The following is a 72,089-nucleotide window of genomic DNA, read 5'->3' as shown; positions in this document are numbered from 1 at the left end:
CTCTCTCCTGTCCTCCAGCTGGGTTATTAACAGCTGTGTCTTGCTATGCTCCCACACTTGTCCTATTCTGATGTAGATAGATCCTAAGTTATAACTGAACTCTATACTACCGCAAAGCCAAGTAGTATTATTCACACTGCACAGATCAATGAAACGATGCACAGAGGCTAACTTGCCCACCATGACACAGTGCAACACTGGCATCTGGACTCAGACCAGTGCCTGCTCATTGCATTCCATCATCCTCTGATGCCTCAGATGGTAGCAGAACTCATTTTAACATTTTAGTACTGGAGGTTCTGACAAGGCACAGAAAGCCTCAAAAGCACCTCATCTCAGGTTGCCCTCCTCGTTCTGAGATGATCCTTCCTTTGATGCACTGATGCACCAGCATAAGCTCTGGTGAACTGTCCATCAGAAGATGGCCTATCCAGGCAGATAACCCCCCTTTATAAACTGTAGCAGACAACACACTGTATTGTTTTTAGGAATTTGTGTTTCTCCAACCAAATACCTTTTATAATGTAATATATATGTAATCAATATGTTAGGTATATTTTTTAAAGTATTTAAGTATGCAAATGTAAGTAGAAAGTATCTTTAGAATCCCACAATTTGTTATTTATTTAAGACATATAGTCATTATTATGGTCATGGATATTTACCCTAATTAAAATTCTAATTATAATTAAACCTTAAATTCTGTAAAATAAAATTAGTTTGCACTCCTTTATTATTAGAATTTTTATTTATTTGTTTTTTTAAGTTATTTATTTATTTTTAAAAGGGGACAGGAGGGAGAAAAAAGGAAAGAGAAACACCAACAGGTTGCCTTTTGCATGCCTCCAAGTGGGGACCTGGCCCACAACTCAGGTATGTGCCCTGATGTAGAATCAAACCAGAACATTTCAGTTCAAAGGCCAGTGCTCAATCCAGTGAGCCACACCAGCTGGGGCAAATTATTAGAATTTTTATAATGCATCATCAGTTGGGTATAATAGAGATAGCAGTAGCCTAAGGATATGATGAAGGCAAAATGCTTATTCTTTGCATTCTTAATTTCCTCCAAGTAGAAAGTGTTATACCTTTTATAAGATAAAACCCCATCACGAGTTTTTCAAAACTTTGAAAAAGTCAGTTTTTAAAAAAAATGTTACAGATAATTTGCACAGTACTTATCATATAGTACCAATTTAATCAGTGTTAATGATCAGAATATCTATCACACCACAGTAATTTTCAAAATAACTAAATTGACTTGCATTTATTGTTGTTCAAGTACAGTTGTCTATATTTACCTCCCACCACTCCCCATCCACCCTAGCCATTCTCACCTTCCTCCCCTGCTTCCACCCCAACTTGGTTTTGTCCATGTGTCCTTTATAGTTGTTCCTGGAAACCCTTCCCATTTGCCCCCTCATTAACCCTTCCCACCTCCCCTCTGGTTACTGTGAGTTTGTTCTTTTTTAAAAAAATTATTTTATTGTTGTTCAATTACAGTTGTCTGCATTTTACCCCCACCATTGCCCCACCCCAGCCAATCTACCTCTCTCCCTTGCTTCCACCCTCCCCCTTGGTTTTGTCCATGCATCCTTTATAGTAGTTCTTGAAAACCCTACCCCCTACTGTCCCCTCCCTTCTCCCCTCTGGCTATTGTTAGAAGATTGTTCTTAACTTCAATGTCTCTGGTTATATTTTGCTTGTTTGCTTGTTTTGTTGATTAGGTTCCACTTAAAGGTAAGATAATATGGTATTTGTCCCTCATTGCCTGGCTTATTTCACTTGGCATGATGCTCTCCAGCTAATGGATAATAATCTTTAAAAAATAGTGTTTCTGTAACACTGTAAGGTCTTTTCATGTGTCCAGCAAATCTTCTTTTATTTTTTTTCTCTGAATCATTTCTCTTTACAATGTGAGCAATAAGAGAACATTGACTCTAATGCATCAAATTAACAAGTTTATTTAAATTTATGGATGAGACAATAGAGTCTTAGAAATGCCAGTCATTCATCTACTGCCAACTCATAAAATGTGTCCCTAATTTTTTTCCTCAAGAAAGGATCTGCATTTCACCTAAGACCTGCAGAGCAAAAACCTAAAACTCTCTGTCAGCTAATTGTGACACACACTGTCATTAGGATCTAATAATTACTATGTAAACTATAAACTGAAGCCAATGGCTTGTGATTGACTACAAACGTCCAAAGTCAGTGACTAGAGCTCATCTCTATGAGTGCAGGGTGAGACCTTCTCACTGCCGAACACTTGCCCTGCTATTGGGGGGAACAATAAATCTCTGTTAGCTGTGGAGTCACTTGACCTTATCTTTTGTGTCACAGAGCAACTAAAGGACAAACAAAAACCTCATGTTTATTGAGACTTGACAATCCATCTTTGATGGCAAATTAATATACTGTGTACTTAGGTAGACCTTTTTATTTCCCCTAATTGCAATATCCTAACCAAATGGTACAGCCTGCATTTCTGACTGAAAGCCTATGAGTCCATCCCACAGAGCCACAATTTCTTCACATCGCCTCACTAGAGAACTGCACATTTGGAAAATCCACAATTACATCTTGTAACTGATAATTAAATAATTAATCAAAATAACATGAGCCATGCATGGACCAATGGTACCTGTGCTTCCTGAACTTAGAGTTATTCTTTATTTATGTGCACCTGTAGTCAACAAGGATCAATCACAGCAGAATATTACATGCAAATAATTTTATTTCTAGATCTGATGGATAAATAGGATTTGAGGATAGTATCCTAGTAATTGTAGAACATTTTTGTTTTTTCTTCATAAAGGTAGGGGAAGTAGAAAAAAGGGGAACAATGCAAAACACCATCATTACTTTGCCTGATAAATGAAAAAAAATTAAAAAACTAGTTCTATAGTATGTTCTAAACATCTTTGTCAAATACATTGGCTTCTAGATAAATACCAGCTAGATGAAAGCTTTCCCCTGGTTACTTATGTATATACAATTTTTGGTTAAATTGAGCACTGCCTTGTGACTAGGCTTAGACATAGAAACTTATGTTATCATCATTACCTTCAGAAGAGAGAAATACTGGGCATCATGAAAATTTAAAGAACAGGTTGATTTAGGCTAACAGTATTCAATCTAAAAATGATATTACCACCAGGTAAAATTTTACCTGTATTCTAGCTCAACTAAACTACTTAAAAGTCACACTATATTGGTATACTATAAATGTAGATTAATTTTTTTACCTGCACAATAATTTAAATCATATTTTCAGCTAAAATACAAAGTTACTGGATGTTAGTCTACTGTGACCTAACATAATATATTGTTTTACTTAAATTTCCAAACCATTTTTATTTCTAATGATATTTAGAAAAACTAAATACTTAACTTCCTTTTCAAATAAAAACCATATAAGTAAGTTATACTATATCATATATTTAATATAAGTGATGTATCTCCAAACCTAAAAAAAAATCTAATAACCTGTGGAGACTGAAGATGGCAGTGAGGTAAGTGGGAGGTAAACCCATTTGCTCATGCACCCAACTGGGACACCTAACCTATCTTCTGAAGAACAGAATGAACAACTAATGGAATCTCAGCTTATATGAAGTTTGGGAGCCAAAATTGTAGAGGATGTTGAAAAACAGATGGTAAGGAGGCTGCATTGGGACCTGTGCAGGGACCAAGGCTGCTGTTGTCCCCAGTCCCTAGCATGGTACCTGGTGCTGGGGTCAGTGGCTGCCACAGGAGCTTTAGAGGATGGCCAGATCAATGATTGTAACTTTGCAGCTCCTTACACCTGATAAGGGACTCAAGACTTGGAAAATTTTAGCTTAAGGTAAAAAGTTGTAAGTCTAGCCAGTAATGTGTATGTTAAAGCTTTTGTTTCAGAAACTACAGATAAGGCCCATCCTGGCTCCTGGGAAAACAGCTGACCTCCTGGGGCACTGTTAAAGGATTTCTGCCTGGGGACATCCGGACCTTTTGTACTCCAGGAAGATAGAGATGACGGCTATTCCTAGGAACAGCTAACTGCCCAGAACAGGAATGTCGCAGCTTCACTCACCTAATCCTCCATGAATTTCAAAGCCCTCACTGCACCTGGTTTATTCCCTGTTATAAAAAATATGGCCAGAAAAGGGAAGAGTAGATGGTCTGTTAGGGTATGAACCCACCATCTTCTCGGATCGCCAGCCATCTGAATAAAGTGCCCATAAAAGATTCAATTGCTGTCATTGCTTATTGGATTTGATAGTGATAGGCAGCCTGAATGCCAATGTCTTCTAGTTACACCCCTACCAGAGCAGGGAAGGCAGCCCTGCACCAGGAGAGAGCTGGATGCTTAAAGTCTCTGGGGGGAAAAAGATACAGTGGGAGACGCACAAAAGAGGTGTTCCCAGTCTGGAACTGTGGGTGCCGGCTAGGACCTTACCAGAGAAATTGGGGGGCTGGTGACACCTGGAAAAGGCAGAAGAGTTGGGCCATGAAAGACGCTGGCCAAGATAATGTCCTGACTGATCAGAGAGCTGGGTTGTGTGGAAAGTCAGGCACTTGTTAAGAATGGCAGGCACAAACAAGAGGAATTTATGGAAAAAAAAAAAAAGCTCTCAGCTGCTGTTTAAGGAACTCTTGCAGTGGCTGTGCCAGCCAAGAGGGAGAAAGAGAGGAGTGATTTGCTACAAATCAGTAAGCCTCACAGACTGATCAAAGTGGGGCTCAGAGGAGTAGCAGTCCCCAGAGGGGTAGCAGTCCCCAGAAGGATAGCAGTCTCCAGAGAGACTTAATTTAATAGGGGAACTAAATGGCCCTGAAGGGACTTTGAGAGTGTGCAGAACCTAGGCCAGCAAAGAGGGAGGTGGAAGGTTGTGAGTTGTTCCAAACCAGGGCACCTTAGAGGTGGTACAACCTGGTGAATTAAAGGCACTGGCCTGGCACAGATGGACAATGGGGGCCTGGCAGTGCTCTAAAGCCCTGGGCTGGAGACTGGGCACCTGTGCATATTGTAGCCCAGACCTAGCCCCCATCCTTTCAAAACCACAGGAAAGGAAAAAAGTGAAGCCCCGACCCTCTCTGCCTGCAGCATCCAGGAAGATCTGCAGACTTGTTTAGCAGGTTTAAAATCAGCAGGAGACTTTGTTTTTCTTTTCCTAAGTGTGAGACAACAAGACCTGGAGCTGTGAAAGGACCCAAAACAAACCCAGAGAGGGATCACAAGGCAAAAAAGCCAACAAGTGAGAAACTGAGACAAATTTCATTTTGCTATCCTATAGAACTTGCATTTTATTGTTTATTTATATATTTTTGATATTTTTATTTCATTATTATTCTTTATTTTCTTCTTTCTGTTTAATTTTCTTCATTTTGTTGGTTTGATAGGGGACTCAAGGCTTGGAAAATTTTAGCTTAAGGTAAAAAGTTATAAGTCTAGCAAGCAATGTGTATGTTAAAGCTTTTGTTTCAGAAACTACAGATAAGGCTGGTCCTGACTCCTGGGTAAACAGCTGACCTCAGGGGGCACTGCTAAAGATTACCACCTGGTGACAACTGGAGGCATCTGGACCTTTGTGTTCCAGTGAGAGACAGATGAACACTGCCCCTGGGAACAGCTAACTGCCCAGGACAGTAGTGTTGCAGCTTCCATCACCTAGTCTTCCCTAAATATCAAAGCCTTCACCGCACCTTATTTATTCCCTTGTATAAAAAGTCTGGCCTGGAACAAGAAAGCAAGATGGTCTGTTAGGGTATGAACCCATCATCTTCTCAGATCAATCTTTGCCATTGTTTATTGGGTTTGGTAGTGACAAGCAGTCCAAATGCTGGTCTCTTTTCCCATTACAGGTTTGTTTAATTTCATTGTTTGACTGGTTTTCCTTGTTCCCTCTTTCATATTGTATTTCAATTCTTCTTTCACTTCACTCATATTCCAAAAACACACTGCTCTTGGTCTTTTATTTTCTATTTTTTTATTCAGATGATATATGTCTTATCATATTATTACTGTTCCAGGATTATTATAAATAGTTGTTGTTCCATACTACTGTAAATACTACACAGCACCCCTCCCTGGTCTTGGTCCACTTCATGTCTTCCTGAGCTTTATTACTGTTGTGGTTAACTCTATTCTCTAATACAATGCCTAGCTTCTATTCTTTACTCTCAGGATACCTCACCATCTAAACTTGAGCAAGCATTCTGTTTTCTGGATTCAGCTCACATTCCTTCTCCTCTCTAATAAGAGTCTTATCTCTTTTTTCACTTTTATAAAAAGTGGCTAGTTGGGTGAAATATCACGGTTATCGCTGTAATTCTCCAAAGGTTCTGTCCTCTATCTGTCCTCTACTTGTTGGTATTTTAGATCCCATAGAATACTCTCCTGCTATCTTAATCTATTTTGTATTCACACTGCCACTGATCACATATAAGACAAGGTGGTCCATGTGAAAACCAGTAAACCCACTGGAGGAGAGAACCCACCAACAAAGGAAGCACCAACAGATAAAAACCAAGTACAGCAAGAGAGCCCACAAATATAGGAAAAAAGGCAAATCTAGAACATCCAGACAAGGAGATAAAAGAGACCACACCACTGAATCCCATTGAACTCCTATCATAGAAGTTCACCCTACAAATGTAGCTAACAAAGCAGAGGATCAGGAAGCACAGAAACAAACAAAAAAGATACACCTAAAATGGGGAGATAAAAAAAGAACCTCCAATCCAAAGGAATGGAAGGCTCTCCAATAAAAGAACTAAATAAAATGGAGGCAAGGAAACTATCAGTTATAGATTTCAAAACAATGGTGATAAGATACTCAAGGAACTGACAGACAACTACAAGGAACTGGAGTGGGAACTACAGTAGTATGAAAAAGGAAATAGAAACCATAAACAACAAACAGGAAGAAATGAAGAATACAATTTCTGAAATTAAAAATACACTAGAAAGAATTACAAACAGGCTGAATGAAGCAGAAGACTGAATCAGTGAGCTGGAAGACAAGGTGGAAAAAAACACCCAGGTAGAGCAGCTACATGAAAAAAAAAAAGACTAAAAAAACATGAAATTAGTTTAAGGGAACTCCAAGACAACATTCGAATCATAGGAATACCAGAAGGAGAAGAAAAGGAACAAGGGAGTGAAATCCTGTTTGACAAAATAATTACAGAAAACTTTCTGAACTTGGAGAGGGGAAAAACCACACAAGTTCAGGAATCACAGAGGGTCTCAATCAAGTTACAATGCCAAGTTTTAAGGACGAAGACTGAATATTAAAAGCAGCAAGGGGAAAATAAGAAGCAACACGCAACAGAGTTCTGATAAGGCTAGCAGTTGATTTCTCAACAAACACACTTCAGGCCAGGAAAGAATGGCAAAAAATATTCCAAGTAATGAAAGGCAAAGGTCTGCAACCAAGACTACCCAATAAGCAAGGATTTCAATTAAAATAGAAGACAAAATAAGGAGTTTCCCAGACAAAAGAAGGCTGAAAAAATACACCTCCACCAAATCAGCACTCCATATGCTGAAGGGATTGGTATAAGAAGAGGAAGGGAAAGACTGAGAGAGAGAGGAACACAAGCACAAAGGAGGGACATGATTAAGTATCTATCAATAATACCATTAATTTTAATGGATTAAATGCTCCAATCAACCTAAATAGGGCAGCTGAATGGATAAGGAAACATGACCTGCACATACACTGCCTGCAAGAGACCCACCACCGAAATAAAGACCTACGCAGACTGGAAGAGAAGGGTTGGAAAAAAATATTCCAAGGAAATAGATACAAAACAAAGCTGGAACAGCAATACTTATCTCAGACAAAATAGACTTCAAAACGAAAGCCATAGAAAGAGACACTGAAGGGCACTTTGTAGGAGACCATTCTGCGTGGTGTGGGCCCAGCTCCTACTGGAAGATGCACAGGGCCCATGCCATGGCTAGGTTCTCCCATGGGGAATCAAGCCTACATTGTACCTAGACTGCTATGAGACTTGCTTTTGCTAAAACTCCCTCACCATGAATTGAGACAGCAAGTGCTTACTGTAACTTCCTAAAATCCATGCTAAAACCCCCCGGTGTGGAGTGTAACAGGTTCTACCACTTTTTCCTTTTCATTTGCAAATATCCTTCTTCTGCAATGTGATTAGCGGCATTGTCTCCTTTGTTTTTCTGTAAAAGGTAACCACCTAAAGCCTGTGCATAGTAAATGAGGACCATTATGTAATGTGCTGAGAAACCCAATAAAGACCGGCCATGGCAAGGGTCGTGGCTTTTGCTTCCCTTGAGAGAAAAGCCATGCTCACCCTTCTTCTCCACAGGACTTGGTAGTCTGTGTGAATGTCTCTCCCCCATCCACAAAGTGGCGGAGCCCACGAGCCAAGGCCTGAATCAAGACTTCATAATACTTGAGAAAAAATCCATTAAGAAGACATAAACATTGTAAACATATATACACCCAACACAGGAGCACCCAAATATAAAACAAAAATCTTAGAGGACTTCAAGAAAGATATTGACAGCAACAAAATTATAGTAGGGGATTTTAAGAGCCCATTGTCAGAAATATATAGATCTTTCAAACAAAATATCAACAAGGATATTGCAGCATTGAACAATGCCCTAGATAGAATGGACTTAACTAATAAATATAGAAACTTTCATCCCAAACAAGCAAAGTACACATTTTTTAAATATACACAGAACATTTTCTTTCCTTTTTAAAAAATATTTTTATTGATTGTGCTATTACAGTTTTCCCAATTTCTCCCCCTCTATCTCCTTTCCACACTACTTCCCCAACCCTCCAGCACCCCCCCACCATTGGTTCATAACCATGGGTTGTACATATAAGTTCTTCGAGTTCTCTGTTTCCTATACCATTTTTATCTTTCCCTGTCTATTTTATGCCTACTAATTATGATTCTTTCTCCCTGTACCTTTTTCCCTCTATTCCTCCCTTCCTCCTCCCCACTGAATTCCCTCTGTGTAATGTCCATTTCTCTGATTCTGCTCCATTCTGGTTGTTCGCTTAGTTTATGTTTTTGTTTTTCTGTTCTTTTAGGTTCATTTGTTAATAGTTGGGAGCTTGTTGTCATTTTATTGTTCATATTTTTTATCTTCTTTTTCTTAGAGAACTTCCATTAACAGTTCATATAATAAGGGCTTGGTGATGATGAACTCCTTTAACTTGACCTTATCTGGGAAGCACTTTATCTGCCCTTCCACTCTAAATGATAGCTTTGCTGAATAGAGTAATCTTGGATGTAGGTCTTTGCCTTTCATGACTTCAAATACTTCTTTCCATCCCTTTCTTGCCTGCAAGGTTTCTTTTGAGAAATCAGCTGATAGATTTATGGGGACTCCTTTGTAGATAACTGTCTCCTTTTCTCTTGCTGCTTTTAGGATTTTCTCTTAGTCTTTCTTCTTGTGTTACTTAATGATAATGTGCCTTGGTGTTCTCCTCTTTGGGTACAACTTCTTTGGGACTCTGTGTTTCCTGGACTTCCTGGAAGTCTATTTCCTTTGCTAGATTGGGGAAGTTTTCCTTCATTATTTGTTCAAACAAGTTTTCAATTCCTTGCTGTTGTTCTTCTCATTCTGGCACCCCTATAATTCAGATATTGTAATGTTTCAGGTTTTCCCAAAGAATCTTCACCCTCTTTTTATTGTTTTGGATTTTGTTTCTTCATTCTGATCCAGTTGAATTTTTCTTTCTTTTCTTTTCTTTTCTTTTCTTTTCTTTTCTTTTCTTTTCTTTTCTTTTCTTTTCTTTTCTTTTCGTTCCAAATCATTGCTTTGAATCCTGGTTTCCTTGTCACTATTAGTTCCCTGAATACCTTGCTTTATTTCATTTTGGGTATCTTTCATTTGCTCTTTCATTTTGTTTTGCAACCAAGCTCAATCATTTCTGTGAGCATTTTGATTACCAGGACTTTAAATTCTCCATAAGATAAGTTGGCAATCTCCTCATCACTTAATTCTGAGGTTTTGCTGTTCTTTCATTTGGGCCACATTTCTTTGTCTTGGTGCACCTGACAAGTTGTAAGGGGCAGGGCCTTAGATATTCTCCTGGGCAGGGCAACCCTCTTTGCTGCACTGCAAGTCTGGTTGTCCGGTTGATTTTTTCTTTAATTCCTGGGTTGTCAGAGTTCCATGCAGTTTGATTTTCTGGCACTTTTGGTTGTTTATTGATTTTAGATAGGTTGTTATCCTCCTTTTGGTTGTGCAAAGAAGGGAAGGGTTTCTACCTGTGCCTCCATCTTGGCCAGAACTCTGTACACAGAACATTTTAAAAGAGACCACATAATGAGACACAAAACCAACTTCAACAAATTCAAGAAAGTTTAAATCATATCAAGCATATTCTCAGACTGCAAGGGCTTGAAACTAGAAACCAGTTCTGGAAAATAATAAGAAACACTCAAATTCATGGAGATTGGAGAGCATTCTATTAAACAATGATTGGGTTAAGAATGAGATCAAGACAGAAATCAATAAGTTTCTGGAAACAAGTAAAAATGAATTCACAACAGACCAAAATGTATGGGACACATCAAAGACAGTCCTGAGAGGGAAGTTCACAGTGATACAGGCCTACCTAAAAAAGATAGAAACATTTCAAACAAACAACCTAACCATACACCTACAAGAAGTGGAGGAACAATAACAAACAAAGCCTACAGTGAGTGGAAGGAAAGAAATAACCAAGATAAGAGCAGAATTAAATGACATAGAGACTAAAAGCACAATTCTAAGGATTAGTAAGTCCAGGAGCTGGTTCTTTGAAAAGATAAACAAAATGGACAAGCCTTTAAGCAGACCTATGAAGGAAAGAGAGGGAGAACCCAAATAAACAGAATCAGAAATGAAAAAGGAGAGACTACAACTGACACCACAGAAATACAAAAGATTGTATGAAATTACTAGAAACAAGCACATTCTAAGAAATTTGAAAACCAGGATGAAATGGACAAATTTCTAAAAACAATTATCTCCCAAAACTGAATGAAGAAGAAGCAGAAAGCCTGACCAGACCAATCACAACTGATACGTAATATATCTCATAAAAAAGGAACGACAAAAATCACATGATCATATCAATAGATGCAGAAAAAGCATTTGATAAGGTAAAGCACCCATTTATGATAAAAAAAAAACCTCAGCAAATGGGGAATAGAGCGAGCATACCTCAACATAATAAGGCCATTTCCATAAATCTCCAGTGAACATCACACAGGCAAAAACTAAAAGCTTTTCTATTTATATCAGGAACAAGGCAAGAACTTCTGCTTTCACCACTTCTATTCAACAGAGTATTGGAAGTCTTAGACACAGCAATCATATAAGAAGAAGAAATAAATTGCACGCAAATTGGAAAAGAGGAAGTGAAACTGTCATTGTTTGCAGATGATGTGATAATGTACATAGAAAACACTAAAGTCTCCACCAAAAAAACTACTCAACCTAATAAGTAAATTTGGCAAAACATAAGAGTTAAAAATCAATAGACAGTAATCAAAGGCATTTTTATACACCAACAATGGAAGATCAGAATCAGAAATCAGGAAAACAGTCCCATTTGCTAAAGCAATGAGAAAAATAAAGTACTTAGGAATAAACCTTACCAAGGAGGTGAAAGACCTGTACTCAGAATACTACACAACACTGAAGAAAGAAATTAAGGAAGACACAAGTAAATGGAAGCATATACAATGTTCATGGACAAGAAAAATTAATATCATCAAAATGTCTATACTGCCCAAAGTAATTTATAGACTCTGAAATCCCTATTAAAATACCAATGACATATTTCACAGATATAGAACAAACATTTCACAAATTTATAGGGAACTGTGAATAACCCCAAATAGACATGGCAATTTTGAGGAAGAAGAACAAAGTAGGAGGGATCACAATACCTGATATCAAAACACTTTACAAGGCCAGTGTATTCAAAACACTATGGTACTGGCACGAGAATAGACACATAGACCAATGGAAAAGAATAGAGAGCCCAGAAATAAACACAAGTCTCTATGGTCAATTAATATTCAACAGGGCAGAAGCATAAAACTGAGTAAAAATGGCCTTTTCAACAAATGATTTTGGGGCATCTGGACATCCATATGCAAAAAAAAAAAAGAAATGAAACTCTATCACAGACTTACACCATCCACAAAAATTAATTCAAGGTGGATAAAAGACTTAAATATAAGTGGTGACAACATAAAAATCCTAGAGGAGAACATAGGCAGGAAAATCTCAGATATTCTATGCAGCAATATTTTCACTGATATGTTCCCAAGAGCAAGGGACATAAGGGAAAGGATTAACAAATGGGATCTCATCAAAATAAAAAAAGCTTCTCTACAGCTAAAGAAAACAGCATTAAAATGAAAAGAGAAACAACCGTAAGGCTAAACACATTGGCAAATGATACATCAGATAAAGTTTTGATTTCCAAAGTATATAATAAAATCACACAACTCCACTGCCGTAAGACAAAAAACCCAATTAAAAAATGACCAAAGGACTTCAGTGGTCACTTCTCCAAGGAGCACATACAGAGGGCCAAGAGATATATGAAGAGACGTTCAGCATCACTAGTCATCAGACAGATACAAATTCAAACCTCTATAAGAATCTGCTTCACACCAGTGTGAATGGCTATCATTAAAAAATCATGAAACAATTTTTGGAGAGGATGTGGAGAAAAGGGAACCCTAGTACACTGTTGGTGGGAATGCAGACTTGTGCAGCTGCTGTGGAAAACAGTATGGAATTTCTTCAGGAAACTAAAAATAGAACTGCCTTTTGACTCAGCAATTCCATTATGAGGATTGTATCCTCAGAGCCCTGAAACACCAATTCAAAAGAACCAATGCACCCCAATGTTCATAGCAGCACAATCTACATTAGCCAAGTGCTGGAAGAAACCTAAATGCCCATCAATAAATGAGTGGATCAAAAACAGTTACACAATGGAATAATGCACAGCAAGGAGAAAGAAGGAGCTCCTACCCTTTTTGACAGCATGGATGTAACTGGAGAGCATTAGGCAAAGTGAAATAAACTAGGCAGTAAAAGACAAATACCATATGATCTCACCTTTAACAGGAACCTAATCAACAAAACAAACAAGCAAAATATAACCAAGACACTGAAATTGAGGACAAGCTGACAGTGACCAGAGGGCAGAGGGGAGGGAATTTCAGGGTGAAAAGGTGAAGGGTTTGCAGGAACAATTACAAAGGACACATGGACAATAATGGGGTGGGGTGGAAGTGGGAGGGAAGTAGGGAGGGCTAGGGTGTTGGGCTGGAGTGGGGGGAAAAGGCAGAAAACTGTACTTGAAAAATAAAAAAACAGTGGTACATTTACACAATGGAATACCATACAACAGAAAGAAAGAAGGGGCTCCTACCATTCACAATATTGTGAATGGAACTGGCTATCATTTTAGTAAGTGAAATAAGCCAGACTGTGAAAGACAAATATCATATGATCTCCCCTATAAGTGGAACCTAATCAACAAAATGAAGAAGCAAACAAAATATAACTAGAGACATTGAAATAAAGAACAAACTGATGGTAACCAGTGAGGAGAGGAGCGAGGGATAATAGGGGATCATAGGGAAAGGGCCATCGAGGAACATGTATAAAGGACACATGGACAAAGCTAAGGGGGGCAGGTTCCAAGGTGAGAAGCCAGGATGAATAGGGCAGAGGGCATTGCAGGGTGAAAAGGGAGAAAACTATACTTAAGCAACACCCCAAAATATCTAATAACCTAATACTTCATAAAGCAGCTCAAGTATTAGTGTTTTAGAAAATAGTAACTTGAATTTGAAGTTTTGTTATAATTAATGACAGGGTTAGAATATTAAAAAAATCAATCTTCTGTTTAAGTTAGAGATATGGAAGTAATAACAGAATATTTAGTGTGTACAATCTGGAATCAGGCAGCCTTTGTACAAACAGCAGCATTTCCCATTAGCTGCATGGCTTTGAGAAAGTTACTTAACTGCCCTCATGTTCATTTTTTGTACCTGTAAAATCACATAATGATACCACTCTTTTTATAAAGCTTGAATGGAGACAAAGGCAATTATTATACTTGGGAACATGGTAAACACTTAAAATATTAGTGACAGCATAGTAATGTAGTAGGAACAGTTGATCATAAAGGAAAAGTCACTCTTGACAATACATGGAAACAGTTCAGAAGTTCAGAGAATAGTACCATTCTAACGTCATGATCAAGTTTATCAGTATTAAATTTGTCACTGCTACCACTAAAATCATATGGTGTGGAGCCCAGATGCACCTAGGTTTTAAAGGAAGAGAATAGGGGAAAAATTTTGAAGCAAAAAATGTGGTAAAAAGTGTGGCTTATAGTCCAAAAAATACAGTAATTATGGAAGTCTGGTCACAATATGCTAACAAATCCAAATGAGATACACAAAATAGAAAACCAAACTTTGACACGTAATGATAGTTACACATGAGTAAAGTGACAGTACATGTGTAAATAAAAATAGCCACCATATATTTAGTACCCCATACACAATGGATTCTACCAACATTTTAATGAACCTTATTTATTTAATCCTAATAACAATGATTAAAACTAACAAATTCCCCTTAAAGCTTTTTATTTCTTTTATTTTGAGGTTACCACTTTAAAACTATTTCCAATGACATGCAAGTTTAGATTTTTTTTGTTTGTTTTTCCACCAAAACCTGTCGGGGTATCAATTTCCCCATTCCCACAAAAACACTAAATGTTATTAAAAGTTGAACATTAATAGTTTAATCTTAAAGGACCATTTACTGAACAATCATTTTTTATCTAATGGTGCACAACAATCCTACATATTCTTATAGACGTCAAGATTATGCTAGTTACCATATGTACAGAAGTGTACATGTGTGAATATGTAACAGTGCTGCTCTTTTTGCTGCATTGCTTTTCCAATAATACACGGAAATATATCTACTTTTATTTTATTTATTTATTTATTTTATTTTAATCATTGTTCAAGTACAGTTTTCTCCCCCCTACTCCCATTCCAGCCCACCCACCCAAACCTCCCCCTTTCCCCCCCATTACCCCCCACCCCTAGTTTTTGTCCATGTGTCCTCCAAATTTGTTCCTGTAAACCCTACCCATTCCCCTCTGAAATTCCCTCTTCTCTCCCCTCTGGTCACTGTCAGACTATCCCCCATTTCAGTGTCTTTGGTTATATTTTGCTAGGTTTTTTTTTGTTTTGTTGTTTAGATTCCTGTTAAAGGTGATATCATGTGGTATTTGTCTTTCACTGCCTGGCTTGTTTCGCTTAGCATAATGCTTTCCACCTCCATCCATGCTGTTGCAAAGGGTAGGAGCTCCTTCTTTCTTTCTGCTGCATAGAATTCCATTGTATAAATGTACCATAGTTTTTTGATCCATTCATTTACTGATGGGCATGCAGGTTGGTTCCAGCACCTAGCTATTGTAAATTGTGCTGCTATGAACATCGGGGGGCAAAGGTTCTTTTGTATTGGTGTTTCAGTGTTCTTAGGATATAGTCCCAGCAGTGGAATTGCCGGGTCAAAAGGCAGATCCATTTTTAGTTTTCTGAGGAAGTTCCAAACTGCTTTCCATAGTGGTTGTACCAGTCTGCAGTCCCACCAACAGTGCACTAGGGACCCCCTTTCTCCACAGCCTCTCCAACACTTGTTGTTTGTTGCTTTGTTTATGACGGCCATTCTGACTGGTGTGAAGTGGTATCTCATTGTGGTTTTAATCTGCATCTCTCTGATGGCTAGCGATATTGAGCATCGATTCATGTGTCTTTGGATTTTCTGTATGTCCTCTTTGGAGAAGTGTCTGTTCAAGTCCTTTGCCCATTTTTTAATTGGGTTACTTGTCTTCTTAGAGTGGAGTCCTGTAAGTTCTTTATATATTTTGGAGATTAAACCCTTGTGTGAGGTATCATTGGCAAATATGTTTTCCCATGCAGTTGGTTCTCCTTTAATTTTGATACTGTTTTCTTTAGCTGTGCAAAAGCTTTTAATTTTGAATAGGTCCCATTTGTTTATTCTTTCCTTTATGTCCCTTGCTCTAGGAGACAAGTCAGTAAAAATGTTTCTGCGTGAAATATCTGAGATTTTCCTACCTAAGTTCTCTTCTAGGACTTTAATGGTGTCACACTTTATATTTAAGTCTTTTATCCACCTTGAATCTATTTTTGTATAAGGTGTAAGTTGGTGCTCGAGTTTCATTTTTTTGCACGTAGCTGTCCAGTTCTCCCAACACCATTTGTTGAAGAGGCTATTTTTATTCCATTTTATGTTGCTGCTTCCTTTGTCAAATATTAATTGACCATAGAGGCTTGGGTTTATTTCTGGGCTCTCTGTTCTGTTCCATTGGCCCATGTGCCTGTTTTTATGCCAGTACCAGGCTGTTTTGATTACAGTGGCCTTGTAGTATAGTTTAGTGTCAGGTATTGTGATCCCTCCTACTTTACTCTTCTTTCTCAAGATTGCAGCAGCTATTCGGGGTCGTTTATGGTTCCATATAAGAAATATATCTACTTTTAGATAAGAACTCTCAAATCACTTGTCATTGCCAAATTGTTGAAAAAATGTTATTTTGATTGGATTGCTATAAAAGCATAAATTAACTTATAAAAATCTACATCTTTACAATAGTCAAATTTGCTTTAAAAAGATGGATGCTAGATTTTCATTTGGTTAAAGCTTTTAAAAAATTCTTGAGTAAAATTATATATTTTTTTTAAATACAAGATGAACAGATCCAAATCCTGGCTGTACTAAAGAACCACATAAGGATTTTTTTTAATGACACCTGTGAGCTATCCTGTAAAATTTTTGATTTTACAAGAGATATAAAGAGAGAGAGACAGAGACAGAGAGAGGGAGAGAGCGGGGGAATGGGCATAGATCAACATGATCTAACTTCCCTGAACACTCATATGTATTCTAGTGATTTTTTTTAGTCTATATATTGCTCTTCATGTAGTTTGCAAGCAATGATCATTCTGAAAAATAATATTATGTTTATGTTTTACTGCATTGACAATGGGCTTATAGAATAAACTTAAATGGAAGTATTTTAATTGCAATATCACCAAAGTTTCACCAACTATAAAGAATTTTGTTGGCTAATAAATAAATTTTGTGTTTGTGTGTGTATGTTAGCACATGATTCATTATTTTTAGTGTTCTAAAACTTCCATGGGGAAAGTTAATTGGATGTGTAACAGCATTGGAAAGGCAAACAATATTTATTTTTAAAATATTATCTAACTCTGGAGAACAAGAGAAATGCAACAGTTTGAATAACTGGACCACTTTAAAGAACTTCAGAAAATAGTATATAAAATTTGAATGTGGCTTTCAACTTACCTTCTGGTGAAGTGCAGTGTTTTATAAAAACTAACACTTCCTATACACACACATATACAACACCACATTCAGTGACTACAATAAATATCCATCTATAAATGATATTATATATGATGACTCATATGTTACTTTCAAGGTTATTCACATAAATCTCAGAAGCACTGAAAAGAATAATCTGATCAAATTTGACAGCCAAAGTTGAAGATTATTATTTAATATCATCTTGTCATTCCAATTAATTTTAATATATATGAGGTAGTTGCATATTCCCTATTTAGTGTTGTCAGCAAAATTATTTTTTTGACAGAACTAATTATTTTAAGAATCAAAACCTGCTCAGTGGGGACAGAAATGGTACTTTTACATGCAAACCTAACTCCCTGGACACAGTGCCAGAACACCAACTTTTAGTTTCCATTAGTGAAGCTAGTAATTATTTTAATATGATTACACAATGTTGTAAAATGCCATTTTTTATGAAAAGCAATTAATTTTCACTTAGTGACATATTGGACACCAAGTATTTACAAGTGACTTTTTAAAATATAGCTTTTCTTACAAATATCTGTATTAACCCTCAAGTCAATATTAGATTAGAGACAAGGAGAAAAAATAGGAGATAAAGACCTCAATTTTAATTGCCTTCATTAATACCACATTAATTTTGAATATTCCCATTCATGCCAGGACATCAATATAAAAAGCACTATCTTAGTTCCAAAGCTATAGGATTAAATATTAAATAGCAGTGCTTAAAAATAGTTTTTTGAATATATATACATATATAGTTGAAATATATAATTGAATATACATATATAGTTGAATATACACATGTAGTTGAATATATGTACATAGTTGAATATATATACATATGTATTCAGAGAAATGAAATGAGCAGGCATAATTTTTTTTTTCATCAGATTTGATTACATACTGATTATACATAAGTTATTCAGCCTTGATTACCAGTAAAACTTACCAGAGGTTATGAGTAAAAGACAAGGAAAAGATTATAAAATAACACTGTAGTTCTACAAGACACTAAAGTGCAACCACTTGCAACATTTTGGAAATTAAGTTTTTTAAGTTATAATATCTCAGGTTAATAGAAAGTTGTCTTATGTGTTACATAGATGGTGATGCATGTATATTACTTCAGAATATCCTGTGTATAGGAGAAAAGAGATTATTTAAAACCATTTTATTTACTCTATCTTCAAATCAACAGAAGTGGTTGTTTCTCAAGAAATGCCAATGGATTTTATGATCAGTCATTAAAGTCCAAGGTTAGATCTTCTCCCTGGAAATGTGAGGAAACACCACACTTCTTTCTGAGTTGGCTTTGCCTGCTGGGGAGCTCCCTAAATCACACACCAGGTACAAGATTCATAGCAGGTTTCTACCACTTGTGTCCAATGCTTAAAATACACAACTGATTCACTGCTTAAATGGTGGTAATATGATAAATTACATTTAAATAAGAAATGATTCTCTGATCTTGTTAGTGATTTTCAGTGTCTTCCATTTTTTCGTTTCTTTTTTCTTTACTGAGGTATAATTGACAAATAAAAACTGCATATATTTAAGTAATTCAACTTGGTGTTTTGATATATGTGTACAATATGATTTTCACTTATATGCGGAATCTTTAATAGTCAAGCTCATAGAAGCAGAGAGTAGTATGGTGGTTGTCAGAGGCTGCAAGGAGAGGCTAAATCAGGAGATATTTGTCAAAGCTACAAAGTTTCAGCAATGAAAGGAGTAAGTTCTGAGGATCTAAAGAGCAGCATAGTGACTATAGTTAACAATATTGTACTGTATACTTGAAATTTGCCAGGAGGATTAGATAAGCTTCTCAAGGGCGAGAGGATGGTAACTATGTGAGGTTATGCATATGTTAAAGTACTTGATAGTAGTGACCATTCTATTTATGATTTCCTAATAAACTTCATAATTTACTATCTTATTTGTACTATTATTTTCCTTAAACTAGAATTCTACTGATTAAAAGGAGGGGCATTTAGTTTGAAGAAGATATCAAAAAAATATTTTAGGCTCCACCACCACAATGAAAGCTACTGAAGAAAGCTAATCACATATTTTTATAGTGTCTTTCTACCTTTTACTCACAAGACAATTCACACAATAAATACTAAATCAGTTTTTGCCTAAAAAAGCATGTATTTGATAGTCTGCATACAAAAGAAAAATATCAAGAGACTTCCAGCCAAGATGGAGGCATAGATAGATACACTGTGCCCCCTCACACAACCAAAAGAAGGACAATAAATTTAAAAACAAATGAACAAACAAACAAAAAACCCCAGAACTGACAGAAAAATCCAGCTGTATGCAAGTCCAATAACCAAGAAGTTAAAGAAACATTCATCCAGACCAGTAGGAGGGGCAGGAAAGGGCAGCTGGGTTGGAGAGGACTCTCAGCAAGACAGCTGTTAGAGGACAAGGGTGGGTGAGGCAGTGACTGGTGGACTGGGCAAGGCAGAGGCTGGTTGAATGGCCAATCCCACATCTGTGTGAGGATAAACTAGAAGGAAAAACTGGAGAGTGACGCAGATTACACAATGCAGCATCCCAGCACTAGGAAATGAGGCCTCAAAACCTCTGAAAAAAACTGTGTGTGTTGCGGCTGTTGGAGATACTCCCAAGCCTCACAGGATATTTTATTGGAATGAGTGATCCTAGAACATACAGAAACCCACACACCTGGGAATCAGCACCAGAAGAGCCCAATTTAATTGTGGGTCGCGGAGGAAGCTACTGAAAGCCATCCCAGAGCCGAGCAACTGGCATTGTTTCCTCTTGGAACCCTCCCCCACATACAGCTCCACAAAGTAGCAATGTGGTAGCTCCACCCTGTCCAATACCTAAGGTTCCACCCCTTACTACATAACAAGTGTGCCAAGACAAAAAAAAATGGCGCAAATGAAAGAACACATCAAAGCTCCAGAAAACATACAACTAAGTGATGAAGATATAGCCAACCTATCATGTGCAGAGTTCAAAACACGGGTAATCAGAATGCTCACAGAAATGGTTGAGTATGGTTGCAAAATGAAAGAAAAAGTGAAGACTATGAAAAGTGAAATAAAGGAAAATATACAGGGAACCAACAATGGCAGGAAGGAAACCAGGACTCAAATCAATGCTTTGGACCAGAAGGAAGAAATAAACATTCAGTTGGAACAGAACGAAGAAACAAGCATTCAAAAATGTGAGGAAAGGCTTAGGAACCTCCAGGACATCTTTAAACGTTCCAGTATCTGAATCATAAAGATGTCAGAAGAAGAAGAGGAAGAACAAGAAATGGAAAACTTATTTGAAAAAATAATGAAGGAGACTTCCCCAATCTAGCAAAGGAAATAGACTTCAAAGAAGTCCAGGAAGCTCAGAGAGTCCTTAAGAAGTTGGACCCAAGAGAATAAACACCAAACACATCATAATTACATCACCCAAGATTAAAGAGAAGGAGATAATCTTAAAAGCAACAAGAGAAAAAGAGATGCTTACCTACAAAGGAGTTCCCATAAGCTTATCAGCTGATCTATCAAAAGAAACCTTGGAGGCAAGAAGGGGCTGGAAAGAAGTATTCAAAGTCTTAAAAGTCAAGGACCTACATCCAAGATTAGTCTATCTGGCAAAGCTATCATTTAGAATGGAAGGGCAGATAAAGTGCTTCCCAGATAAGGTCAAGTTAAAGGAGTTTGTCATCACCAAGCCCTTTTTATTACAGGAAGTGTTAAAGAGACTTACCTAAGGAAAAGAGTAAGATAAAAAATATGAAGAATAAAATGACATCAAACTCACAACTATCAACAACTGGACCTAAAAACAAAAACAAACTAAGCAAACAACTAAAATAGGAACAGAATCACAGAAATGAAGATTACATGGAAGGTTATCAGCACTGTGGGTAAATAGGGGAAAAGTTACAGGGAATAAGTAGCATAAATGATAGGTACAAAATAGTCAGGGAGAGGTTAAGAATAGTATAAGAAATGCAGAAGCCAAAGTACTTATGGGTACGACCCATGGACATGAACTAAAGGGGTAGGGCTGTGGGTTGGGGAGTACATGGAAGAGGGGAATAAAGTGGGGAAAAATGGTACAACTGTAATAGCCTGATCAATAAAATATATTTAAAAAATGAAAATAATCTTCTGAAGCAGAACACATAAAATGCTTGTATTGTAGATGGGAATGATCACATCTAGTAGATTTCAAGGAACAAGATGAAAGTAGGATAATCAGGTAGGGTTGCCAAAAAAAAAAAAAAAAAAAAGCAGAAAGATCTTTATACCTTGAATAAATAGTTGTTCTCTAATCAAGATAGGTAAGAGAAAAAAAAAACTATGGATATAATTATCATGGTAGAGATACATTTTAACCTTGTTCTTTAGGAATTATATAAGGTTTTTCTCTCCTCTCTCTTCTCTCAAGAACTGTTATAATTCAACTTAGTGTTTTGGCTATGGTTTTCTTTCATATCTTTGATCACATGTAACAGCCTATTGAATTTATGTCATCATCACTGTTCCTCTTAAAATAATGTACCGGTTTTCTCAGTTTTTTAAAGTTCACGCCTTTCCACTCTGCTTTTATGGAAGCCCTGCATTAGTACCTATATTAGCTAACCAAAAGAAATCTTACAAAGATTTTCACTTTCATGAAAAAAATGCAACATGAAAAAAGTATTCAAAGTTTGTTTTGCAGTGAGCAAAAAAGCCTAAGAGACTGGCAAGTGTTAAGGTTAGTGTAGAACTGGATATAATTAACCATTTTGTTTGGGATAAATGACAAGAAGACATGTATGTACATTGAATTTGGGGTCTCAGAATGCTAAAAATTGTTTTATATAAATTAATGATACATAATTGTTTTTTCAGTTTATACCACTTTGACTTTTAAAAGGTGTTATAGGAACACTCTACTTTCAGACCATGGGGGAAACCTGTATTAGAAAAAGGAAATTTTGCTGAATGTGATAAAATTTTATAGTGTTCTGTGGGAGCTTTGATGATGAGATTTGAATGGACAACAATTGCAGCATCTTGTACTTTCCTCACTAGATGTTAAAACATTAATGGGCACAGTAAACACCAGGAGCATTTGGTGAGCATCTTGCTATCAGACACTGAGTGCTTCAGTTGAGGTGTGGTGATGACAAGCCCTAAAAGGAAATCCATTAGTAGCTGCAATAAGGCTTTTAGTTAAAGTAAGTGATTAATGGAATTACAAATAATGGATATTATGCCACCAATCACAGAGAATTACACTGAATATGAAAAGGACTTAATATTGCTTGATAGAGTAGCTAGAATTTTGAAGAGCTAATCATGTAATGGAAAAAATATCCTTGGGTGATGATACTCAGTCCAGATGATGCAAACTAAATAGCTTATTTCTTCGAAGCACAAAACTCTGTCATGAATTTCTAATTTATAAATTTGCCCATATTATATGATACTAGCTTCTATAGAACACATGAAAATCACATGCCTGTTGATTAATAATTACAACCAAGTTATGTTGGCTTCCAGTAAAAAGGCATGGGAAGATTTCTTTACAAGTCAAAAATAAAAGTAAACCTAAAAATCATTCATGATAAAATGTTCCAGATGAAATGACGGTGATGGTCACACAATGTAAATATACTAATATCTACTGAATTATACAAATTTGAAGAGGGAAAATTTTATGATTTGTGTATCATATATATGTAAAGCTGTTATATTAAAATGTCATTCATTTGCTTTTCTGAAATTGTGTGTATGATATAGATGAGGAAAACACTGTTAATAATCTGTACAATGCTATCCCTATGTATGCAACATGAATTGTTTGCTCTATTATGAAAAGGCAGAAAGTTAACCCTCTGACTCCACTCTTTCCACTCTATATATGTGTGTAGAAATTAGGAGGGAGTAGTTAAATTGGTGAATTATTTTGAGCCATCTGATAACCATGTTGTGAAAAGTACAAACCTGTACTCAGCTCTCTGTTTTGTGGACCTAAGTGAGTAAGTGAATTCAGGCCTTATATGAGTCAGTCTGTTCCCTCTGTCTTGTCCTGCCTCCACATACATGTTTTTGAGTAGTGATCACAGGAGAAAGTGTCTGTATCAAGCTGTAGTATCTATCAATTCTCTATCTACTACCACAATGCAATAGGATCACAAGACCTGGATGTTCTAATGGAGGTTAAGAGGTCCCATCTTAGATCATGAATCAAAGTATAATTATGACCCATTTTCCCCAGAGCTTTGACCTAGAATATTGAGCACTCAAGCAGCTACTACGAAAGCATACTGGGTTTTTAATAATTTTTTTAAAAATGTGGTTAGCTTCTTTGGGAAGTCCAATGGAACTTAGAGGAACATTTCCCTTCATTCTTCTCTTTCTTCCTTCCAGTCTTGCTTCCTTTCTTCCTTTCTTCTCTCCCTCTTTTCTTCCTTCTCTTCCTTCTCTCCCTCTTTTCTTCCTTCCTTCCTCCCTTCCTCCCTCCCTCCCTCCCTCCTTCCCTCCCTCCCTCCCTCCCTCCCTCCCTCCCTTCCTTCCTTCCTTCCTTCCTTCCTTCCTTCCTTCCTTCCTTTTGATTTCAAGACCATAATACCAAGGGAAAAATGTTGGGAACCTCCCTACCTGGTTTCAGAAGCTGTAACCCCCTATGGCTAAGGCTGAGTAAAAAGACCTTGGGACTCTAAGCCACTAAGGAGACAAAGCTTATCTCCCTGGCAGGGGTGTCACCTCTGTCCCCTTTATTTTACTCTGCCTGGAGCCAGTGGATGACCAGTTAGCCAATGATGGGTAAGATTCCTCAAAGAAGAAACAACCTAATACAGGCATGGTCATGAGGGCACTGTCAGGGAAGGACTTGGGGGACCATAGAAGAAGGGGGTGATGGACCCTCACTCCTCAGCTTTGACATAGCCTGAGCCCCCATTCTGTCTGCAAGAAGTGTCCTGATCTCTTGGCTGCCTTACTTCCCCTGCCTGACTTAAGCCTGAAACAATGTCGGGGGGTGTGTGCAGCCCTGTGCTGGAAAGGGCGGGCTCCCCAGGAGATCAGGCTTAAGAAAGAATGCATAAAATTCTGTGAAACCTGCTTTGCTAACACCCTCAATTTAAATGATAAGGGTCCAAACATGAAATGAGTTTGTTTCCTCAAAGTTTGATGGCCCTTTAGCTATCTGAACCTGTTTCAAAATAGGCCCTCATAGTTCTTTGAATGTTATCTATTGTTTGATCATTACTGCCTGAGAATGATTGATGAGCTTTACATATGTATGCCCTGTATTCCAATGCAAATGAACCCAATAAAAGCCCATTGAGGAAAAGGTTCCTGGCCCTTCTCCTTTGAGAGTTCAGCCATCTTTCCTCCGCAAGCCAATCATGTCCTCACAGACTTATTTTCATCTGTGGCAGATGGGGGGCTCTGTGGGCAAAACTCCCTTGCAGAAAAATATCATCACTGTACTAATATATACTTATTATTTATAATAAATGCCTAAAAGCAAGAAAAGTTTTAAAATAAAACTGCAATTATATTACTTTGCATATAATTGTGATGTGAAGTGTTCTTGGAAATCTAGGTTAGGTATGGATATGTGTGTATTTTATTGTATAAGTATATATATGTATGTTTATTTAAGTATATGTATTATATATATTTAGATATGTATTTATAGATATTTATATATAAGAATATACTAATGTTTTCCATGGATATAGATAATCTAATGTTTGCCTCATCAGGAGGGCTTGCTCTGAGAATGATAATTATGCCTTGACATGAATTAAGCATATACTCAGTAGCTTCATTTGCTTGGTTAGATAATTGTGCCAATAAAGTCACAGTTATGAGTTGCTTGTTATTAAATCAACAATCAACACTGGAAAGGGCAAGATCCTGTCAATCCTGTCAAACTTCCTTTTTAAGGTATCAACAGCATTCCAAGAATAGTCATCCAATCCAAAACTGAACACTAGTGATAGTATGACTTGGTTTGAATGCTTTGGACTATGACTATTTATATTTCATATATAACCAGTTCTTCACTACATTGCTTATATTCATAGAAAAGAGACTGGGGTCTCAATGGTCCAATAGTAACTAACATGATGTCTAAAACTGAAATAAAATAAAAAATAATGAATTCAATAAAGTTTTCTTGTTTTGCTTCTATTGATAATCTTATTAACTGAAATATGGTGATGGAAGCTCAACGAAGTTCAAGATTTTTTAGAAAGCACATAGCTAGTAAGTGATGGAATAGTCTGTTTGTATACCTTCAAAGTTAAATGTCTTTCCACAACAAAATACTTGATAGTAACTAGTAACTGGTAACCCAATGGTTTCCTACACTTGCTTCTGTTTGTTTCCATACTGGTGAAGAAGAGATGAAGGTTACAGGCAGATGGAAGAGAAAATATAAAAGTCTGCTTAATTTTAAGTTTGAAAAAGTAAGATGATAAAAACATGAGTACTTAAAGTTTCCAGAGTAAAGATAATTGGAAATAAAAGATCAATGAGATAGTTAATACAATTTCCAAATGCCATATGCTTTGCATGTATGAATTAGTGACCTGTTTCTAAAAGTCTCCATATGCCACATAAATATGAAAAATTATGAAAATGTATTTTTATTTTAAAGTATATTTCTTTAAAATACCATCTTTTGATAAATATTTTCAAAACATAAATAATAGTGAGTGCTAAAACAGAAAACAATTTTTTAAATAGTTTTTCATAAACCAAGACAAGATAAAATGATACTTTCAAATTGATGTCTCAAAGTATTTAATACACCTCTACACTGTCCCAGTTACCCTGGAAAGAGGCCAAAGCGGGTTGGACATTAGAAACATTTAAGAAAGGCATATCAGGTAGGCATCAGTTGCTAATTTGCAGATTTTTATTTTATTATTTTATTTTATATTTTATTTTTATTTTATTTATTTTATTTATTATTTTATTTTATTTTATTTTATTTTATTTTATTTTATTTTACTTTATTTTATTTTATTTTATTTTATTTTATTTTATTTTATTTTATTTTAGTTGAGACATGTTCCCCAAGGAAGAAGTGGAGTAAAAATAGTCTGTATCATGTACATCAAAGATGAGTGTCTGTTGCCTCCACTCTAAGTACATGATATGGTGTGGAAAGTGTGTAATAATAGAGTCCCTCTGAGAGTTTGGAATTTATCAAGGGGCAAATATAACCATAAATACAAATGTAACTAAAACACAAACAACTCTATTATATGTAATGCCTTGTTAGAGATGTCCATGCATAGATATAATGTGTACCCATTTGTATTATGGGTATTCATAGGGAAGAAAATCCCCATTCTTATGGTATCCAGTATGCTTTATGGAGATGGAGGCATTTGAACGGTGAGTTAAGAAATAGGATTTCAACAACTAAAAAAAATGAACAGCTGCATAGAATATTCTATTTAATGCTGACAGTACATACGTATAAAGTTTGGAGAACTGCTGAAGACACAAATTCAGGTCAGACTGTGAAGATTTTTCAGTGCCAGCAAGAGGGTTGGAATCTAATTTGGTAAACAAGGTGGATTTATTTAATTTTTGTTTGCTTTAGGGGCATGGATCTCATTACATCTACACATTTGCAAAAATATTTTGTAACTAAATTTTTTTTCAAAGTTCTGCTATAGATGCACAATTGAATTATACAAATAAGTTGTGTTTTAAGACTGGTTGCTTCTAAGGGCAGGAGTTATTGTTTTGGGCTTCGAATGGAAAGTTACTTTTTGAACAACTATTAAAATAAAATTTAAAAACAAACGAGAAAAAAGAAATCAACAGTTTAGGTAATAAGCAGCTAGAAACATAATGAAATGCAATAACACAGCCTAAAAATTACCCTAGAAGTAAGAAAGACAAATACCATATGATCTCACCTATAAGTGGAACCTAATCAACAACAACAACAACAAAAACAAACAAGCAAGCAAAATAGAACTGAGACTTTGAAATAAAGAACAAAACTGACAGTAGCTGGATGGGAGGGGAAGGGGGATAATAGGGAAAGAAGGGAAGGGTTGTCAAAAAACATGTACAAAGTCAAAGAGGGGATAAGATTGAGGGTGGGGGTGGGGGTAGTGGTTGGGGGAAAATGGAGACAACTGTACTTGAACAACATTAAAAAGGTTAAAAAAAGAAAAAGAAAGTTACTTTTCATTGTGTACCATTTGTTTTTATTTTTTAAAACTATGGGTCTGTATTATTTTTGCAATTAAAAAAGAGTAAAGTGGAAAATAAGGGGGAAAATGCCTTACTACACTATACAATGTATATTTGAATCTTGTATTTTTTTGAATTAGTTATTTGTTTATGTCAAGTGGCAGTGTCAGGGCAGTAAAAAAAGCTCATTATGTTTCTAAGTTAAATATTCATTCTATAATAGGATTATTGTGTGACTTTTAGAAAATTGCTTTATTTCTCTGAAAATTTTTGCCTCTAAAACTAGTATAGTGCTAACTGCCATTTACCTATGCTTTTCCATAATTTTAAAAAACACAGTCAAATGAGGATTTAGGGAGTAAGAGTAAGGTAAGGGACTGAATCTAATGCTCTGACATAAACACAGAACTAGAAAGAAATCTACAACTGCTTTGGGATTAATTTCTTCCCAACATAGGATTGATCCTATAACTTATGTGGGTGATTACCATAAAAAATAGGTGTATAAGACTGCGTATCTATTAGAATGATCAAAATCTGGAACATTAACAACACTAAGTGCTGACAAGGATGTGAAGCAAGAGGAACTCTCATAGCTGATGGTAATGCAAGTGAAACAGACACTTTGGGAATTTGGCAGTTTCTTATAAAACTAAACATACTCTTACTCTGTTTTCCAGCCACCATGCTCCACGGAATTTGTCCAAAGGACTTGAAAAGTGATGTCTACATAAAAACCTACATATGGATATTTATAGCAGCTTTATTCATAACTGCCAAACTTGGAAGCATCCAAGATGTACTTCAGTAGGTGAATAAATAAATCAAATGTGGTCCATCCAGAAAATGGAATATTATTCAGTGCTGAAAAAAAAAATGAGCTATCAAGCCAAAAAAAAAAAGACATGGAGAAATGTTACAAGCATATGACTAAGTGAAAGAAGCTCTTCTGGAAAATGTAATTGCACCTCTATGACATTCTGGAAAAGACAAAACCACAGAGACAAGAAAAAAAGAGTTGCTAGAGGAATGGGGCTGGTGATGAAGATGTAGAGCTCAGAGGATTTTTAGATTCATGAAATCATGCTGTATGATACTGTAATGATAGATACATGTCATTATGCATTTGTCAGAACTTACAGAACTTAGAACACCATAAGTGAAAGCTAATGTAAACAGTAAACTCTGGGAGGTTATCATTTGTTAATGTGGGTTCCTCAATTAAATGTACCATTCTAAGGGTGGTGTTATATGATGGAGGAGGCTGTATGTATAGTACAAGGGGTACATGAGAAATTTCTACACCCTCCTCTCAGTTTTGTCCTAAAACTGCACTAAAGATAGACTTTAAAATATCTGCAAGACCAGTATTGACAATAGGTAGTATTTGTTCTATAAGACATTTGAAGTTATTTAATTTTATTTAATTATTTTTGTTGTTCAAGTACAGTTGTTTCTGTTTTCCCCCAACACTGTCCCCAAGCCAAGCCACTCTGCCTCCCACCCTCCATCCTTCTTTCAATTGGCTTTGTCCATGTGTCTTGTATATATGTTCCTTGACCACCCTTTCCCTTTCCCCCCATTATACTCCCATCCCCTCTGGTTATTGTCTGATTTTTAGTATTTCAACATTGCTGGGTATATTTTGCTTACTATTTTTTCTTTTGCTGATTAGATTCCAATATTAGGTGAGGTCACATTGTATTTGTCTTTCACCGGCTGGCTTATTTCACTTACCATAATGCTCTCTAGATCCATTCATGATGTCATGAATGGTAGGAGCTCCTTCTTTCTTTCTGCTGTGTAGTATTCCATTCTATAAATGTACAATGTTTTTTTGATCCACTCATTTACTGATGGCCACTTACATTTCTTCCAACAGTAGGCTATTGTAAACTGTGCTGTTATGAACATTGGAGTGTATAGGTTCTTTTGAATACATGTTTCAGAATTCTTAGGGTATAATCCCAGCAGTGGAATTTTTGGGTCAAAAGGCAGTTCAATTTTTAGTTTGTGGAGGAAATTCCATACTGTTTTGCACAGTGGCTGCACCAGTCTGCATTCCCACCAACAGTGCACTAGGGTTCACTTTCTCCCACAACCTCACTGGCACTTATTATTTGTTGATTTAGTTATGATGGCCATTCTCTCTTGTGTGAAGTAGCATCTCATCGTGACTTTACTTTGTACCACTTTGATGGTTAGTGATGCTGAGCATCTTTTCTTTTTTTTTTAAGATGTATACTTTTTAAAAAAAATTTTTTTAATCATTGTTCAAGTACAGTTTTCTCCCTTTTGCTCCCATTCCAGCCCACCCACCCAACCCTCCCCACTTCCCTCCCATTACCATCCACCCCTAGTTTTTCACCATGTGTCCTTTAAATTTGTTCCTGTAAACCCTACCCATTCTCCCCTGAAATTCCGTCTCCTATCCCCTCTGGTCACTGTCAGTCTGTCCCCTATTTCAGTGTCTTTGGTTATATTTTGCTTGTTTCTTTCTTTTGTTGTTTAGGTTCCTGTTAAAGGTGATATCATGTGGTATTTGTCTTTCACTGCCTGGCTTGTTTCGCTTAGCATAACGCTTTCCAGCTCCATCCATGCTGTTGCAAAGGGTAGGAGCTCCTTCTTTCTTTCTGCTGCATAGAATTCCATTGTGTAAATGTACCATAGTTTTTTGATCCATTCATTTACTGATGGGCATGCAGGTTGGTTCCAGCACCTAGCTATTGTAAATTGTGCTGCTATGAACATCGGGGGGCAAAGGTTCTTTTGTATTGGTGTTTCAGTGTTCTTAGGATATAGTCCCAGCAGTGGAATTGCCGGGTCAAAAGGCAGATCCATTTTTAGTTTTCTGAGGAAGTTCCAAACTGCTTTCCATAGTGGTTGTACCAGTCTGCAGTCCCACCAACAGTGCACTAGGGTCCCCTTTTCTCCACAACCTCCCCAACACTTGTTGTTTGTTGCTTTGTTTACAATGGCCATTCTGACTGGTGTGAAGTGGTATCTCATTGTGGTCTTAATCTGCATCTCTCTGATAGCTAGTGATATTGAACATTGTTTCATGTGTCTTTGGATTTTCTGTATGTCCTCCTCAGAGAAGTGTCTGTTCAAGTCCTTTGCCCATTATTTAATTGGGTTGCTTGTCTTCTTAGAGTGGAGTCCTATTAAGTTCTTTATATATTTTGGAGATTACACCCTTGTGTGAGGTATCATTGGCAAATATGTTTTCCCATACAGTTGGTTCTCCTTTAATTTTGATACTGTTTTCTTTAGCTGTGCAGAAGCTTTTAATTTTGGTGAGATCCCACTTGATTATTCTTTCCTTTATGTCCCTTGCTCTCGGGGACACGTCAGTAAAAAAGTTTCTGTGTGAAATATCTGAGATTTTCCTACCTACATTCTCCTCTAGGACTTGAATGCTATCATGTTTTATATTTAAGGCTTTTATCCACCTTGAATTTATTTTTGTATAAGGTGTAAGTTGATGCTTGAGTTTCACTTTTTTTGCACGTAGCTGTCCAGTTCTCCCAACACCATTTGTTGACAAGGCTAGTTTTTATTCCATTTTATGTTGCTGCCTCCTTTGTCAAATATTAATTGACCATAGATAGTTGGGTTTATTTCTGGGCTCTCTGTTCTGTTCCATTCGTCCATGTGCCTATTTTTATGCCAGTACCAGGCTGTTTTGATTATAGTGGCATTGTAGTATAGTTTACTGTCAGGTATTGTGATCCCTCCTACTTCACCCTTCTTTCTCAATATTGCAGCAGCTATTCGGGGTTGTTTATGGTTCCATATAAATTTTTGAAGTGATTGTTCTATGTCTGTGAAGTAAGCCATTCGTACTTTAATAGGTATTGCATTGAATGTGTAAATTGCTTTGGGTAGTATAGACATTTTGATGATATTAATTCTTCCAATCCATGAACATGGTATATGTTTCCATTTGTTTGTGTCTTCCTTGATTTCTTTCCTCAGTGTTATGTAGTTTTCTGAATACAGGTCTTTTAAAGCTCTTTGCTTAGGTTTATTCCTAGCTATTTTACTTTTTGCTATTTCAAATGGCATTTTTTTCTTGATTTCTGCTTCTGCTGTTTCATTGTTGGTGTATAGAAATGACTTTTATTTCTGGATATTGATTTTGTATCCTGCTGTTTTGCCAAATTCATTTATTAGGTCAAGCAGTTTTTTGGTGCAGTCTATAGGATTTTTTTGTGTACACTATCATGTCATCTGCAAACTGTGACAGTTTTGTTTCCTCCTTTCCAATTTAGATGCCTTTTATTTCTTTTTCTTCTCTGATCTCTGTGGCTAAGACTTCCAGTACTATATTGAATAGAAGTGGTGAAAGTAGACATCCTTGTCTTGTTCCTGATCTTAGTGGAAAAGATTTTAATTTTTGCCCATTGAGTATGATGTTGGCTGTAGGTCTTTCATATATGGCTTTTATTATGTTGAGGAATGCTCCCTCTATTCCCACTTTGCTGAGTGTTTTTATCTTAAATGGGTGCTATACCATACCAAATGCTTTTTCTGCATCAATTGATATGATCATGTGGTTTTTGTCTTTGGTTTTGTTTATGTGATGTATTACATTTACTGATTTGCGAATATTTGAGCATCCTTGCATCCCTGGAATGAATCCCACTTGGTCAGGGTGTATGATCATTTTAATGTACTGTTGGATGTGGTTTGCCAGTGTTTTGTTGAGGGTTTTAGCGTCAATATTCATCAGTGATGCTGGCCTGAAGTTTTCTTTCTTTGTTGTGTCTTTATCTGCTTTTGGAATTAGGATGATGTTGGCCTCATAAAAAGAGTTTGGGAGTCTTCCATCTTTTTGAATTTTTTGAAATAGTCTGTGAAGGATAGGGATTAGCTCTTCCTTAAATGCTTTGTAGAATTCTCCTGTGAAACCATCTGGTCCAGGGCTTTTGTGTATTCGGAGTTTTTTTTATTACTGCTTCAATTTCTTTTGCTGTTATTGGTTTGTTCAGGCTTTCTGCTTCTTTTCCATTGAGTTTTGGAAGATTATATTTTTGTAGAAATTTTTCCATTTCATCTAGGTTTTCAAATGTTTTGGCATACAGTTCTTCATAGTAATTTCTTACAATCCTTTGTATTTCTGTGGTATCTGTTGTAATCTCTTCTCTTTCATTTCTGATTGTGTTTATTTGCGTGTTCTCTCTTATTTTCTTGATGAGTCTGCTTAAAGGCTTGTAGATTTTGTTTATCTTTTCAAAGAACCAGCTCTTGGATTCATGGATCCTTAGAATTGTGCTTTTAGTCTCTATGTCATTTAATTCTGCTCTGATCTTGGTTATTTCCTTCCTTCTGCTTGCTCTGGGCTGTCTTTGTTGTTGTTCCTCGAGTTCTTGTAGACGTAGGGTTAGGTTGTTTGTTTATAATGTTTCTAACTTTTTTAGGTGGGTCTGTATGGGTATGAACTTCCCTCTCAGGACTGCCTTGTCTGTGTCCCATAAGTTTTGGGTTGTTGTGAGTTCGTTTTCATTTGTTTCCAGAAACCTGTTGATTTCTTCCCTAATATCATTCTTGACCCATTCATTATTTGATAGCATGCTATTTAATATCCATGAATTTGAATGTTTTGGGTTTTTCCCTTGGGGTTCATTTCTAGCTTCAGTCCCTTGTGGTCTGAAAAAATGCTTAGTATGATTTCATTTTTTTTTTTAATTGTTGAGGCTTGTTTTGTGTCCTATCATGTGGTCAATCTTTGAAAATGTTCAATGTACATTTGAGAAGAATGTGTATTTAGCTTCTTTGGGATCGAGGGTTCTGTATATATCAGTAAAGCCCATTTCATCTAGGGTTGTTCAATGCCACAATATGTTTGTTGATATTTTTTGGAAGATCTGTCTATTTTTGGTAGTGGGGTGTTAAAATCCCCCACAATATTTGTGTTGCTGTTAATATCTTTCTTGAAGTCCTCTAAGATTTTCTTTATGTATTTGGGTGCTCCTATGTTGGGTGCATATATATTTACAATATTTATGTCTTCTTGGTGGATTCTTCCTTTGAGTATTATGAAATGACCTTCTGGGTCTCTCTTTATGGTAGTTTTTTGGAAGTCTATTCTGTCAGATATGAGTATTGCTACCCCGGCTTTTTTTTTCCTGTCCATTTGCTTGGAAAATTTGTTTCCAGTCCTTCACTTTCAGCCTGTTCAGATCTTTTATCCTGAGGTGGGTCTCTTTTAGGCAGCATGTGTGTGGGTAATGTTTTCTTATCCAATCAGCTATTCTATGTCTTTTGATTGGAGCATTTAATCCATTTACATTTAAGGTTATTATTGATACGTACTTATTCATTGCCTTTTATGTACGTGTGTTCCTGCCTCACTCTTTTTTTTCCTTTCTTTCCTTAAAGCAGTCCCTTTAGCATCTCTTGCAGAGCTGGTTTGGTGGACGTGTATTCTTTTAGAATTCTTTTGTCTGAGAAGCTCCTTATTTGGCCTTCTGTCTCGATTGAGAGCCTTGCTGGGTAAAGTAGTCGTGGTTGCAGGCCTCTGGTTCTCATTACTTGGAATATTTCTTGGCATTCTCTTCTGGCTTGGAGTGTTTCCATTCAGATGGCAGCTCTTAGCCTTATTGGGGCTCCCTTGTATGTTACTTCCTGTTTCTCCCTTGCTGCCTTTAATATTCCCTCTTTGTCTTGAAATTTTGCTATTTTAATTATGATGTGTCTTGAAGTGGGTCTCTTTGGGGTCCTCTTGATTGGGACTCTCTGTTTTTCCTGAATTTGTGTGACTTTTTCTCTCATCAAATTAGGGAAGTTTTCCATCATTACTTTTTCAAATAGTTTTTCTATCCCTTGTTCTTCTTCTTTTCCTTCTGGTATCCGTATTATACGGATATTATTACATTTCATATTGTCTTGCATTTCTCTGAATCCCTCTTCATTCTTTCTGAGCCTCTTTTCCTTTTGTTGCTCTTTCTGGATGTTTTCTTCTACTTTGTCCTTTAGCTCACTGATCCGATCTTCTGCTTCATCCATCCTGCTTTTCATTCCTTCTACTGTGTTTTTCAGTTCAGGAATTGTATTTTTAATTTTCTCTTTGTCCTTGTTGATAGTTTCTATTTCCTTTTTCTTGCTGATGTAGTTTTCAGTGAGTTCATTTTAGCTTCCCTGTAGTTTCTCGTAACTCATTGTGAGCTCATTGAGCTTCCTGACAATCGTTGCTTTGAACTCAATATCTGATAGTTGAATTGCCTCTATTTCATTTAGCATTTTTTCTGAGGCTTCCTCCTTTCCTTTCATTTGGGGATTGTTTCTTTGTCTTCACATTTTTTGTGAGACTCTTCTTGTTAGCCTCAGATTCTTATATTGATCTGTTCTGGCTCCCTGGGTTTATGTTGTGTACTTCTTTAGTAGAACAGCAGTGAGTTTCAGTGGTGCAGTTTCCTTGATCTCCCGAGCTCACTTGTCTTGGGCTGTCATTTAAGTTGGCTTTGTGTTTGACTTTGGGTCTTGATTGTTGTTGAATCTTTATTTAGTAGTTCCTTCCCACCAGCTGGTTAAATGAGGGTCACTTTGACCACCACCTCCTGCATTTTGTTGTGCTGGTGAGGGCAGGTTGTGTTGAACCTGGCTATTCCATTTGTATAAGGTTTAAAGAATTCTTGTTCAGTTGTTTGTATTGGGTACTGTCTCTACTGTTTAGTTGTATTTTTTGATAGGTCCTGGATTGAGGTTTGTGTGGTTACTACTCCCTCCTTCACCTTCTTCTGTTGTTATCTGTTAGTGGTTCCTTTGTTGTTGGGTTTCCTCTTCCAGTGGGTATCCTGGTGTTCACCACCTCCACCTATTCTTTTTTGTCATTAGTTGGAGGGGGAAGGCAAAATGGTTTAAGACAGCAAGAGAGAATTCTATGCCAGTTACAGTAGTAGCAAGTAGAGAAGAGATTGGAGATTCTTTGACTATGTATAGTGTTAACCATGATCTTCCACCCAGCTAGCTGATTTTTAGAAAGGACAGAAAAATGATAAAACTCTTGTTGGGGAAGGAAGAATTGTGAGTTAGATATATAAAGCAGGAAGGTTGTGGGAGGTCAGATTCTGATGTAAGGTGAGAGTAAAGAATAGTAAATACATGTAGTATGTGAGAGAATAGAGTTAACCACTACAGTAATAGAGTTCAGGAAACTTTGAAATGGGCTAAGATCTGGGGGGTGGGGTGTTGTGAAGTAATTACAATTGCATGGAACAGCAGTTATTTACAATAATATTATGGCAACAATCATATGACTGAATCTATGAGATCTAGGTAACAAGAATAGGGAGTACAGAACCTCGAGTAGTGTGCTAATGGGACACGGGTGAGTTAAAGGACAGTGGATTAACAATACAGTATGGAAAGAGATATCAGGGGAAAGCTGTCAGGTCATACAATATATCCAGCCTAGCAAAGCAGACTATACAAAAAGAAGAAGGATATAAAAATACTATTAAAAAGATGTAAGAATACTGGAAAAATAATAATACAAATATACAATAACTTGCAGGTTCTCTCTAATAGCAGAGTGAAATTTATCTCAGTGTCCCAGCTATTGTGATGCCCCTTCTTTGGGTTCAACTTTGGTCTTTTCACAGATCCAGGATTTTGTCTCACTTGTAGGTATTTAGAAAAAATTAAAAAAAGTAAAAATAGAAAAGGCAGACAAAGGAAGGAAGAAGATATAAAATTGGAGGACAGGAAGGAGGAAGGAACAAAACAAGAAATCAGGTAAGAGAGGAAAAAATCAAAAGAGAATAAAAACAATAAAAATTTAAAAATTAAAATTTGTTAAAAAAATAGAATCCAATTAAAAAGTCTCTTGATTTCAAAGTGGACAAACTGGTTTTTCTGCTCTTGCTGGCTGTGGCAGGCTGAGGAGTGATTGGTCTGGATTTTCTTCCTGGGCCAGGGGAGCTCACACTGGCTCCTCAGCCTTGCGCCCTGGGTGTTGGAATCAGGTCTTTCCCCAGGGTTACTGCTGTGGACTGGGGTGTGGAGATGCTTTCCCTGCTCTCGGCTCCTGCGCCTGCGTGCCCAGGCCTGAGTGGCAGGGAGGCTGGAGCCACTGATCACTTTAGGAGAATTCCCCAAACAGTGTCTGTGTCTATTCACTCCTTCCTCTTGAGAAATTCCTCCTGTTCAAGCCTGCCGCTCCACACAGTGTCCTGGCTTCTCCCACTGCCAAATGCTCCAGCCAAACCAGTGACTGTGGGGGTCTGGGCTTGCTGTGCGACCCAGCCTCTCTGGTGTCTACAGCCTCCAAAGGTGCTCACAGCCCCTGTGTGTTTGCTATCACCTGGATTCCTCCCAGTGCCGCTCAGAGCTTGTTTGGCTGGGGAGGGAGCAGTTGTCCCGGCTCTCTCTCAAGGACTCTGTGGCAAACCCAGCAGTGGGCACTGGGCCTGGGGCTGCAGCTCCCGGACCACATGCTGGTCCCCGGGACCCTACCTTGTTGCAGCACTCTTCTTAGGGTCCGGTGTTTCGGTTCCACCCAAATCCTTGGTCCCCTATTTTCAAAAATGCTGAAGTATGTTTTTTGCTTGCTTCTCTACTCCATAGATCAGTCAGGATTTTCTCCCCTGAGCAGAGGGAAGCCGAATCTGCTCCTTCCTACTCCAACACCATCTTAACCGCACCCCCCCCCCCCCCCCGCCCCGAGCATCTTTTTATATGCCTCTGGGCCTTCTGTATGTACTCCTTGGAGAAGTGTCTGTTTAGGTTCTTTACCCATTTTTTAATTGGGTTGCTTCTCTTTCTGAAGTGGAGTACTATGAGTTCTTTATACATGTTGGAGATCAAACCCTTGACCAAGGTGTATCATTTGCAAATATATTTTTTCCATATGATTGGTTCCCTTTTCATTTTGCTGATATTTTTAAACTGTGCAGAAGCCTTTTATATTGATGAGATCCCACTTATTTATTGTTTCCTTTATGTCCCTTGCTCTAGGGGACAAATCAGTAAAAATATGGCAGAGTGGAATGTCAGATTTTCCTGCATGTATTCTTCTCTAAGACTTTTATGGTGTTACAACTTACATTTAAGTCTTTTATCTATCTTGAGTTTGTTTTTGTGTATGGTGTAAGTTGGTGGTCAAGTTTCACTTTTATGCATGTAGGTGTCCAGATGTCCCAACACCATTTGTTGAAGAGGCTATTTTTCCTCCACTTTATGCTTCTGCCCCTTGTCAAATATTAATTGACCATAGAGGCTTGAGTTTATTTCTGGGCTCTCTTTTCTGTTCCATTGATCTGTGTCTGTTCTTACACTAGTACCAAATGGTTTTGATTACTATGGCCTTGTAATATATTTTGATGTCAGTTACTGTGAAGACCCATACTTTGTTTTCCCTCAAAATTGTTGCATCTATTTGGGGTCACTAATGGTTCCATATATATTTTTGAAATGTTTGTTTTATGTCTGTGAAATATGTCATTGGTATTTTAATAAGGATTGTGTTGAATCTATAAATTGCTTTGGGTCATCTGGACATTTTGATGATGTTAATTCTTCCAATCCATGAACACAGTATATGCTTCCATTTATCTGTGTCTTCCTTAATTTTTTTCTTCAGTGTTTTGTCATTTTCTGAGGACAGGTCTTTTACCTCCTTGGTTAGATTTATTTCTAGGTACTTTATTTTTCTTGTTGTTATAGCAAATGCAACTGTTTTCCTGATTTCTGTTTCTGATATTTCATTGTTGGTGTACAAAAATGCTTTCAATTTCTGAATATTGATTTTGTGTTTCACACTTTTGCACAATTTACTTATTAGAGTAGTTTTTTTGGTGCTGTGTGTAGGATTTTCTATGTATGCTATCATGTCATCTGCAAACAATGACAGTTTTGCTTCTTGTTTTCTTATTTGGATGCAATTTATTTATTTTTCTTGTCTGATTTCTGTGGCTAGTATTTTCAATATTATGTCAAATAGAAGCATTGAATGCAGACACACTTGTCTAGTTCCTGATATTAGTGGTAAAGGTTTTAGTTTTAGCCTATTGTGTACAATGATGTTTGTATGCTTTTCATATATGACCTTTATTATATTGAGGTATGCTCCTTCTACTCCCACTTTGCTGAGTGTTTATTTTTATCATAAATGGGTGCTGTATTTTATCAAGTGCTTTTTCTGCATCTATTCATATGATCATGTGATTTTTGTCTTTCCTTTTGTTTATATGATGTGTTACATTTGTTGATTTGTAAATCCTTACATCCCTGGATGAATCTCACTTCATCATGGTGTATGATCTTTTAAATGTATTGCTGGATGTGGTTTTCAAATATTGTCGAGGATTTTAGCATCTATGTTCATCAGTGATATTGTCTTATAGTTTTATTTTTTGTTGTGTATCTGGTTTTGGGATTAGGATGATGCTGGCTTCATAAAATAGCTTGGAAGTCTTCACTCTCCTTGGATTTTTTAGAATAGTCTGAAAAGGATAAGGTTTAACAATTCCTTAAATGTTTTATAAAATTCTTCCAAGAACCATCTGCTCCAGGGCTTTTGTGTGAGGGGAGTTTTTTTTTTTATTGCTGCTTCAACTTTGTCAGTTGTTATGGTGCTGTTCAGAGTTTCTGCTACTTCTTCATTCGTTTTTGGAAGGTTATATTGTTCTAGAAATTTTTCCATTACCCAGGTTCTCAAATTTCTTGGAGTGTACTTGTTTCTAGTAATTTCTTACAATCCTTTGTATTTCTGTGGTATCAGTTGTAATCTCTCTTCTTTCATGTCTGTTGGTGTTTATTTGGGTCCATTCTCTTTTTTTCTTAATGAGTCTGCTTAAACTTGCTTAATGAGTCTACTTGTCCATTTTCATTATCTTTTCAAAGAACCTCCTCCTGGATTTACTGATGTTTAGAATTGTTCTTTCTGCCTCTATGTCATTTAATTCTGCTCTGATCTTGGTTACTTCCTTCCTTCTATTCTCTCTGGAATTTGTTTGCTGTTGTTCCTCCAGTTCTTATAGATGTAGGGTTAGGTTGTTTATTTGAAAAATTTCTATCTCCTTTAAGTAGGCCTGTATCACTGTGAACTTCCCTCTCAGGATTGCCTTTGTTGTGTCCTATAAATTTTGGTCTGTTTTGAGTTCATTTTTGTTTGTTTCCAGAAACTTTTTGATTTCTTTCTTGATCTCATTTTAACCCATTCATGGTTTAATAGAATGCTATTTAATCTCTATGAATTTGAGTTTTTTTGAAGTTTTTTTTCCTTCAGTTTAGTTTCTAGTTTCAGGCCCTGTGGTCTGAGAAAATGCTTGATCTGATTTTAATTTTCTTGAATTAGTTGAGGTTGTTTTATGTCCTATTATGTGGTTTATCTTCGAAAATGTTCCATGTGCATTTGAAAAGAATTTGTATTTTGCTTCTTTGGGGTGAAAGGTTTTATATATATCAGTTAAATTCATTTGATCAAAGGTATTGTTCAACACTGCAATATCATTATTGATATTTTGTTTGGAAGATCTGTCCATTTTTTATAGTGGGGTGTTAATCACCTAGTGTAAGTTGTTGCTCTCTGTATCTTCCTTGAAGTTCACCAAGATTTTCCTTATATATTTGGGTGCTCCTATGTTGGGTACACACACACACACGCGCGCGCGCATATATATGTGCATATATATATATGTATATATAAATTTAATGCTTATGTCTTCTTAATGAGTTTTTCCTTTGAGTATGATAAAGTTTCTTTCTGCAGCTCTTTCTATGGCCCTTGTTTTGAAGTCTATTTTGTCAGATATAAATATTTCCACCCTGGATTTTTTTCCCTGTCCATTTGCTTGGAATGTTTTTTTCCAACCATTCACTTTGAGTTTGTATAGGTCTTTTGTTCTGAGGTTAGTCTTTTTTTTAACTTTTTAAAAAATGTCATTCATGTACACAGTTGTCTCCATTTCCTTCTACTCCTCTGCCTGACTCCAGCCACTCCCCACCCTTGTTTCGACCTGCCTTTGGTTTTTTCCATATGTCCTTTATAGGTGTTCCTGAAAACCCTCCCACCTTGTCCCCTCATTAACCCCTCCTACCTCCCTTCTGGTTACTGTCAGTTTGTTGTTAATTTCACTGTCTCTGGTTATATTTTGCTAGCTTGTTTGTTTTGTTCATTAGGTTTCACTTACAGGTGAGATCATATGGCATTTGTCTTTTACCACTGGCTTATTGCTCTTGGCATAATGCTCTCCAGTTCCATGCATGCTATTGCAAAGGGTAGGAACCCCTATCTGCTGTGTAGTACTCCATCATGTAAATATACCAGTTTTTTAAATTCATTCATTAACTGTTGGGCATTTAAGTTGCTTCCTGCACTTGGCAATTGTAAATTGTGTTGCTATGTGGTATCTCTTGTAGGCAGCATATATGAGGGTCATGATTTCTTATCCATTCAATTACCATATGTCTTTTGATTGGAGCATTTAATCTATTTACATTTAAGGTTATTATTGATAAGTACTTATTCATTGCCATTTTACTTCCTTCATACCTGTGTTCCTCTCTCTCACTCTTTTTCTTCCTTTTCTTTTTCAAAAGATTTTATTTATTTATTTTTAGGGAGAGGAGAATGAGAGAAAAAAGGGAGAAAGAGAAAGAGCTATGTGTCATTGCCCATCATATAGCCCTACTGGGGACCTGCCCTGATACAAAAGCGTGTGCCCTGACTGGGAATCTAACCATCTACCCTTTGCTTCAAAGTCCAGTACTCAATCCTCTTAGCCACACCAGCCATGGCTTTTTCTTCCTTTTCTTAAACCAGTCCCTTTAGTATATCTTGCAGTTCTGGTTTGGTAGAGGTGTATTCTTTCAGCATTCTTTTGTCTTGGAAACTCATTTTTTGCCTTCCATTTTAACTGAGAACCTTGATGGCTAGAGTAGTCTTCATTGCAGGCCTTTGCTTTTCATTACTTGAACTATTTCTTGCCATTCCCATCAGACTTTCAGTGTTTCTTTTGAGAAGTCAGCTGCTAGCCTTATCTTGGCTCCACTGTACATTACTTCTTGTTTCTGCCTTGCTGCCCTTAAGATTCTCTCTTTGTCTTTTTAATGTATCTTGGAATGGGCCTCTTTGTGTTCCTCTTGTTTGGGACCCTGTTTCCTGGATTTCTGTGACTTTTTGTCAAATCAAATTAGGTAAGTTTTCTGTCATTATTTTTTTCAAACAGGTTTTCTATCTCCTGTTTCACTTCTCCTTCTGATATCCCTATTATATGGCACTATTACATTTCATGTTTTCCTGCATTTCCCTTAACCAGTCTTAATTCTTTTTGAGATTTTTCCCCCTTTTCCTCTTCTTTCTGGGAGTTTTTTTCTACATTGTCCTCCAGCTCACTGATTTGATTGATCCTCTGCTTCATCTAGCCTGCTTTTGATTCCTTCTCCTGTGTTCATCAATTCAGAAACTGTATTCTTTATTTTTTCTGGGCTCTTGTTGATGGTTTCTATGTCCTTTTTCATGTTGGTTTAATTCTCAGTAATTTTCTTACAGATTCTCTGTAGTCTTTGTCAATTCTCAGTGAGCTCATTGAGTTGCTTATAACCATTTTTTGAACTCAATGTCTGATAGTTGACTTGCCTCTATTTAATTTAACATTCTTTCACAGGATCCCTCCTTTCCTTTGGACTGGGGATTCTTTGACTTTTCTTTATTTGTGAGAATCTTTTTGTTTGCCTCAGTTTCTTAAATTGATCCGTTTTGACTACTGAGTTTGTAGTGTGAACTTTTATGGTATGAGACCTGTGAGATTCAGTGTTGCAGTCTCCTTGATCTCCTGAACTTGATGCTCTTGGGATTCCTTTGTTGGCATTTATGTTGGCTCTCTGGATGCAATTTGGTTTTTCTTGTTGTTGGTTCATTCTTTGTTGGATCTTTCCCTCCAGCTTATTGACTTAGGGTCACTCCACCCACCAAGTCTTGTATGCTGTTGTACAGGTGCTGTGAGAACAAACCATGAAGTTCAGGGAACAAACCCACTTCTGCAAAAATATCTTACCCCCACAATTTCAGTATCAATCACAAATGAACCAGTGTTAATAAGGGTGTAAATAGATTAAGATTCTTATAAGAAAGGAGAGAAATAAACAATAGTATAAAATCTAATGACTTAATATGCACAAAATTGATGGATAAGAAATGAATATCAAAAAACTATTCAGGAAAGAGAATATCCTAATCATGGAGAAGACAACGGTGGATTTCTTCTTCATAGCCTCTAGTATATACCACTGTTTTTTCTTTCTGGATGTGCCTCTGGTGATGTGAGATGTTAACCCAATCTGACCTTAGGCACCTTGCTCTGAGACTGCCAGATAGCTGCTGTCTGTGGATGCCTCCTTCAGTTTTTAATCTAGTCAATCTGCACTCAGTAATCTGGCTTAAACCCCAGACCTCAGGAAATAATCCTTCTTTGGGTCAGAGCTCCTCTTTCTCCTCAGGCTGCTGCTGCTCTGTGTAGAGTGGTATGCCTGAACAGGATGGCTGTTGCTGTATGGGGGTTGGCTCAGCACTGGGATCCCAGCAGCTACTCTCTAGTTCTCTCCCCAAGGCATCCATCACCAGTCTCTCCTCAAGCAGTTTTAGTCCACTCTGCCCCCACACCCTTTGCCAGGGATCTACTGTCTGTGGCTGTGTCTTTCAGTTGTTAATCTAGTCACTCTGCACTCAGCATTCAGGCTTAAGCACCACAGAGCTGGGTCAGAATGTCTCTTTTGGTCAGAGGTACTGTTTCTCCTCAGGCTGCTGCTGCTCTGAAGGGTGTGATCTGCCTGACTAGGATTGCTATTACTGTATAGGTGTTGGCTCAGCACTGGGATCCTGGTGGCTACTCTCTCAGTTATCTCCCCAAAGCTTCTGTCTGCAGTCTCTCCTCAGGTGTCTGTATCTCACTTTTCCCCAGACTTTGCCATAGCCCCAGGTAAGTGGCTATAAATGAAAATTTGTGTTGGCCCTTTAAAGAGTTCTTTGCATCTCTAGTCCTCTGTTTCTGGCAGAGAACAACCCTGCTGCTTTTTGCTGCCTGTTGTTATCTGTGAATTTGGGGGCTCTAATGCACTAGGTTGTGGATCCCAGCTTAGGGTTTAGACTCCACATTTCTCTGGTGGATCCAACCACTTGCTTAATTCTCCTTCTGGAGCTGCCACCTGTGGGTGCCCAGCCAGCCTTCTAGAGTCTCCACTGCACTCCTTACCAATCAGTTAATTATAAAAATGATTCTTCTATTTGTCCATGGTTATAAGGCTTCTATCTATTGTTCATTTTGTTTTGTTCTTGATGACTTATCCATAATTTAGTTATAATTCCAGATTGGTCCTGAAGGAGGTTATCGTGTTATCCATTCACTCCTCCACCATCTTGTCTCTCCCTTGAATTTATTTTTAAAATACATCCTTAGATATTTTTTATCTAAGATAGAAAAAAGTTTTTCTTTACCTTTATGAAAAATTCTATTTTCAAGGTGGTCTTTCATGGTTTGATTCTTTCTAATTACTTAGGCCTGTTTCTTGTCATTTTGGGACAAAAACACGCATTCCAGTCAATGTAGTTCATCTGTAGCCTCCCAGATGTTCTGTGCATATTTGTGCATGTGCACTTCATTTCTGTTTACATTCTTAACATGGAATTCACCACAATCCTTAATTCTTATCTCATGCCATATCTTTGCCTGGCTTATTCTGACTTGTCTTGAAAGAATGAGGCTCTGGGAAGAATGTCCAGACAACCTCTCTTTTATTGCTATGTACAATTTTTTAAATTGCTCTTTCTAGATGATTCCATACTCTTTGCTTATGCCCATCAATTAATAAGTATATACTTTTCAGTAATTCCCTAGTTGTCAGTTTTTCCAGTTGGACTGTATACTCCCTGTGGGTCTTGTGTCTTGTATGTTTAAATCCCATTTTGTCATATGCACTTACTGACTAATAAATGTTTGTTGACTATATGATATAAACTTTATGATTTAAAATATTGAGAACTTAATTTATGAAATTTCAAATATATATATATATATATATATATATATATATATATAAACTTTGATGTTTGAAGTAAATTCTTTTTTGTGAGATTTAATGTCTGAGTCTTAATTGGATATTATTCCTGGTAAAGTCAACAAGACACAGGTTTATGAACTGGGTTTCAGACTTCTTAAAATAAGACCGGACAAAAAGACCAGTTATGTCATTTCAACAATAAAACAAAAATTCCACAAAATAAAGAAAAAAAGGAAGAAAAGCCAATAGTTGCTAGCAGTGTTTAAACTTATACTGTAAAAACAGAGATTAAACATTTGTTTATGGTTTGATAGGATGTTTGATAGGATGTCTCTAGACTTTATAGCTTGGATATACAAATAATGGAACAATATTCTACATAAGTATAGGTAGTAAGTGAAAATAGTGAATACATACTGAATATTTGATATTTGGTTAAATAAGTATATGTCCTTATTCAGTCTTTGCATGGCTTCTGTTATTGTGATAATTGAGATTATTATCAGTGTTTCACCCAAAATTAATGAAGTAACTTCTTAAATACGTTGTTGGCTTTTTTATACTAGAAAGCACATATTACTTACAATTATGCTTCTTAATAATACCATTTATAAAATGTATTAGGATAGTTTGTAAGGTAGATAGATGTTCATAGTATTTTAAAAACAAGAAGCTGTTGCCCACTTCTTGCCAAGGTTGGCTCAGTGTTACCTTGAAAATGCTCTTTGTATAAGTCACCCAAGTGGCCTTCTGAGGGACTCAAGGGCATGACAAGTACTCTTCCTACTGAGAATAAGGAACAAGGGTAATTTGATCTTCAATGGTATTATTAAAGCTGCCCCAACCAATTTTCTTCATTAGTAACAAAATATTTTAAAGAAGGAAACAGATAATTTTGAATAGTACATGGAGCCTCCTAAGAAGAAAGAGAGCAAAACTCAGAGGTCCACCCCAGGGCTCAGAGAAGTTTTATACTTTGTGGCAGTGAGCAGGGAACACCAATAGGAGCCAGGAGCATTTACAAACAAAATCTCCTATTCATCTAACCCAGGAAGTACCCCACAGCTATCCTCATAGCTACCCCCATAACTATTCATATGTGTGTTTTTTAGACTAAGAAAGCCTCTGAGTAATCTGGATGGTGAAAAGTTCTCAAAAATCCGATGTTCAGCTTTTGCTAAAATGGATAGGTGATAACTTATGCAATTAATTGGACAAGTACAATATTCAACCATATTTCTACCACCAAACTAGTGAATCAAGTGATATTACTCATGCTCAAGGATAAAAAGAGCACATTTGTTATCATCTTTTTCACATATGAAGTATTTGTACCATGAAAGTAACTGTCTCTACAAAGTGAGGTTATAAATCATCTCATAATAAGTTATTTCATGTTACTCTACCTTATATGGATAATAACACTTCAATCATTCTTCTCTAGAAATGCTATTTTGGCTCCAATATTAATATAAACACAAGGTCAATATTTCATAATCTCATGTTATAGACATAAACATTTTTCCTGTGTTGACATCATAGTCATATTAAAAAAAAACACTGTTGCATCAGTGACACTTTCCTCCAAGAGTAAATCACTTACTGAATATATCTTAGCCAAACTAGCTCACTTTGCTTTTCCTCTTTCTCATTGCCACAGTTCAATAAATAAATTCATTATAGAATAAATTCTAATACCCAATTCATTGTATAAAATAGAATAAATAAAATGTTTTCAACCTTTTGTCTGTAGAGGAACAGATAATAAAAATATTAGGCCTTACAGGCCATTTAATATCTGTTTCAATGATTCCATTTTACCTAGAAGCTAGAAAGCAGCCATAAATAATATGTAAACATAGACAATGTGTAAAAGTTTCCATAAACTTTACTTAGAAAAATTGGTGGCAGGCCAAATTTAACCAATGGGCCATGTTTGTTGACTTCTGCCCTATATTAATAGATGAGGAAATGATTTTACACTTTAAAGAACTTTTTCCATTAAACCAGAATCAGTCTAGAATGTGTGTATTAATTTCGAAGATTCAGCAAGGCAGAAATGTAGTGAAACAGAATGTGATTTCTGCAAATGTATCTGAAGAATTCTGTTAAATAAAATATAATTATCCAGGTTTCTTATTATACCATAATCCAGTAGCTTCCTGAGGGTAGCGAAGTCAGAACAGTTCACCTGTGTGCAGGCAGTTCTAGCCAATGTCCACGAAAGATCCTTTCCTTAAAAAAACAAAACTAAACTAAACAAAAACTCTTTCTTGGTCTGTTTTCTAGACAATTGTTTGGATTATTTTTAACTTTTAAAGCTTTATTTGTAAGCTTATAATGGTCATGTTTTACTACTTAACATTAAAAAATGCAGCAATTTTTTTTTGGATTTGATATGAAAAGCAAAGGCAACAAAAGCAAAAATAAGTGAGATTACATCAAACTAAGAAGGTTCTTTTTAACAAAAGAAACGATCAACAAAATGAAAAAGGCAACCTATTGAATGAAGGGAGATATTTACAAATCATATAGCTGGAAAGGGTTTAATATCCAAAATATGTAAAAGACCACTACAACTCAATAGAAAAAATCTGATTAAAGATGTACAAAAGGTATGAATAGAAATTTTTTCAAAGTAGATATACAAATGGTTAACAGGTACATGAAAAGATGCTTAACATCACTAACCATCAGGGAAATGTAAATCAAAACTGCAATGAGATAAGAGCTCAAGCCAGTCAGAGTGGCTAGCATCAAAATGACAAAAGATAACCAGTGTAGGCAAGGATGTGGAGAAAGTGGCAGCACACCCTGGCTGGGACGGTGGTCGATGGCTGGAGTGGTGGTCACCAAATGGAACAATACTAGAGAAATCAGGGAGCCAGGGTGACATCTGGAGATGGAAAAAGAGTTGGGTTGTTACTGGATGGGACCCAGATAGATTCTGGGCTGATGAGAGAGTTGGTCTGTGTGGTAAGCTGGGTGACTGTTAGAAATGGCAGGTGGCACCCATAGGGATTTCTCTCAAAAGAGGACCTCAGCCACTGTGCAAGGACCTTGTGTGCAAAGAGACATCATGCATGCAGCAGCAGCCTAGCCAGGGAACAGGAAGGCGTGGGGGCACTATATGTTCCCACTCAGGGTGCCTCATGGATTGAGCAAAGTGGAGGCGGCAAGGGCTCAGAGAGGTAGCAGTTCCCAGTGAGACTTATTTCAATAGGGGAACTGAACACAGAGCCCAGGCCAACAAAGAGGGAGGAATGGAGGAGGTGATTTGCTTCCACTCAGCACGCCTTATGGACTAATTAAAGGGTTGTAAAGTGAGGTAGATTATTGGCACCCACAGGGCAATCAGAGTGGATAGTGTGGCTACACAATGCTCTGAGGGCATGGGTTGGAAACTGGGCACTGGTGATTTTTGTAGCCCAGGCTGAATGCTCATCCTTGAGGAACCACAAGAAAGGAAAAAAACGGGGCCCAGCTCTGCTCAGCCTGAAGGATCCAGGAAGACCTGCAAAATCCTCTTGGCAGACATAGTTAATATAAGGGTTTTTTTTTTTTTGGTTTATTTTTGTTTTCTTTTCTCCCCAAGAGTAAGACAACAAGATCTGGAGCTGTGAGAAAAAACAGAGATGGATGCAGAAAGAAGTCCAAAGGTGAACACTGAGAACTGACACAAATTTCACTTTGATATTCTTCAGAGCTTGCATGTATTTTTTAATTTTTATTTTTTTCATTTTAATTAGTTGTTTAGTTTAGTTTAATTTTGTTTGTTTAATTTCATTATTTGATTTGTTTTCTTTATTCTCTTTTTCACATTGCAATTTAATTTTTCTTCTTTCACTTCACCCGTATTCCAATAAAAACACACTTTTTTTGGTCTTTTACTCTTTCTTCTTTTTATTCAGATTATATATTTATCATCATACTATTGTTATTCCAAATCCCACACAACACCCTTCCCTGGCCTTAATCCATTTCATCATCTTCCTGAGCTATATGACTGTTGTGGTTAACTTTATCTTCTCACACACTATGCCAAGTTTCTATCCCTTACTCTCACTATTTCTCCTCCATCTAATCCTGCATAAACACTCTGCTTGCTAAACTCAGCTCACATTCTTTTTCCCTTGTACTATGAGTCTTATCTATTTTTCACCTTTTATAAAAATGTCCAGTTGCATGAAATATCAGAGTTATTACTGTACCTCTCCAAAGGATCTCCTATTTGTTCCCTACTTGTTAGTACTTTAAACCCCATAGAATACTCTCCCACTGTCTCATTCTATTTCTCCTTGACCCTACCCCTTATCATCTGAATGAGGAATTTCATCTTATTGTTTTCTCTTTCACTTTTTTCTTCTTTTATTCTTTCTTTTGTCCCCTCTGGCAACCTGGCCTTTAGTCCTTACTGTTATTAGTTTGCTTTCCTTGTCCTCTTAAGATCATTTTTCCTTGAACATCTCATATTCACTTTTCACTTTTCTAAAGTATTCTTATTCCTCTTCCACCTTTATTAAATTTCATTCAACTGTCATCACTATCGATCCTGCTGTGGGTTTTCTGTAACTTTGCTCTTGTTGGTCCAGTACTATCTCAATTTTACTTCAAATTTCATATACTCTTCCCTTATCTTACCCCATTGTTCCCATTGCCCTTTAGTGTTTTACTTATGCTTTAAATTTTGTTCTCTTCTTTTCTTCACCTTGGTTCTATGCTGACTCTTATCAATTCTCCTCTCTCTTACCAAACAACATTTTCCCCTCTTTTAGTGACCTCATATTCCCTTGTCATAACATATAATATATGCAATCTCCCTTCACATTTATTAATTGTATTTCTATTGTAGTTGAGACTGCTGTTGTGGTGGGCGGGCAGGTATTACTGCCATAGGTTTGAAGGTTTGCTAATATTGTTTTTTTAACCAACACCTCTACAACTCCATACAAGACAAAGTGGGAGTTGTGACTATCAGTAACACCACTAAAAAAGAATCCACCAATAAGTAAAACCCAAGTACAACAAGAAAGCCAACACAAATGGAAGAAAGAGCAACCCTACAGCATCCAGAAAAGGAGACCAAAGAGATTGTACCACTGAGTCCCACAATATTCCTACCACAGAAGTCCACCTCATAAAGACAGCCAGGCAAAGCAGAGAATCCTGAGATGGAGAAACAAACAAAGGAAGTCACCTAAAGTGGGGAGACAAAGAAGGAACACCCAATCAAAAAGAATGGAACAATCCCTAGTAAAAGAGCTAAATGAAATAGAAGGAAGCAAAATATCAGATATAGAATTCAAAACAATGGTGATAAGGATGCTCAAAGAACTCTCTGACAACTACAAGGAACAGAGTGGGAACTACAACAATATGAAAAAGTAAATAGAAACTATAAATAAGAACCAAGGAGAAATGAAGAATGAAATATCTGAAATAAAGCATACCCTAGAAGGAGTTGCAAGCAGGTTGAATAAAGCAGAGGATCAAATTAGTGAGCTGGAAGATAAAGTAGAAAGAAATACCTAGGTAGAGCAGCTGCATGAAAAAAGACTAAAAAAATATGAAGATTGCTTAAGGGAACTGCAAGAGAACACGAAACAAAACAAAATTCTAATCATAGGAATACCAGAAGGAGAAGAAAAAGAGCAAGGGATAGAAACCCTGTTTGAAAAAATAATGACAGAAAACTTCCCTAACCTGGAAAGGAGAAAAGCCATGAAAGTTCAGGAAGCACAGAGTATCCGAATCAAGATGAACCAAAAAAGGCCTGTTCAAAGACACATAATAATTAAAATGCCAAACTTTAAAAACAGAGAGATGATCTTAAAGGCAAGAAGGAAGAAACAGGAAGTAACACACAAGCCCTCATAGGCTAGCAGTTTATTTTTCAACAGAAACACTACAGTCAGAAGGGAATGGTGAAAAATATTCCATGTAATGAAAAGCAAAAGCCTGCAACCAAGACTACTCTACCCAGCAAGGCTCAATTAAAATGGAAGGCAAAATAAGGAGTTTTCTAGACAATAGTAGGGTGAAAGAATACACCTCCATGAAACCAGTACTGCAAGACATGCTAAAGGGACTACTTTAAGAAGAGGAAGAAAAACAGTAAGAGAGAGAGGAACACAGGTACAAAAGTGTTAAATGACAGTGAATAAATACCTATCAATAATATCCTTAAATGTAAATGGATTAAATGCTCCAAACAAAAGACATAAGGTAGCTGAATATATAAGAAAATATGACTTGCACATATGCAGCCTAGAAGAGACTTACCTCAGAAGAAAAGATCTACACAGACTGAAAGTAAAGGCTTGGGAAAAATATTACAAGCAAAAGGACAGGAAAAGAAAAAGCCAGGGTAGAAATACTTATATCAGACAAAAAAGACTTCAGAACAAAGGCTATATAAAAAGACACAGAAAGACACTTCATAATATTCAAGAGAAGAATCCATCAAAAAGACATACACATTGAAAATATATATACACTCAAATATATAAGGAAAATCTTGGAGGAGTTCAAGAAGGATATAGACAGTGACATACTTATACTCAGGGATTTTAACACCAACTGTCAAAAATAGATAAACTTTCCAAACAAAGTATCAACAAATATAAAATGCTTTGAATGATGCATTTGATTTAGATCAAATAGATTATATGTGTGTGTGCATCTCCCTAAACCTAACCCTATATATATAGATACCCAACTTTTTATCCCAAAGAAGCAAAATACACATTCTTTTCAAATGCACAAGGAACATTTTTAAAGATAGACCACATGATAGGACACAAAAAAGCCACAACAAATTCAAGAAAATAATATCAAGCATTTTCTCAGATCATAAGGGTCTGAAACTAGAAACTAACCACAAGGAAAGAAACCTCAAAAACACTCAAATTCATAGAGATTGAATAGCATGCTATTAAACAATGAATGGGTTAAAATGAGATCAAGAAAGAAATCAACAAGTTTCTGGAAACAAACAAAAATTAACTCACAAAAAACAAAACTTATAGGACACAGTGAAGGCAGTCTGAGAAGGAAGTTCATAGCTATACAGGCCTGGAATACTATGGAAGAGAAGGAAAGAAGGAACTTCTACCCTTTGCAACAGCATGACTGGATCTGGAGAGCATTATGCTACGTGAAATTAGCCAGGCTGTGAAAGACAAATGCCATATGATCTCACCTATTAGTAGAATCTAATCAACAAAACAAATAAGCAAGCAAAATATAACCATGGAAAGTGAAATTAAGAACAAACTGACAGTAACCAGAGGAGAGGTGGAGGAGACAAAGTGGGGAAAATGGGAGGGGATTTTAGGAACACATATAAAGGGGACATGGACAAAACCAAAGGGGGATAGGATCTAGGGAGGAAAGTGGGGATGGCTGGGGTTGGGGGGAGTAGAGGGGTGGGGAATGGAGACAACTGTACTTAACCAACAACAAAAAAGAAAAAAAATAAATGAAATTTTTAAAAATTAATATGCTAAAAAACAAAGAAAAGTAAAAAAGAAAATCCAAGAAAAAATACTCCCAAACTCTTTTTATGAAGCCAGCACCATCCTAATCCCAAAACCAGATAAATACAGAAGAAAGACAGAAAACTACAGGCGAATATTGCTGATGAACATAGATGCTAAAATCCTCACAAAATACTGGCAAACAACATCCAGCAATACATTGAAAAGATCATACATCATGATCAAGTGGGATGCATCCCAGGGATGCAAGATTGTATAATATTTGCAAATCAATAAATGTAATGTCATATAAACAAAAGGAAAGACAAAAATCACATGATCATTATCAATAGATGCAGAAAAAGCATTTGATAAGGTACAGAACCCATTTATGATATAAAAGAAAAACCACTCAGCACAGTGGGAGTAGAGGGAGCATTCCTCAACATAATAAAGGCCATTTATGAGAGACACGCAGCAAACATCACACTCAATGGGCAAGAACTAAAAGCTTTCTGGTTAAAATCAGAAACAAGATAAGGTTGTCCACTTTCTGTACTTCTATTAACATAGTATTGGAAGTCATAGCCACAGTGATCAGACAAGAGAAAGAAATAAAATACATTCAAATTGGAAAGGGGGGCAGACAAATGTTCTTGTTTGCATATGACATGATAGTGTACATAGAACACTCTATAGACTCCAACAAAAATCCATTCAATCTAATAAGCAAAATTGGCAAAATAGTAGGATACAAAGTCAGTATTCAGAAATCAAAGGCATTTTTTTTTACACCAACAGTGAAATATCAGAAACGGAAATAAGAAAAAAATCCCATTTGATATAGCACAAGAAATATAAAGTAACTAGGAATAAACCTAATCAAGGAAGTAAAAGACCTGCATTCAGAAAAGTACAGATCACTGAAGAAAGAAATTAAGGAAAATACACGTAAATGGAAGCATATACTGTGTTCATGGGTTGGAAGAATTAACATCATCAAAATGTCTATACTAACCAAAACAATTTATAGATTTAGTGCAATCCCTATTAAAATACCAAAGAAATATTTCACAGATATAAAAGAAATATTTCAAAAATTTATGTAAAACAATAAATGACGCTGAATAGCAGCACCAATTTTGAGAAAGAAGAACAAAGTAGGAGCAATCACAATACCTGATATTGAACTATATTACAAGCCCACAGTAATCAAAAGTGTCAGATACTGACATAAGAACAGACACATAGATCAATGGAAGAGAATGGAGAGCCCAGAAAGAACCCCAAGTCTCTATGGTCAATTAAGATGGACAAAGTGAGTAGAAGCATAAAATGGAAGAAAAATAGCCTCTTCAACAAATTATGTTGGGAGAGGTGAACAGCTAACATGCAAAAAAATAAAACTCATCCACCAACTTATACCATAGAGAAAAATAAACTCAAGATGGACAAATGACTTATAAGTTAAAACACCATAAAACTCCTAGAGGAGAACAGAGGCAGGGAAATCTCAGAAATTCCACATAGCAATATTTTCACCCATATGTCCCCTAGAGCATGGGACATAAAGAAAAGAATAAACAAATTGCACTTCATACAAATAAAAAGCTTCTGAAAAGCCTTCTCCAAGGACATACAGAGGGCTCAGAGACATATGACAGGATGCCCAGCATCCCTAGCCATCAGAGAGATGCAAATTAAAACCACTATGAGACAGCACCTCACACCATTGAGAATGGCCATCATAAACAAATAAACAAGCCACAAGTGCTGGAGAGGTTGTGGAGAAAAGGGAGCCATGATATACTGTTGGTGGGAATGCAGACTGGTGCAGCCACTATGGAAAACAGTATGGAATTTCTTCAGAGAACTACCTTTTGACATAGTCATTCCATGGCTGGGATTATACCCTATGAATCCCGAAACACCAATTCAAAACAACCTATGAACCCCTATGTTCACAGCAGCACAATTTATAACAGCCAAGTGCTAGAAGCAATCTAAGTGCCCATCAGTAAATGAGTGGATTTAAAAAAACATGTTAATTTACACAATGGAATACCACACAGATGAAAAAAAGAAGGATCTCCTACTCTTTGTGACAGCATGGATGGAACTGGAGAGCATTATGGTAAGTGAAATAAGCCAGGCAGTGAAAGACAGATATTATATGATCGTGCCTATAAGTGGAACCTTGTCAACAAAACAAATAAGGAAGCAAAATATAATCATGACATTGAAATAAAGAACAAACTGACAGTTACCAGAGGGAAGGGAGAAGGGGTGTAATGGAGGAAAGAAGGGGAAGGGTCATCAAGGAATATGTATAGAGGACACATGGACAAAGCCAAAGGAGTGTAAGATCGAGGATGGGAGATGAGGATAGTTGGGGTGAGGGTGAGTGGTGGGCAGCAAATGGAGAAAACTGTGATTGAACAACAGTAAAAAAAAAGGATGTGGAGAAATAGGAAACCTCCTGCACTGCTGGTGGGAATGTAAATTAGTTCGGCCAAAGTGAAAACAATATGGAGATTCCTCAAAAAATTAAAAATAAAACTACTAAATAATTCAGCAATTCCACTTCTGTGTATTTATCTGAAAAAAATTAAATCACTCTCTGAAAAAGATATTTGCATCCCCATGGTCATTTTAGTATTATTTACAACCAAGACAAAGAAACAATGTAATATATGCAATACAATATCATTCATCCATAAAAAGAAGGAAACTCCACTATTTCCAACAACATGAATGGATATTCAGGGCATTATGCTAACTGATATAAATCAGAGTGAGAAATACAGATACTATATAATTTTATATGTAGGATCTAAAAAAAAGAACTCAATGATACAGTGAAAAAAGCACTCATAGATTGTAGGTTGCCAAGGGTGGGAAAATGTGTAAAATGGGGGAAGGTGGTCAAAAAGAAAAATTTAAAGAGAAAAAACATTGTGTTCTACAAGGGCATTAATTTAGACAACTTCATTATATGGTCAGTTTCTGAGACACCTCCCAATATCACTTTCAAGAGTCAAGGTGTGACACGTTGTATAAACTGAACCTACTTGAGGCAGAGTTGTGGTACTTTACATCCCTGCATGTGAACAATAGGTTATATTTAAACCAGAATGATGCTTAGATCAGAAAGAGGATAAAACAAATTTGAGATACTTCATTTTTGTCATTTGATGTAATCACTTGATGTTTTTATGTTTTTGTAAATTTTTTCTGGTGTTTATCGTATGTCTTTTCAGATTTAGTCTGACGTTAAAAAATGTTTTTCTAATTTGGTCTATATGTCTTTTTCATGTAAAAGAAACTTTTTTTAAAGGTTAACTTTATTTATTTATTTATTTATTTAAAATATTTTATTTATTTACTTTTAGAGAGGGAAGGGAGGGTGAAAGAGAGAGAGACAGAGAAACATCAATGTGTGGTTACTGGGGGCTGTGGCCTGCAACCCAGGCATATGCCCTGATTGGGAATCGAACCTGCAATGCTTTGGTCACAGCCCACGCTCAATCCACTGAGCTATGCCAGCTGGCCAAGGCTAAGAAACTTTTTGAAATCAAAACTAATAGAACATGTTCAACAACTATTTATGTCTACTGACATAAATACAATAAATAACATTTATTTTAAAATTTTCTTATACAAATAAAAATTGTATATTTGCATAGAAAATTCTATACAAATAAATTAATTTGGACAAAGTCACTGACAATTTACAGAATTAAGGATGGAAACTGTAATGTTACTAATTATTCATGCAACCACTAAATGTAGGTATAAGTTTTTATTTGTTTCCAAAAATATATAATAATATAATTTAGAAGTATTAAGCATCACGTTTGGCTTTTTTTTTGTACTGAACAGTTGTTTTATTTAAAATTTTTAAATTTACTGTCATGAAAATGTATACAAGGTTCAATAAAAGAAAATTTTCACTGGGTTTATTTTCTGGCTATTAGAATGATCTCTTCATAATTATCACTCAGTATAATTTGTTGCATTGAGAAGGGGAGTCTGAAAAATGATCCACTATGTGTGTCAAATCTATTAGACAGAGGTATGCCATACACCGTAACATACACCGTAATATGGAGAGTCAGAGGCAGATTATGGAGGGTCCTGTAAGGTATTGTCAGAATTTTGACTGTTACTAAAATACTAAAAAAAAAAAAAAAAAAAAGAAGAAGAAGCTAGCTTTTTTTATCTTTTAAACTAGAAGAGTGATGTAATATACCTTACATGAAAAAATCATCGTTCTGGCACTTTTTTTGAGAATATGCCATAATAGATTATAGAGAATAAATGTGGAAACATGAATCCTGCTTACTAGGCTACTGAAAAAAACACAGATGAGATATAACAGTGAAACAGACAAGACACATAATGGGGGCTGTGAGAGCAGGCTTTTTCTGGATACAATTTGAAGGTAAACCTATTTCAAAAAGAATTTGGATTTGAGATGGGAGAAAAAAATAATTAAAAAATCCAAGGTTTTTGCCCTGAAAATCTGTAAGAATAGAATTTTCATCAACTGAGATGATAAAAAGTTGTCACAGGAACAAATTTGGTGAGACCAGGAATGCAAAGTTGGGTGTCCTGAGCATATATTTATTTGCTCCCCACCCCAAGTGATGATGTCAAGTAGTTGTTTAATATAGAACTTCAGAGTTTGGAAGAGATGTCTTGGTGGCTATAGATGTGACAAGTTCTAGGATTCAGAAGGACATGAAATTCATGAGACCAAGTTAGATTACCAAAACAGATATTTAGAACCAAAGATAGGTTCCTCAAGCTCTCCAATGTAAGCAAGTTAAAGAAAAGGATAACTCAGCAAAGGTGCCTGGAGAGGCAACCAGAAAGGTAAGAGGAAATGTAGAAGACTTGGATATATGGGCAGCTGCTTGAAAACATCTTTGCAAGAATATAAGAGATTGCCTGAAAAAAGGTCAGTACTAGGTTTGACATATAATTAAGACTCAATGACACTAGCCTTTTTGTTAGCTATAATTATAATGCTATCATATTTTGAGACATATTTAAATTGTTGGGCCTATCCAATTCACATATCACTGAGTAAGCTAGTTAAAAAATGAGTTCACTGTGCTCCAAAAAAACACTCACAAGTCACTTTAAATTAATGTTGATAATTAGGTCTGAGTAAGCTTTGTGATTCTGTTCTTATTTAATGAATAAATATGTTTTGTACCTTTACTGCTGTCAAATAAAAGAAATGTTACGTATATACAAATAATAATAAAAATCATTTGAGATAATACTACAGATTAGCAAGATAGTTCTTTCCTTGGAAAGGGTTCTACTCATTATTCATGTTGAGAGAGATTCCTAGACACTACCGTTGGACCAGATGACTCAGCCACCTGCACACACCCTGATGTTTTACACTCCCTGTCTTTGCTTACATTTTTGCCTTGCCTGGTATCCTGATGAGTCCTTTCCCTGAAAGCATATACGGAATGGTATCTCCCTCTTTGGTAACCCTACAGCATTTAAAATACATATGCAAGAGGCTGCAGGGGACTTTTACTAGATTGTATTCCATTAATACTTAATTGTTTTTATACTTATTTTACCTTAAGAATTCAAGAAGATTGAAACCCCATCTATCCTTACTGAGGATTTCTTAGCATCTAGCTTCATCCTAACAGAGGAGTTACTCGAGAAATATTTCTCAAATGAATGAGTTTATTGAATAACCCTCTTTTTCTTGATTTCTATGGTGCAATTTCAAGAAAACGTGCCAACTCAATGAAATTTTTTCAGGAAAGAGAAGCTGTATTAAGCATGTACCAATTAAAAATGCATCTTAATTCAGAAATATTAAAATAGAAAATGAGTTATATCTCTGAATTATGCAATTCAGTGATATTTATCCTAAAGGAAATCTAAAGAGAGAAACAGGAAAACATAAAGTGAATGAAATAATATGTGAAATATTCCAGAATAAAACTATATATTCTGTCTCAGAAAATGATACCACACATAAAAATGACAGGCTTTTATTCAGAAATGGCTTTCCATTCCAATCCAGGCTGTTTTGTCTCTTAACAGCTTTGCAAGAAAATAATAGCTTCTATGTCTGTTCTTTCTTGATGATAACTGCCCTCCCAATTAATCATAACATCTTTCATAAATGTATTCCATTTCCTGCCCTCAAGTTGATGAGGCCCTTCTTTGGTTGCATATAGGCTGAATTAACCTTAAGGACAAAGGCACATGATTTAAATAATTTTCAATCATGTGTGTTATTATTACATAGAGAGCAGATGACTATTAAGGTGACATTGAAATGTTCAGAATATTAGCATACCAAGAAAGTATTAATCAGTCCTGGCATTGTCATCTGATGGACCACATGTACTTATAGATCTTCAGTAATTCAGAGTCTACACTAGAGCCCCAACTAACTCTGCATCTCAAAGAGAAGATAAAGAGGAAGAATATACTGACTCCCGTGTTTGAAAATCTGATGTCTAATCTCCAGAGGAAAATGGTCAATGATCTACCTTCTTAGAGTATCAGAAAAACATCATTCCATGTTATATAGGCATGTACATTGGAGAAAACTAAAACCACATGTAGAGGTAACACTAAAATCTGCAATTAGAAACTGGAAAAAATAATTTTGTCTTTATATTAAATGCTAATTCTCCATAAATAATGAATTTCATGTTGATTTTATTCTACTTCTCTGGTTTTATGTTTCACAAGCTTTAAAAATTATCTTATACAGGAAAGAATCACAAATTATCTCACACATAAGGCAGATCATGTAGACACAATATAGAAAAATAATTTCAAGAATAGTTATTTTTATTATTATTAATTATTTCTCAGTTATAGTTGTCCCCATTTCCCCCCTGTGGCATTTCCCTGCCTTGTCCAAATCCCTGCTCCCAAAGACACTCCCACCCCATTGTCCTTGACCATGGGTCTCTTATACATGTTCCTTGACTTTACCCTTCCCCTTCTTTACCTCATTATTCTCCTCCCTGCTCCACTCTGGTTGCTGTCACTCTGTTTCATGTTTCCATGTCTATGATTCTTTTTTGCTTGTTTTCTTGATTAGGTTCCACTTATAGGTGAGATCATATGGTATTTTTCTTTCACTGCCTGTTTTTTTTCACTTAGCAAGATACTTTCCAGTTTCACCCATTTTGTCACAAAGAGTAGGAGATCCTTCAATCTGGGCCTAGTATTCGATTGTGTAAATGTACCATCATTCTTTTAAATATCTTTTATTGATTATGCTACTACAGTCATCCCATTTCCCCCTTCACTCCCCTCCACCCTGCACACCCTCTCCCACCCACATTCCCCCCTTTAGTTCATGTCCATGTGCCATACATATAAGTTCTTTAGCTTCTACATTCCCCATATTATTCTTGCCTTCCCCCTGTCTATTTTCTACCTACCATCTATGCTACTTATTTTCTGTACCTTCCCCCCCTCTCTCCTCCCATTCCCCTGTTGCTAACTCTCCATGTGATCTCAATTTCTGTGGTTCTGTTACTATTCTAGTTGTTTGCTTAGTTTGTTTTTGTTTTAGGTGTAGTTGTTAATAATTGTGGGGTTGCTGTCATTTTACTGTACATGTTTTTTATCTTCTTCTTCTTAGATAATTCCCTTTAACATTTCATATAATAAGGGCTTGGTGATGATGAACTCTTTTAACTTCACCTTATCTGAGAAGCACTTTATCTGCCCTTCCATTCTACATGAAAGCTTTGCTGGATAAATGTACCATAATTTTTTTCATTCATTTTTTATTCTTTCCAGCATTTGGCCATTGTAAATTGTGCTATAACCATAGGGGTACATAAGTTATTTTGAATTGGTGTTTCAGGATTCTTAGGGTATAAACCAGCGGTGGAATTGCTGGATCAAAAGGTAGTTCCATTTTTAGTTCTCTGAGGAAATTCCATATTGTTTGCCACAGTGGCTACACAATTCTGCATTCCCACCAACAGTGTACTAGGATTCCCTTTTCTCTACAACCTCTCCAGCACTTGTGGTTTGTTGATTTGTTTATGGTGGCCATTCTGACTGGTGTGAAGTGGTATCTCATAGTGGTTTTAATTTGCATTTCTCTGATGGCTAGTGATGTTGATGATCCTTTCATATGTCTCTGGGCCCACTATATATCCTTCCTGGAGAAGTGTCTGTACAAATCCTTTGTCCACTTTTAAAAATTAGATTGTTTGTCATCCTGATGTGAAGTCATGTGAGTTCTTCATATATTTTGGAGATCAAACCATTGTCCAAGGTATCATTAGCAAATATGTTTTCACATATGGTGGATTCCATTTTTATTTTGCTAATGTTTTCTTTAGTCATGCAGAAGCTTTTTAATTTGATGTAGTCCTATTTTTTTATTCTTTTCTTTATATCTTCTGCCCTAGGGGACATATCGATGAATATATTGCTGGGTGGGATATCTGAAATTTTCTCGCCTCTAGGACATTTATGGTGTCATGACTTTTATTTAAATCTTTTATCCATGTTGAGTTTTTTTGTGTATGGTGTAAGTTGGTGTTTTAGTTTCATTTTTTGCATGTACCTGTCCAGATTCCTGACACAATTTATTGAAGAGGCTGTTTTTACTGCATTTTATGCTTCTGCCCACTTTGTCAAATATTGATTGAACATAAAGACTTGCACTTATTTCTGGGCTCTCTATTCTGTTCCATTAATCTATATATCTGTTCATATACCAAGGCCAGATCATTTTGATTATTGTGGCCTTGCAATATAGTTTGATATCAGATATGGCAATTGCTCCTACTTTGTTCTTCTTTCTCAAAATTGCTGCAGCTATTTGGGATCATTTATGGGCCTTATACATTTTTGAACTATTTGTTCTAGATCTGTGAAATATGCCATTGGCATTTAATAGAAATTGTACAGTGAATCAGTGACCTACAAGAATGTTATTATTTTTGATAAAAGTGGAGATACCTTTCAACCTCTGCCATGGCACACCATGTTATCTGGTTATAATGCAATTCTCATAAGGATGAGTGCATTGGTGGTGATCATCTTATGTCTGCAAGAGCAGCAGATGAAACAGACACACTCAGTTCCCTTTAGCTACTTTAAAAATAAAAGTAATGTGAGTCACTATTGAAAAACACTTGCACTGACATACACAGTTCTTTGTATGCATGTCTATATATTGTTAGTCTCTTTGTATTAGCATTTTCAGCAACTTGAGTGTAGGCAATTATGGACTGAAGAAGAATTTTGACATTGTGAACTGTTGAATGGAATTTAAAAGTTGCTACTTGTTTGCAGATAAGTACAGATAAACAGTTAATTATTAAATACTATGTTAATAGTAAAAATATTATTTGAGCACAAGTGAACACACAAAATTGTCATGAACAAAATAGAACTAGTTGTGTTGAACATTCATTAGGACTGAACCAGCAAAGTACTTTGATGACAGATCTCTGGGTTAAAGATGAATATAACTGTTACACAAGATTTTTTTCAAAAATGTTATCTAATATGGCATGCTACATTTATCCTCATTTGGAAAATACAAAAAGGTGTTATTCCTCTTAATGTGTTTCTACCAATTACTTTTTCACTTTCTGCTTTTATCAGGTACTAAAGTACATTAACCAAAGAAAACCCACTGTGGAATAAACATACCAATTTTTCTTATACCATTTTTGACATGTTTACAGAACAATATTAGAACACAATTTCTTTATATGTTTTCAGGTTTTTGTTTTCTTTTAAAACTTAAGTATTATTCACATACATTAAAATTATCCCTTAAATATTCAAAATTATGAAGGTTGACAATTGTATACATTTCCACAAGGTATACTGGGAATTTTCATCACCCAGAGTATTATCTTTTTTAAATGAAAACCTCCAAGGGAATAGGGACTAGACTGTACCCAAAATCTGGATTCTCAGTGGTGAAGTAGATGCTTCTCCCATGGGTTGTATGTAAAAACAACCCAGGAAGGCTAGATTCTGTTATGTCTGATCTTTGCTGTGAGAAGTCTATATTTCAGCCAATATTAAATGTTGGTCAATTCTGGATAGGAAATAACAAAGCAGTTCTTTTTTACTCTTTATATTTTTATCCTTACCAGAGGACATTTTTTAAATACTTTTAGGAAAAGAGAAAGGGAGAGGAAGAAACATTGGTGTGAGAGAGAAGCACCTATTGGTTGCTTCCCATATGCAAATGGACAGAAGATTGATGCATCGGAACCTGAGATCAATCTGCAACCTAGGTATGTACCCAGACTGGGAATTGAACCTGCAAACTTTAGGCCACAGGATGACATTTCAACCAAATGAGCCACACCAGCACTGGGCACCATTGCCCTTTTGAATTGAAGAAACAGTTTTACTTAATGGACTCATTTTGCTATTAATATATTGAGAGCAAAGATTTTAAATTTTAGGGTTAAACTTCATTATATTGGATAATGCTCAGGAATTACAATGAATTTTAAAAAAGTAAACTGGAGATTATCTAAGGCTATATAACTATTAGTTTCCATTTCAAACACTGATCAATTGAACTCATGAACTATTGTCAATTCAGGTTCTTAAATTTTTTCTTTAAAATAATTAAGCATAATTGTACTCATAACCTGATAATTTACAAATGTATTAGATCTGAGAGTTAAGACCTAATTTGAAAATCACTGTAAATTTGAGTCAACCAAGTTATGCTCAGGTAAAATTCTTATTTGTTTGTTTGTTTATTTAGGAGGACACTGACTACTTTTTAATTCAACTTATTTGAACCAAAAAATAACAAGGAAAACAAAAACACTTCACTCATTTCTTCCCTTGTCATTTCCTAGTCAAACCCCCACTGTCTGGCCTCAGGAAATAATCTTTAACTTCTATGTCCATAAATTAGGTTTACTTTTCTAGGTCACCATACAAATAGGTCATGAATGTAACATGAACTTTCCTGTTAAGCTTTGCATGATTTCTGTAGAACTTATCTATATCTACATATTATCAGTGGCTCCATTCTTTTTTATTGCCACACATTCTGTTGTATGAATATATCATGATTTGTTTTTATCTATTTATTTTTTTAGCTATTCTCTTGTAAATGGATATTTAAATTGTTTCCAGGCTTTGCTTACTATAGATACGACTTCTGTGAACATTGGTTAAACTATATTTTTCATAAAGTTCAAAATGGAAATCGAGGGGAACTTCCTCAATTTTATAAAGGGCACCTATAAAAAACCTGCAGTATATATTATACAAAATGGTAAAATACTAGCCCTTGTTCCCCTAAGAAGTGGAACCAGGAAAAGATTTCTGATATCACCACTTCTATTTCAACAATGACATTGCTAGCAAGTGCAATACTCTAAGAAACAAGAGGCATAAAGATTAGGAAGCAAGAAGTATAATTGTTATTATTTGTAGACAACATCATTGTTTATGGAAAATATCCTTATGAATGTTACAAAAACCTAGAAAACTAATACTTAAATTTTATAATGTTATAAGATGCAAGGTTAACATGTAAAAAATTATATTTGTATATAAACTAGTGAGCAACTGGAAAACAAGATTTAGAAAAATACAATATGTATTATCCGTAAGTCTTTCTAAAACCACTTTATTGAAGTATAATTGACATTAAAAGCTGTAAATATTTAATGTACAGAACTTACTGGGTTTGGAGTAAGTGCAACAATTCAGGAGGGGAGAAAGAAACTTTTAGAAGTGATGGGTATGTTTTTAGCACAAATAATCTCCTAAAAATGATCTGTTCCCAAATTCTAATTATCTTTTACATCTTACTCTGGTCAAGACTTCTATACCTTCTTCTGTTTGCACATGGAACTCCACTGCTGCTCTTCATAATGATTGGCTCTGATAACAAAACATCTATTCATAGCAAATACACTTGGAGATCTGTAAATTCAGACAATATTAAACATTACCATAATAAAAACCAGTAAAGAATATAGAAGTATTTGATTCCCTTTAAGCCTTTTTTCACTGTGTGCTTTTATTTCACTAGCTCCTTGCTTTATAAGGTAGGCTTCAGAAGAAACTAATTACAACCAAGATCATTAAATCTACCTTGTGCTTTATTACTCAGAATCAACAATATTTAAGGATATAAAAGTCACTTATGCTATTACTGGTCCTTCTACCTCCTCGTAAGATCTCCAGAAAATGGCTTCTCATTTCAGACCAATAAGAACTCCAACACTCTTCTATTCTGAACTCCAGCCTTTAACTACATTTCTTAGTTTCTTTCTCCCCATTTACTCTTGACTTACTTGCCTCCATCCTCCAAAATCCCCTGTATATTTTTCTTCAGAATCACTTCTCCCACCAAGCTTTGAATCCATCTGTTTTTCCCCTTATCCAACATAAGTCCTTAATTACAGAGCCTAAGGCACTCATTAAGGTACACTCGTAAAGAGACCGTTGTTTTCCCAACGGATCCTAGCAAACAGTTCTTAAAGTAAGCGTTTTGTCCCCTCACTGAGGCAAGATCATTAGCAGCACAATGTACAGTCAAACTCAACATCATTAACCCATTTTAGTTTCCTTTTGATAATGATATGAGTCATAGTCATAATACAATTAAAGTAAACCCTGTTTTTTACCTTTTGGAGTTATTCTTCATAATGTTGCTAATTGGGAATATACATTAGATTGATATCTCTCAAATAGCTCAGAACATCATTTTTTAAAATTTAGCTTTAAATATAATGAATTAGTAATCACATTCTATTTATCTGAAAACAATAAGAGTAAGAGGTCAATAGACAGGACCCATTCAGTCTACTAGTTCAAATGTATTATATGATTACTTAAGTATTATTAACTATTTCAGGTAGGACATGCCCTACATGCTCAGTATATATCTGTGATTTAATTGATGATGACAATTCATTTGGAAACAAAAATAGTTCCCAGCATGCTCTCTCTCTTCTCAGTAAAATTTGTCTATAGATCAGAATCCATTTGCTCAAGTCAGCTTTGAATTCCAAACCCTAAATTGTTCCCAAATCTCTACAGATTCAGTAGTCTACTCTGGGAATAGTGACAAACACAAAACTGTGGGATTTTTACTAAGAAAATACTTGAGATTATGACACACAGTTTTTAGTGTTTAGAGCCTCAGAGGATGGGGAAATAGTATATATTGTAGCCAGATAACCTGAAAAAAAAGGTGTATTTACTACTGCACATTTTCCTCTCCTATAAGAATAGTTATTAATTACAACACTACACTAGCTTCCAAAGGCACCACAAACTCTAAACCGATGAACAATTTTAAAGATATGAAATAAACTTATTTGAAAATAACTACATTTCTTGCTTCCCAAGGTGAAACAGATCCTTAGTTTAGGAATGTCAGGCACTCTAAATCCTAAATGCAGGTTCCAGTCATTTTGAGAAAATAACCTTGTGCCATTGTTGTGGTTAATAAAATGACTGGTCCAAACTTACCTTTTAGTTGATAAGATGTGGTCTACATTTGAGGACAATGTTTATGGGCAGAAGCAGGAGAGAGTGATTTTTGCTTTCAAAACAGGAGCCTTATTTTAATCATATGATTGTCATGTAACATATTTGGGTATTAATAATGAGCAGTCAGAATCTTCAGGAAAAGGAAGCCATGCTTAATGTGGGGTGATTTAAGAGATTTTAATAAAGGGATTGTTTACAAAAGGGTGTGGAATTAAGAGTAATCCACAAGGGACACATCTCAACCTACATAAAACTCTATGGTTTTAAATCACATTAGTAGTCTACAACATTAATGCATATTCTATCTCACAAAGGCTTTTCTGGCCATCTTTCCCAAAGCCTATATGCTTGAAAGAAATGAGAAAGGAGTTTTAAAATTGGAAAAATATGGTAATTTATCTGTGAAATTTTTTAAAACTTGACTTTTCAACAATTTATTACTGGGAGACATTAAAAATTAATAAAAAGTATTCCTCACCTATGAAAAAAGGAGTTTCTAATCTAATATTCTTATGCTTTATTTTTTGGGGATGGTACAATTATTATTAATATTTCAGCCTATTTGAAAGGTATCACATCTTCTTCTGACTCCTGAAAGGAGGTAGTCATTTTGTGAGTTAAAAATCACTTTCTGGGAAGCAGTAATCTAATTGTTTTCACTGAAATTCAACTTTCAAACACTGCTGAGTATGTTTGCCATTGCATAAAGTTATTATGATAGGGAACTGGAGGTCTTGGGATTGGAGGCAGGGAGAGTGCTTGTGGTGAGAAAGACACAGGGTTGGATGCTAAACTAGGAGATCACTGTCTCCCACACTTACAATCTGGTTCACAAAAATCAGACATGGAGGCATGGATGCCACAAAAAAACCAGAAGACCATCTGTGAGTTACCGTAACATGACTAATGAAGCCATTATGTAGACAATGGAACAGAATTAGCTGAGATTTAATCTGGAAAATAGAGCATGAGTAAGATCTGTACTTTACAATGAGATCTGAGAAACAGGTAGAAGCAGAGAAAGTGTCCTAGTATGCATCCAAAATGTGTATCACAGTGTTTGTGTCCAGTGTGAGGAGCACGAAGGTCATCTTTGTGGTCCTTTTCTTCTCTGTCATCTCTCAGAATCACCTTCAAATTTATCCCTTAATTACCCCCAAAAGTCTAATGCTACAGAATCAGTTTTGCTACAAATATGGGTTAGCAAATGTGAAACAAGAACCTTCAGGTATCAGGATGAAAAATGTTGGTTCCCAAAGTTTAGAGATTATTAGCAAGTAAACTTCTCTCTTAACCTCAAGGAAATAGTAAGAGCTGAAGGAATCCAATTTAATAACATTAAAAAATAGAGGATAAAAACCAAAATACACCAACTTTCTTGATTCTGATCATTTTAGAAAACAAGATGGATTTTTCACAAAAGAGTTAAGCTATTCTCTATGGAAGTGGCAGCTTGAGTTTATTACTTCATAAGTTGTTCATGGAATATATGGGTATTATCTAGAAATGATCAAATGTTAACTTTCCCTTGGAATAGGTCAACTGGACATATGAAATAGGTTAACATTCATCTCACATTTTAATTAGCATAGCCTCTGCCCTACACATCTAGGTCAGAAACCCCCACAAAAAGCTTCTGGACCCTAACCACATACCTCTCTTCACTGACAATTCTCCATGTGGACTGTTCCATATGTTTGTACATCACCCCCTTTCCCACCTCCATCTCAGACTGTTAGATGCAGGAAGTCAGGGGCTGTATCCACCTTCATTCACCATTTCACCCCAACACATATTATTATAATTAGTGAAAATATTTGTTGAAAGAATGACTATTATTATCATAATCCATTTGAGTTATTAAATTCATGTATGGTTCACCTTGTATCATTTAGTTACCTGATAGCAAGTTGAAATCCTCTATATTATAATTTTTGACTAAATAACAAGTACTGTTTTATGTCATGAGTTCAATCTAGAATATGCCAAACTATTGTGCTTTCTCAAAAGAGTTCATTCATTACTGCAACAGACATTGTCTACTCCAAAGTAATGAAACAATGTCCACCTCATCAGGTTTAAAAAACTATCCTAGCGACAATAATCCTAGAGAAAATTTACTGTACTAGAGAGAGTATAAAACAGTTCTAGATACAGAAATTCCTTCAGTCACTGGTTAAAAAAGATATTTTCTTTACCAGAAACTTCTTTGAACACTAATTATCTAGTTTACCAACTAACAATTTATCACAATTCACAATCCTCATAAAAGAAAAGAAATGACCATACCCACTCTTTAATATATGTGTAACCACATTTTTCTATCTCTCTGGCCCTTTACTAAGCTAAAGCTATTTACCCTGAGAAGTTTTGCATCACTTTTCCAATCTGTCTAGACTTGTTTTATACATTTCTAAACATCTTTAAAATGCAGCTACTTTTACTGAGTGCTTTTTTCTGCTTCCTTATATGAAAGAAACAGATAGCATAGTATAGCATATATCACACTCACCACACTAAACTTACTGTAAGTAAATAAAGATACTTAAAAAAACCCAAGATTTCTCAGCAAAAGCACTTGTAGGAGTATATTTGCAGAGATGTCTCCTTATCATGCCATAAGACTGGGCTTGTCACTTTCAGGACAAGATCAAGCTAAAGGCTGAGAGACCATTACATACTACAATTACAGAGGTATTTCCTAGGTAGGAACCTATTGAACTTAAAATTCCATTGGAGGGACTTACTCCACACATACAGTGCTTTCAAGAACTATCAAATATACTGTGGCATCACACAATTGGTTGAGAAATGTGAATTTTCCCCATTTCCTGGTTATAACATTGGATAACTAATTAACACACATTTCTAGTAGGGAAAAAATAATTAGAAATTTACTTTCCCCTAAAGGGTTGTTAATAATTTTATTAAATGTTGTTTTTTTTCAGGCCCTGGCTGGCATAGCTCAGTGGATTGAGCACGGGCTGTGAACCAAAGCATCACAGGTTCGATTCCTAGTCAGGACACATGCCTGGGTTGCAGGCTGTGACCCCCAGCAACCGCACATTGATGTTTCTCTCTCTCTCTCTATCTCCCTCTCTTCCCACTCTAAATTAAAATAAAAATAAAATCTTTTTTTAAGATTTAAAAAAAAGCCTTTAAAAAAGATGGCCTGCAACCCAGGCATGTACCCTGACTGGGAATTGAAATAAAAATAAAATATAAATAAATAAAAATAAAATCTTAAAAAAAAACTTAAAAAGAGTTTTTTTTTCTTAAGCTATTCCAAAGATTTCCAAAAACTGGGGCAAATAATAAAACAACAACAATTTACAGGCAGAAGCATGAAACTCCTGAAGTGGAAAAGATAATACTATTAAAATTTGGTTCCCAGCTGATTTAACCTTTCTACTTTGTTATAACCCTCCACTTCTTTCCCATTTTAAATGTTGTGACAAAGATGTCTATAATGGTGAAACTGGCAAAAATTGAGAGTGAAACAGGAAAGAAACCCACCCATCTTTTTTTTAAGCAATTTCCATTTGAAGGACACTTTCTTTTTTTAAAGATTTTATTTATTTACTTTTAGAGAGGGAAGGAAGGGAGAAAGAGAGACAGAGAGACATCACTGTGCAGTGGCTGGGGGCTGTGGCCTGCAACCCAGGCATGTGCACTGTCTGGGAATCGAACCTGCGATGCTTTGGTCGCAGCCCGCGCTCAATCCACTGAGCTACGCCAGCTAGGGCTTCCCATCTTTTACTTCATCCCTACCTCATAGTAAACAGACTCTGATGCTTATGGTACTTAATGCATCAGGAACAATAACTCCTTGAGTGACAAATCACTTTAAATAATATAAATATAAGAATTTTACATTAATAAACAAATTCCACTTTATTTATTGAAGCAAAGATTTTTAAAAGTAGTCTTATCATGCTTAATAGTGATGTTATTTGTAATATTAAAAACAATAACCCAAATACTTCATATAAAGTAATTTATTTGCATAATATGAAAGTGTCATCTGCTAGATCAAGGTCAAGGTAATAAGATAAATAATAATTGCCTGAAGCCTACAAATGTATAAAAATTTATTTTGTTAAAATGGTGCTGACTTTAACTAATAGGTTGAAGTAAGGTTTTCTCAACTTAAATGATTTCTAAGAGTTATTGATATTTAATATAAAGTCAAATGACATTGTTAAGAGAAAGAACATTACATAAATGAAGACACAAAAACATTAAATACACAGGATGCTGCATATTGTATTAAAATACATTATCACATGAGATTATTTTTTAAAAGTAAGAAGATTAAAATGGAAAATTTCATTTAAAACATTCAAAGTAGGAAAAAAATGAAAAGAATTTGATTAACAAAAGTAATACATTTAATTTCTGTTTGAGTAGTTTATGCTAAATGTTGTGAATTACATATATTCATTTTTAATTTTTTATTTAGCTCTTGATAAAGTATTTTAAAGAGTATGAACCATTATAATTATTGTTAGCTTTTAAAAATCTAACATATTCCTTCTAGCAGGTACAAAAGCAAATGCAAATCCACCTTACCATATATGACCTAACTATATTATTTGCTGAATGGAAACACTTTCTTTGACCTTTTGTTTTTAAGTATATAATTTAGTCTTTAGAATTTGTAGCCCAAATATTATGTACATTATATATTGAGAGTTTAATTCTTAAAAAATCTGAATAAGGCAGTTTCAAAAGGCGAAGGGGGAACAAAAATAAACCAAACTATTAATATATGGATTATTTTCAAGGAACCAAACACTCTGCCCTACCCCGTTCCTTATAAATAGGCACCAGAATGTGAAACACCACAAGAAATATATTCAAAGCTTCCTATTCTTCTTTCCTTTCTTTTGGCTGACACAGTACCAAACTGTAAGAGACTGTTCTGTGTGGCATGGACCCAGCTCCCACTCGGAGATGCACAGGACCCACACCTACAGAAGGTTCGCCCATGGGGAATCAGGCCTGCAATGTGCCTAGGCCACTTTGAGCCTTGTTCTTGCTAAAAAACTTCCTCACCCTGAATTGAGGACATTTGCTGCAAAGTAACTTTCTAAAATCCATACTAAACTTTCCAAGGATGAGTGTAACTGGTTCAACCACTTTTGCCTTTTCATTTGCAAATATCCCTCTCCTGTGATATGATTAACAGCATTGGCTTCTTTGTTTTCTGTAAAAGGTGACCACTAAAAGTGAACCTGTGCATAGTAAATGAGGACAATCATGTAATGTGCCCAAAGATAGAAATAAAGGCCTATCATGGCAGAGGCCACGGCTTTTGCTCCCCTTGAGAGAAAAGCCATGCTGTCCCTTTTCCTCCACCGGACTTGGTAGTCTGTGTGAATGTCTCATTTCATCCATAATAACATAGACACTGCGGGCCAGTGTCTGCATCACCAAACCTGTGATCCATGAAGGTCAAGGATTTTGGTCTCACAAACTCCAAAGGAAGGGTTTTGTAGCAGTTTCATAGGCAATTCCATTAAAACAAATCTTTGTGTGTAAGCTAGTCAGTAATTCACATAAAACAGTTTCCTGAAAAAAACATTTTTGGAACCATTAGAAGATCAAAGAGAAGACTTTGAAAAAGTAAGAATGAATAAATCAAAACATATTTTTTGTGCTCTTTCAAGCTCTAAATAGTGACCAGACTGGTTTTACTAAAAGATCTAAACTCATCTACTTTTTTTCTGATTTGAGTGTATGCTCTAGGAAGACCTGCCTGTGTTCACTGAATAAAGCAAAACATGTTCACTTGTATTTGAAGCTGTCTATGGTCTGATTTAATTATATGTCCAATCAGGCTCCCCTCAACCTTTATCTATGTGTATCACATATTCTAATCAAATGGACTAGATTCCCAAACACTGAACGACGTTTTGTGACCTCTAAGTTCTCAGAGTTTTCTTTTCCTGGAATTTTCTCCCCTACCTACCATTCCTTCCACTCAGATAAAGCCATCCACACCTCTCAGAGGAAATTAGTGGCCCACTCTCTTGAACTTCCTTGAATATGTCTTATATATAAAATATATGTCTTCATATTCCTTCTATAAGACATATTTTTCTTTTTTATTATAAAATGCATGTACTTATCTCCCTTAAAAGAGGACATGAGAGGAAGCAAACCTTACATATACAAATGTGTAGAGCCAACGACACAACTGGTGTGAGTGACTGAATAATTAGCGAATGAATGATCACATTTAGAAACGAGTTGGAAAAGCTATTTTTCCAAGTCATACATGAATGTTTGCATACTAGATAGCAAAAAGTGAGAAATTAGCCAATCAGGTGTAAATTATTAAAGCATTTTTATAAAAGGATAAAGATGAAAGTAACAATCAGAAAAAAGTATGTCTAGAAAGAAGTTTGCAGTTGTATG

Source organism: Phyllostomus discolor, chromosome 7, assembly GCF_004126475.2.
Source record: "Phyllostomus discolor isolate MPI-MPIP mPhyDis1 chromosome 7, mPhyDis1.pri.v3, whole genome shotgun sequence".
Lineage (NCBI taxonomy): Eukaryota > Metazoa > Chordata > Mammalia > Chiroptera > Phyllostomidae > Phyllostomus > Phyllostomus discolor.
The sequence above is the reverse complement of the archived record's forward strand: the minus strand, read 5'-3'. Positions refer to the sequence as shown.